General features: G+C 32.5%; 1 protein-coding gene across 1 annotated transcript; it reads right to left on the reverse strand.

Annotated features, from left to right (window-relative positions):
• Positions 1 to 422: 422 nt before the first annotated feature.
• Positions 423 to 54,464, reverse strand: LOC128676055 (limbic system-associated membrane protein-like). The gene is made up of 7 exons (XM_053755987.2): positions 54,160 to 54,464; positions 46,223 to 46,394; positions 25,404 to 25,639; positions 6,758 to 6,968; positions 5,814 to 5,913; positions 3,752 to 3,909; positions 423 to 2,424 (listed from the first exon to the last, which is right to left on the reverse strand). Exons 2-7 carry the CDS (start codon positions 46,260 to 46,262, stop codon positions 2,183 to 2,185), a joined length of 987 nt encoding a protein of 328 aa, XP_053611962.1. The 5' UTR covers positions 46,263 to 46,394; positions 54,160 to 54,464; the 3' UTR covers positions 423 to 2,182.
• Between the last annotated feature and the right edge of the window lie 17,625 nt (positions 54,465 to 72,089).

The raw sequence follows: 72,089 nt of genomic DNA on the forward strand, positions 1-72,089 counted from the left end.
TGTACCAGTCTTAAAATACGCGTTAAAAGAATAACTGATATTATACTTAGATTCCTTTTAAGAACTGTAATTCACGCGTGCGAAGTAGCGGTCAAAAGCTAGTTTTTTATATTATCATTGCCTTTTCTATTTCACACACTGGTTTATAAATTATCAACTAACGTGCAGATCTTACGATTTTCCTTCACCGGAAGCAAGTGGTGGTCGATGAAAACTACTACACATGAGTCAGACTGGAATACGAACTCATGTGGCACGAGTAGGATTAATATATATATTTTTTGCTTTGGATTTCTTAGATACCTGTTCTATTTCAAGTCATCAAAATAGGCTCTTGTTTTAAAAACCACCCTGTTTGTAGGAAATAAATAGACAAATTGATATAACACGTAAAATGTTTTATTTACAAAATTTATGTACAATTTCACTAACATTTTTACAACTTACCAATAATTAAATTACTGATAAATTAACCTTCTTAACAGTTACTTATTTCTTAAACGTGGTAGTAAATTAATGACAGGTAAAAGAATGTTTCGAATAAATGCGAATATTTTAAAATAAAAAATCATAAAAATATCTGTCTTTTCTTTGATATTTTAACAGGATTTTTTTTATCATAGCAAAACTGTTTTTTTTTCTTAAATTATACAAATTGAAAAGCACAGATTAATAGTTTAGTATATTGACATATTTCAATACTGCTTTCAAGTTAATATGATGTAAATTTGCCCCGTTGTTAGCTTTAAAAGAGTACTGCTTAGCAATTCTAAACTTATCAGTAACGAATAAAACTAACTGATGGGGCATATAATAATTATTAAAGTATTTGTTTGTTTTTTTTTTTGCAGACCTCTAATCTGTTAACATAGATTTGTAATTAGGTCTTCTCCTAAAAACCTAAGTCCTAGATTTCCGTCCTCGTTCGCACGGACGCTTTTCTAACGCGAAGTTGTTTTTATCTCGTGATAAGCGCTGAGCGTTAGACGATGTCAAATATCACTTAAATGAGGGATACAATAGCTTGTCTATTGAAGTGGCACGCAATACATATACATATTGTGTACACAATTTGTGAAATTTTCTTAATATTTCCTTTCAAACATGTATTAACAAGGAAAATGCTTGGCGTAAACCCATATGTGAACGCGCGTTATTTCACATTATCTTCAAATCATCTATGCACAGGTTTGAAACCAAGAATATGTTGTATTTTAATATTCGTACTGTACAAATTGATTTACGATTTACATTTGTACGAGCGTTTCGAACGCCGCAGCCTCGCTGCCATTACCACAACGAAATTTTCTCGAGATAGGAATCGTTTCTAAAATCAAACATTAATAATGTAGATAACAATAAACTAGTACTGATTCATTATTTTGTAAGTTATTTTATAAGTTTTGTGGTAATAAAATTAATATTTGTCTTTGTTGCAATGACAGTCCGCTGTGGCGGCAGTTGAAACGCTCGTTGGATCACCTTACACTTTAGTATATACAATGGATTGATATTCTCAATTTATTACGTATTACAAGTATATTAGTAACAGTTTTAGTCAGCTAAATTATATCGAGTTGATGATACATCAAAGAAACGGTTAAGTAAAATCTTTATCAAAAACATAGGTTTTTGATAAAGTTCGGTGTTGTTAATGGTGTGAATTTGAAATAGGATGTTGTTTGTTATATAATAATTGGAGCTTCATAACCGGGATTAATTCATGTATCAGTTAGGTAATGTGAACATGATTCTTCTCATCGCAAATACAGGTAGGTACATACATATTTATATAATTATTATTTTTTTATTATACTATAAAATGCGCTTACTCAGTACATAGTAGTGTCATATTTTGTGTGTGTAATCTTTTTAATTAGTGAGTTTTCAAAACTTGTACTGATCGAAAACAACTTTTATAAAATATTTTTCTAATGAACCAATATCGACGCCATATTTGGTAATTCAAAATATGTATTTATCACGTTGAGTTCGTAGACTAGAATTTATCGAAAGTTCCCGTCAAAAACGAAGCCATATTGTTGTCAATACTAATGATACGAATTGAATACCATTTATCAACTAGTAATGGGATACTTATTAATAATTCGTTTCTTTATACGTCAGTTTGTCTTACTCTAATTAACTAATTTAATAAAACGCATGTCCAAATTTAATTTGGTCATCTGGTAATGAATCTCCTAACAGGGTATTCCCAGAGAAGTTTTGTAATTATTATTAGATTTGAAAGTAATTTGTGTGTGAATATTAGAGTTTGTTGGAGGGTGTTCGTGAGGATTTTGTTCTGGGTTAGTTTGATGATGATGAGTGATGATGACAGGGTGGGGTTGACTCTCATCGCCTTGCTCTGCATGGCTGCTGGGCGCTCCCCGCTCACCACGTGGACCACCACTGATGCTGAATCTGTTAGAAAAGAAGAAATAATATAGTTTTACATATTTTACTGAGGAATAGAAAGAAATTCAGATTCAATATTCTTTATTCGACTTCGGATGATATACATCAGTTATTAACGTCAAAATTTACTTAAAACTATTTCTACCGCCTACTTACAAAACGCAGGTGAAGAAGAAGCGGCGCAACAGATTTCATTGCAGCATTTTCTCTAAAAGACGTCAAAATACCAATGTGGATCATATTTTAGTTGTATATAGTATATTTGTGTTTGTTTAAGTTAAGATATAAGATAACATAAGATAAGATAAGGAAGTTTAAGATAAGATCACGTAATAATGATGAATCTAACCTTAAGCACACACATGTTTGTGTTCTATGTAAGTTATAAAGAGTAATACACAACAAAGACCTTACAATTTGCACTCCTCGTATATATATACTTGTAACAGAAAAGTAAGTCTGCAAAATTAAAAAGTCTTTGTGTTTTTTGCAAAAAAGAAAAGAAGAAAAAATGCCATTTACGTGTTAAAGCCTGCCCCGATCCCAAACCGAACCTTTTAAGAGCACGTTAATTTTATTTAAATCTATATAAAAACTCAATCGCGTAGAAAAAATGGGGTGGAAAGAATACAAATCGCCGATAAGAGACAACAGAAACGGTAGATTTGAACACGTTGATTCAGTACTAAGGGAAAAGGGCGTGTGGAGACAAATGGGTTTTACGCAGCCGCGAGCAGAGATGTAGTGAAGAGAGCCCAAAGAAAAATGTATGTACTCGCCGGCCATCCATTAGACTATGCCAATTTTTTACCTCAGCAACACCTTTATCGCAAATAAAGTGCTCTTTCTACAACTGACTTGAAACACGATTTTGAGATCATAATAATAAAAACTACTTTTTCCAGAAAATATAACTAAAATTTCCTAGAAGATATTGCGCATTTATAAACACGAACTCAATGGAATATAATTAGTTACAGGAAATACGGTAAACAAATTCATAAGATAATGGAACGAGTTTCCCTGAAATCCAAGTTTAAATATAATGACAACTCGTAGAATCTACCCAGTCGAATTGTCACTTAAAGTAGTAAAGACTTTCCTCATTAAGTTATAATAACGTTGTTATATTTCTTTGGATTTTATTTTCATTGCCATGTACAGCACTGAAGTTAATAGCAGAAAAGGTAGGTAATACAGTAGCAGAAGAGCAAGAAGAATAGTTGACATGCCAATAAACATTTTGGCCGTGACCATTTGCTAGATCGCACTGGCTGTTACCTTTAGTCTCCTCTTCTGCTGCACTTATATACAAAATAGTAAATAAACTCACCAGAGCTACTGGGAGCACACGTGTAATTGCCAGAATCCCTGGGAGAAGCTCGTGCTATAAGCAGCCTGCTGGTTCGGGTTCTTTGTTCTGTCTCCACGCTGATGCCTCCTCGCTGAGCGTAGTTCACCACATGAGCACCGCGGTACCAGTAAATGAAGCTGCAGAGAAATGCTAGTGTTATCATCATACTGGAAAATAGCTTGGAGTAAAAGGGATTCTATCTCCCCATTTTAGTTAATTACTTTTTTCTATCCAGAATCGAATACACCAACAATGCAAAACTATTAAAATTTCCTTAATTGTAAAAGGTTTATTTCACTCTTAATCTTAAGTAATACATTTCATTTCTCATTATAAACTTCCATTGAAAGCTTCTGAATTTGTTAAAATCAACTTTGTTGGAAAGATTCCCAAGAATGTCGATTCCGTTTTCTTCAAACGATAAATTCTGAAATCTCAGACTGGACCATAGAGTAAATGAGAAACTAAAATGTTTTTGAGAGAATCGTCCTGTTCGCCTGCGACTAATTCAATTGTCGAGATCCTAAGAGGGTTTAGCAAAACATATTACCTACCTGAAGCTCTTTTGTAAAATACACATTTCCTATTTTAAAGATACATTTCTTCTTTTGTAAATTAATTATAATCACTTACTACAACAAATAAATTATTGTTGTTATTGTTTTGACAAAACACTATCGCATATAATCTGTAGAAACAATAACACAAAATGAAAAAATAAAAGCAATATGAATTACCTAATTAATTTTAGGTCTCTCGACTTTGACAAGGATATTTTTCTTTAATGAGCTAAATATATCTTGGCAATGTAGAAACCTAGCCTCAAGGGACTTAAGTATAACATAAAAGTAAACAAATTCAACAAAAACTGTAAATAATATGTGCTGTAAAACTGAAAAGTTTTTCGATCCTACCTCACTCGTTGGCTCGCCGCGTAAAATCCCACAATAAGATAGACGCCATTTTATTGTATGTTTTTAGTGGCGGAAAAGAATGCTAGAACACAACAAAAAGTACAAAAACCGTCCGTGATTTATTGCGGGTCCGTGGTTTAAGGTAAATGTCATATTACAACAATATTTCGGATTTTCTTCTCTCTGTACAAAAGATCCGACCTCAATGAACCGCGCAAATTTTGTTAGGGCGTTTATAATTTCTCTTGGAGATGATTTATTTCTATTTCGCAGAAGTATATCAAAGAAAAATATAAAATATAAGTTTTATTGGAGGTATAAGTCGTAAACCTTCACATTTATATCGTAGGATTCATTATTTATTCACCTAGAGAGACTTTCGCACAGAATTTAGGCCGAGTCCTTTAGGAAATCAAAACCTGTCAGTTATTAAGAACATTGTCCTTATTTTGAAGATAGTTTTTTTGCCTATTTATTGATCTTATTTGATATTTTAAGAATTATAAACAAAACCATATAAAATATTAATTATATTATTGTAAATTAACGACAATGTTCTATTTGTTACAGCTTTTCCAAAATTTTACATTCATCGTTTCTGCGACTAAAATTTGTTTTACTGTGCAACTAATTTCTGGTGGGTACACAAATATATTTAGTGTGTTTCTGTACCCAATCCGCGCCCGGGCTTCGCTCCTGTGGCAATTTCGGCAAAAAATTACCCAATTCTTGCTTTATTTCAGGGTTTGTTCTACCCGTGTACCAAAATTCATAACAATACGTCCAGTAGATTTTGCGTAAAAGAACACAAACATACATACACGATTAAAAATATACATCCTCACAAACTTTCGCATTTATAATATTAGTAGGAAGGATAATATGTACCATAATATATAATTATGTTATATATAATCAGCCAAAAATAAATGTACTACTCGTACATCAACTGATAGCGTCAAAAATTATATCACAAGTTTTAGATAGGGCTAACCGGCCAATTAGTTCAGGCAGATTTATGTAGCAATTAGTTTGTCTGTCGGATTACATATAATAATAATAAATGATGTATTGTAATTGAATATTATATAATAGCCATTACGACTCGACAAAAAAAAGTAAGTTACCTTGGCGGATCCGGCGCGTGCCTGGCGATACAAGTGAGGTTGATGTCAGACCCGGCTCTCACAAACAGCTCAGGCCCTGACAAGATCTCCGCCTTCGACACTGCAACAATATAAAAATGCGTAAAATTATGTACAGACAACGGCACATCAAGTCACTCTACAAAGCGGTAGTAACGATACATTTATTTGCTTTCAACTGTACAGGCAAAGATCGGTAAATGCCTGTCCAGGTGTAAAAAGTAAAATCTTAAAAGTAAATGAATCATTCGAGTGAATGATTCATTTGAATGTAAACTTTTTTGACTGAAAATCCATCAAAGATGAATACTTCCAATACCCTATATGATCTAGCCAGATCAGATAATAAATATTTATATATTAAATATAAATATTAGCCTCGATAGATAGTTTACTAAAACCGATAATGAATAATTTGCTACTTGGTACTATCTCCATTGTATTCGCAACAGTAAGCTGGGTATCTTGATCATACTTGATTGTTGCTATTAGATCTGTGAGCCATCTTACCTCGAGAATTCGCGATGAATATTAATTCCTAATATCCATTAATATTTATAGTTTATTCTATCTCATTTTGAGTTCCATTTTATTTATAGTTTATTCTATCTCAGTTTGGGTTTGGCAATTTGCCATTGAAACTTTCATAGATATTGAAAATTAATTTATCACCTATTTCGTTAACTTTTAATGACGAATCAGCGATTATGGCTAAATATTATTTTATGATGGCTGAAGCTTAAAACAACTTTTATTTTATTGCTTATTGAAATGTTATCGAATCGTTCTTGAAATTTATTTATGACAAGCAGAAAAATGCTTAGATTTTTCTTATTTATATCGATGTCAAAAATTTACCAACTACTGTAGGCATAAAAGGAAAGATAATGATAGTCTGTTTTAGCCAAATCTGGAAGAGTACCTACCAACAACAGTGAGTCTAAAAGACAAGCTGATCTTGGGCTCGGTGGACACTTGGCACTCGTAGCCGCCGGAGTCTCTTGGCTGTGCTGGTGCAACTCTGAGCGTCCATTCATCAGAGCCATCTGTGTGAAGTGCTGCAAAGCGCGCATCGCTACTGTAAGTATGGACTCCCACGGTCAGGATGTGGAGGTCGCGTTTGCGGATCCAGGATACCTAGGGAAAAAAATAGTTCGGTATATTGTTTTATCGCGGTTTTATTCCCCTTTCTTTGTCGATGGCATTTGACAAGATCAGGTCAAGTCATATCTTTTTAAAAATGAGCTACCACAATGGCTATTGGTGGCTACCATCAGGTCAGCCTGAGTGACATTGAGGACAAAGGAGCAGATGAGCTATTGATTGCCGCCGTAATAAATCAGATCCGTTAATAGGTTTAATACAATAAGATATTTTCTGAAAATGAGACATGAACTAACTGGACTGGATTGACTGGATGGTTTGAGAAAAATAGTGAAAGAAATAGACATATTACGAGTATTATAGATTATAAATAATGCGTCAATTGGAGACAACATACACAAGTAAACAATTCGATCTTCGACATTACCAAGAAATTAGTTGTGTTTATTTCTATATAGAATACGCCCCGATGCCGGACATATCCAAATAAACGTATAATATTATTTATTTTTAAATAATGAATGTATGAAGGGAACAAAAACTAGTCGTAAACCTTGTGCGTTGAATTTCCAAAGCACAGACACCGCTGGTGCACTACAGTGAATTGGGAGCTGTCAACTGTACTATGGCACAAAATAGAATTCTCTGGCGCTCCCCTCCTCAGTTTAAGAGATCAACCAAGATCCACTTTGAGGTCACTGAACCAACGAAAACTTCCAAAGAAATAGTTAAGTTTTATTATATAAGTCAAAGTATTTCACCTGATTCGCCGCGTTAAATAAGAAAGTCGCTAATCTGATCAACGACAAAATAAAGTTAATTTCGCTTGAGTACGCCGAAAGGGCGTCACTCCCAATATTCGATATCAACATCCGTGATTGACGTTTCATTACGAACCTTTGTTAAGAAAGGAATGAATTTGGAAATGGCTACATGCTGTTTCTTTTTATATACAATATATTAGTTTTGAAGAAGCGTTATATACTCATTTTCATTCCTAAATTACGAAATGTCATTATTTTAGTCTCAAGAAAACAGATATCGCTTTCGACTAAATAGGTAGTCTCCTCCCACACGAATTTACTTTTTGTTTGTTTCACAGAAGTTACATATCATTTTGATTGTTAATTCGCTGAATCATTTTCCATTTATACGGTGTAGGTACTTATAAATTAATGTAAATAGTAACGTCATCATGATCAACAAAGATACAACATTAAAGGAACAATAAATAGGAAATTGTAATAATTTTATCTCTTCAAATAACTATAATAGGATTTTGACAAAAAATATGTCAAAATAAAGTTACCTTTCTTAGCTTTCTTTGTTATCTTTCAATTAGAAGAAGCATGTAACATAAATGCTTGCCAAAATTGAAAAATAAAATCCTAAAGACAAACTCCCAGCAATATTACTCAGAAAGTTGAGCCAGAATCTTACAAGGACGCGGCGAAATAGTTTCCACATTGAGCGGATTCTTGCATTAAGTTGTTGCGGGTAGGCGTCGTTTTGAACCGTAGACAGAGAAAAATATAGACTCCGTTACATCTTCCATTTCGTTCACACAAGAAAGAGATGCCACGAAGTGAGTGAGACAGAGCGCTGAGATCTCCCTCATCAATCTGCCACTGCTCGGGCCAATCTGCCACTTTGTATCAGACAGATTAGCCGAATTGATCCCCGAGCCAAGTGTATGGATTCACACTTGATTGAGGCATCTTCCCGAAGTTGTATGGAAATGCTACACATCAGTACATCGACGTCTGTAAAGTTTCCTTGGTCTATGTTTTCAACAGACGGTTGACTGAAGCTCCAATTAAATGCAACGTTAGCCAAGCGCGCACCGGAGCGAGCTGGGGACCGGGGTTTAGGGCTGTTAGCTGATTTTAACCTTTTACAAAAGGCGTTACCATTGGTAATTTCGAGAGACATCTAGAATTTAAAAAAATATAGCCAGAAAATCCTTAGAACTTTTTAATATAAAGGCGTAAAATGTGTGTTATATTAAAATTCCTTCACCAGTAGATCTACACCATTCCCGTGTATCTTATGCCATCTTATGTTATTCCAATATTCCTACGGAAATGAAGCCTCGAGACGTGTCGTAGACGATATTCTGATTTTGTATTTTTATTAGTTATAAATGAATTGTATAATCAATTTTGTCCAAACGTCCATAGGCTATTTGCTGTAGACATCATAATTTATATACATGTTGACACTAGCATTGTTGTGGGCTATATAAACCTATATGGTCTTATGATATTTGACTCTAATTAATTGTTATTGAGCAAATAATTGCTCCCTTGTTTATGCTATTGTGGTGCATTAATTATGTGGCCATTTAGTATTAGTATGTAACAGTGACGCAGGAAGTAAACTAGATGATGCTAAGAAGTAAAATTGTTAGAAAAACATTTGGGGTACTTTCTTCTTTATTGTTAAGTGGATAAAATCATCTCACTCGCAATAATTAGCTAAACTCTGGTATTCTACTTATTTGGAAACTATAAATGTAGATCCTACGTGTCGTGTGATCCTATTTCAGGTAGCATTCAATATCAATGAAATAAAAAGATAAATATACGCGTTTATCTTGCGTGATGAACTATCAAAAAACTTCACATTCTCACATATTTATATCCTTATTTGGCTCCAAACTTCCCCGTTTATATTATTAGGAGTATAGGATATAGGTATTCCAAAAAAAAGCAGTAAAGTGCGAGTCGGACTCGTGTGCCCTTTAATATAAATATAATTACGTAAGCAAACTTAAATTTGCAAGCGTATTTACTATTTTTCTATGAAATTAATTATTACAAGTAAAAATTTGTTATAAATGACGATTTTTTTCTTTGTCTTGTTACGATTTGTTCAATGTAAATCCAAACTTCTAACGAAAAGGTACCTAAAGTACCCTATATAGGTTTTGATTCCATTGTGAAATCGCAAATATTCCACATTAACCGTCATGTTTTTTGATGTTTTTCTTATAGGTCTGATTTTTTCACAGCTGAAATTCGGTGTACCTAAGTGTAGTATTAGTGTATAAAATTTAATAAAATATATTAAAGTATATATATCATATATAACATGGCTCATAAATATCACTATTATAAGAAAAACCTAGATATTATATTTCGCTCATCGTTGCGGCCCGGCAACCCTATTTCAGCAATTAATCTACATAATTAACTTCCAGCAGTACAAATTAGTATGAATAAATCACAAATTACGAGCATAAAAATATTATAATCAGTTTTAATAGCACAAGTTAAAAGCACATGGAAGCAATTTATATGGAAAGATTATAGGAGCTTTGTTGTTATACTCGAGGACTTAGACAAATATATTTCATATTTTATTTTGACTTCCTTAATAAGCGAAATCACTGCACGCTGTTTTAACATCAAAAATGTCCAATTTAAGTAATAAAAACAAAACAATTTCAGTAACATAATAACGCACGTAGAAAAATAAGTAGTGACTTTAATAATTCATGATAAAACAAGCTATTACGATAGCCCTAAGGTTTATAGCCGTAGGCTGAGATGTATCGATATTTCAAAGAATACGTGTGAAAAATACAGAAACTTATATGCGATTGAGACCCTTCTACGCAATCCAGAAATGAGATATCAATCTTCTGTGAAGGTGTTTATTGCAAAAATATTGTTTTCTTGTCTTGTTTTGAGGCAATACACAACCGAGCTGGATTTTTTGTATAGAATCATTAGTGAAAAACTCATTTCATTGAAAGTATTTCCCAAGATATAAGAGATAAAATAACAATTCACATTTTGGCGAGTTTCTGACTTAAAACTCCCAACACTAACTGGACCTCCTGAAGTGTAATCGTTTATAAATTATCCCAGCGGTAAAAATTCAAATCAAAGTACAAAATCTACGCATACACAGGGAATGGGCAGTGGGACCGGAAGCTTCAACTATCACTATTATTTGAGTGCATAGTATTATACAAGTGTAGCGCTAGTGTTCGAGTGAGTTTTACAGAATACAAATTAGCCATATCCACGCGGATTCCGACGTGAGTTTTTTGACGTCTCTTACAGAATCGAAACACTGAAGGCGTTATGTTGAAGCGGGACTGGGCAAGTCACATCCAGCGAAGATTTAACGAGCCCCGGGCAAATTCATCTACAAGTTGGGTTACCATAAATAAGCGGCAACCTGGAAAACTAAAAATTAGATGACGAGACAATTTGGATAAATACCTATCTTACTAACTGGAAAAACCGGACCAAATGGAAATAATAGAGATGAAAACCTTTGCCCAGCAGTGTGACAATTAACGGCTCGTAACAATACTAATAATCAGAAGATATTAGGTAGTTACAACCAGAGTACAATATACAAACTGACTACATAGTAGTCGGAACCAAGTGTTGCCACAAAAAAAAAATATAATTTTCTAGGCACTTATTATTTTGTGTCGTGATGTGAAATCGGATGATATGTATTTTGTCAGTTCTCGCATGCGCGCTAACACATAATTTGTCCCGAGGGAAATCCAAGGCGTCTTATATGAAATTAAATTTACATTTCGCTGTTTACTCTCTATACCAGTTATATTACATTGTTCTCGAATAATCACGCCCAATTAATTTATACGGCAAAGATTACCCAATTTGTGAATAATGCGGGTTGAACGTTGCGCAGTGTTTACTTACTATTGGGTATTTATATTAATTTAGCTTTAATGTTTTAATGCAATACTTATCATTTAACATGAAAAAACTTTATGTAGAATGCCGCTAATACAATAGTCACAGAATTGTAATACATAGTTGTTAAAAATGGGTTGTACCAGACAACTTTGACGTTAACTTTAATATGCGCACCGCTTGTTGCAGTTAATATGCTGCTGTGGTGAAAACAAAGAAAAATTAAAATATTAAATTCGGCACTTGTACAAGTGCTCAACACAAAAATCCTTATACTCGGATGTCCTTTGTTTTAATCTCTGAGAGCTGGCGCTACAGAAACGTTGTTAACAAGAAGATTTGTTCAGAATTCTTGGCGCAGTGTCCTCAGTTGCTAGTGTAAAAGTACCTAACTTTAGTGCAAGTTTCAACAACAGAAATTTTCTTTGCTGAAAGGTTGCGTCCAATGGAAAACGTACAAAAAGTACCTCGAAAGTAATTTGTGACGTTACACAGGTAAATGTGCCTCCATTGTATGTGTTCTTATATTTTCTGCTTATTAAAAAAATATAATCGAAATATGATGATCGTACCCACATTAACCAAGAGTACAATAGATGACCTTGAAAAGTTCCGAGTGTGTTTTATTTAATTACAAACTTTTATATAGGTTCACTTGTCCCGATGTCTGTCTGTAATCTTGTGTGTCCTACAGAGTTGAAATATTCCACGTCGCTTTAGTTTTCTTGATAATACGATATTATGATACGCACGTCTCGATTTTGCATTCAGGATCGGCTCCCGACGAAAGAACTCCTCAATGGTTTACTGACAGCACGAATAAGATTTTTCGTCACACGTTGACTGCATTAAGATCTCTCTGACGACAATAAAAGAAAGCAAACATGTTTTGTAAAAATAATTGTTTGGATAAATTATATTTTCTGTCTGTCGGCGACTGTACCAATAAACATGATAAATACAAAAACACAATACACTATATGCAAAGTCAGTTGCGTGTTATGAGATTGTTTGAACTTATCCGTGATTTTTGTCATATTTATTATTCTTTGCCATATTGATAATCAAACAATATATTTATGTACTAGTAAAACCTTTGTTTTGTCTGCCGATTGATTTGCTATTTTAAGATCCAAAGTCTATCGCCACTTTTCAATACAACTAACACAGTTTTTTTAAAGTCTGTTCTATACACTCCTACCCTACCTTATTAATAAAAATCTTAATCTCAAGGCTAGATTACAGAATTACTTATTAATAAGTATTATAATGAATTCTGTGTTCCTCGGATTAGGCTTCAATAGTTATTTTTTGCTTTGCTCGTTTTTATAATTTCAATATTGAAATGAGTAGGAGGGATAAAACAAAGAATAATTCCAAGCATAATCAATGAACCACATAAGGCGAAACAATAACTGAAAGTCCGATTAACGCTGGAGGAAAAACTCCTAGAACGTTACATTTTAACCCTTCAACTAAAACCCAGTGTGCCATAAACGTCAGGCCATTATTAACAGGGCTGGAATCATAAAGTATTTTTACAAAATAATAAAATAAAAGAGAATCGTTGCGGCTGGCTTACTTCCAGAATCGACTCGCGGGCCTCGACCTAATTCTCTTTATTCTCTCGCGACGATCAGTGACATTCTCTTTAGCACTTAGTATAGTCCCACTTTTTTTCTATAATATTGTATTGTTATATATATATAAATATTTTTGTTTGTTTTTTTTTTTCTTAACGACCACTTCAAATATGTATGTCCTCAATTATGACCTAAAGAAAGCTGATAAAAACACCCATCATACAATATAATATAGGCAAAGACTTTTTAGCAATTATATACTAGATCTAAAATAATATTTCTTATGTTATTTTCGTCGCGATGTTTTCCTTCTTAGAAGCATGTCGGTCTGGAAGAACAAAACTGTTCAACAACTTTTGCCACCGATTGTACATAAAATCAAATCCCGGCCTGTTAAGTGGTATCGACATTGTACCGTGGAAGTGTCGTGTCCGATATATTGACAGCAGCTAATAGAATTCCTCTAGCATTTTATGGTGTATGCTTCCAGTACTGGAAGCCAGGAATTTTAGCCCGGCGATTTATGTGACGGCTTTATTTGTGCAAAATAAAAGAGGCGATTGGGTTTCGGCCTGTCACGAATTTTCGCCACTGACAAAGCGCTCGCGTGTCGAATGTGGGAGGCAAAAATGCGCCACGACAGGTATGATAATTGTTTTACCGCTATGTTCATCTTGTATTATTAAAAGTTATATGATTATATATATCATTTTTATATTCCCATATGAGAAATATTGTAGACATATTTGCGTATAATTTGAAATATTGGTGGTTACGTAGCTAAAACTTGATCTAGCTAGGTTCCATGTCTGGATTTTTTTTCATATTTTCCGAAAATACCGAGCTTTTGGAACACAGCTCACAATTATTAGTGCCACATGAGTTTGTATACCAATCTGACTCATGTGTAGTTTTGATAGACCACCACTTGCTTTCGGTGTAGGAAAACATCGTGAGGAAACCTGCGCTCTTTCTTCTTTTTCTTTCTTATTTCAATAATATCTATCTAATTTCTATATAATTTATTTCTTATTTTACATTGTTGGCCAAAGATCTCCCTTCGACTTATTACTTTTGCGGTATAGGGAGGTAAACAATCAAGAGGGGCATCTGATAGTAAGACAGTGATCCCCGCTACCTAAATACCAGATACACTCTTATTCCCTTCTATTTTAATAATAAAAAAAAACTAAAAGGACAAGTCTGATTTTCAACAAAAATACAGTCCGAATTTACACGAGAACCAACAAAAAGCAACGTAGTTAGCATAAATATTAGAACTTTTCACATTATTTAGCTCGGTCTGAACTAAACTAATCTCGTGCTATCATGACCTCTCTGGAAATTGTAACGCAGACGGACAGACAGATTTGATTGAAGTACTTGTAATAAAACTTGTTATAACTACTTTGGAGATTGAGTTGCAAAAGTAAAAATATGGCCCCTTGTCGGAGAGACCTGCGGGCAAAGTTTTGATAGCAAACAAACTGCGCTCTTTTTGACGCGGCGAAATGCGGTGTTTGATGCTCTGAAGCCTAAATAATACCTACACTTAGTCTACAGTGTACTACAACTTGGAATAAACGACAGAAGTTTCCATGTGATATACAGAAAGTCTACAAAGATTAGTTTCTTTTTTAAATAACTTTATTATTTACAACAAAATACAAAAAAAAATAATAACAAGGGCAAGTTAAGATAATAGTTACTGTAAATAAATAATAATGAAAATATTTGTTTAAATATTATTATCGACCTATAATTAAGTTAGATTAGATCAGACTTCGAGGGACAGAATGGGGACTATATTTAAACAATTAATTATATAATTCTTATTCCTTACACAAGAGAACCGTCTAGTCTACGACTGAGTATGAACCAAAATAATTACTTCTGAAGAGATATAAACTTCACTTATGTTAAATGCGTTTTAAAAAGGCCAACATCGAGACAACCTCAACCCTCATGCGAACTAGGCCTATATTTTAATTTCCGAGTAGGGTCACCAACGTATCACCAAATCCAGCGCGTAAGTGGTTTTCACTGTGATTTATGATGCGCTGAAGGTGAAAGGTACCTATTTTGATCTATTGTACAACTAAAATGTCTTCTTCACGTGTTGAAAATATTATCAAGAACCTGGTCATTTCAAGTAAAAACCAGAGACAAACGGAATTCGATGTCAAACATATTAATCTAGGTACATAAGCAACGTTTTAAAACACAATTAAGATAAAAAAAATACTTAAAACAAAAAGCTACTCGCATAGATTATCCCTAGTGGATTATCGCAAGAGAGATATAAGCAAAATTTAAAGTACCTACACCGTTGCATTTCACCTAGAATACAATCTAAGCAATCATAAAACTATGATTGCTGTACATTTAATCAGAATGGAGCTGAAAGCTATCTCCCCGTATGATTACTTTCACTCGACTGTATATATTTTCCTTCATAAAACTTATATCTTGGGTTATAACTATTCACTGTTCGGCGATAGTTGTTTACAACTTATTACCGGCATGTCCTCACGATACTCGTGTATTCACTTAATAGAAGGTCATAAAAACATGATATATTCTTTCTTATTATCATCATCATTGTCATCAATCTTGTTAGAAATAAACTATTACGTATAACTTTTTTTTTATTTATGTTATTTACTGTAGCAATTGATATTTTATTTTTATTATTTACTAGCTGTTGAGATGTTCTTCTCCATACTTCAAACTATATGTATGTAAAATTTCAAGAAGATTGGTTAAGCAAATAGAGCGTGAAGAGGTAACAAAGAAACAAATGAACAAGCAAACCTTCGCATTTATAATATAAGTTAGGATAAATTAGGAATATTTAAAGCAGATAATTACTATGTAAACTAGTGATTAGCAATAAAATACCAATTAAAAATCATCACAAATTTTATGATAAGCTCCAAAACTGTGTGGTCCTCGTCTTAATAGAACCATTCCATAAAGCACCTCGTCATAAAATCACACACATACACACTTTAGTTTGTTTATTAAGGATACCCCGAGTTTTGGAGCCTACATAACCACAGTAATTTATCAGCAAGACGATATCTAAGATATCTATGTATTTAATAACAAATGCCAATTAAACTTTAGCTGAATTTATGACCAAAATGTATAATATCTGTTATATATTAACAGAACGTAAACTCCAGTTATGAATTATTGCTTGTCTTAAATTACAATTTGTTGATTCTCCACGCGAAATCATAAGCTTGTCGGCGGCCTTAATTGAAATGTTTTAATAAACAAGCAATAGGAGCTGAAGATAGGAAAATATGTTTGCGCCCGCTTACGGTCGGGCTAAAACCCACCAATAAGATTGGTTTACGTCGGTCAAAATAGTTTACTTTCGGTTCACGCCCGTAACTAGAATCGTGTATCGTTAACAAACTATATTCTGCTTTTTGATTAATTTTGTTGCCAAAGTTTAATTAATTAATTAATAGCAAGGGTCGTGTAAACAATTTTCCTTGATTACTATAACAAGCTATTCAGGTAAATCTGAAAATAAGTTGAAAAAAAATACTATATGAGATAATGTCATGAGATGGTGTGTAGTAAAATAGGAATCAGCTGCTCACTAACTATTTTGTTGCGCATAAAATTATGGATATGGAAATTTTAAGTTAGATTTGAAGTTTAAATGATCTCAAACGTTATTACATCGCGAGTTATATAAAGAACATAACATATGACAAGGTTTTACTTTGATTTTTGAGAGATAACATTTTTCCAAGAACCTATATTGTAGTGTAGTCATTATGCTACGCCATAATCAATTAAGGTTTTGCATTCGATCGATCATCGATCACGATCCATTTCTTAATCTCTTTTCTTAAAATATTAACCACCACAATGAAATGATTATGATTATAAATTAATCGTGCAACATCACTAATATTTCAAAGTGCTCACATTGGGTTATATGGAATAAATTACATAGGAGCACTTTGTATAAACTCTATGAGTCTATACGAAATAAATGTATTTGATTTGACTTTCATAAAATGCGTTAATACCACATCAAACATACCCAAAATAAATCTAGTAGCTACATACAAAATTACTCGTAATCACAGCCACCATAGTAATATATTCGGTATTTTGCTCAAAATATCCGGTGTAATTTTACGAGATTAGTATGTAAATGCGAAGTTAATTTAGACATATAATCCAAGGCGAGCGTTAGTATCGTGTGTACTCATGCGGTTTGGTTCGTACCACCGATGATTTCAGTGAATCTGCTCTTACCGATTGTTAAATTGAATTACAGATTTGCTGAAATATTAGCTGTTTAGGATGAATGATACTACGATTTTGATGAAAATATATCACTCTAGCTTTTGCCCACGTGAATTTCCCACCCTACGTCCTTCTCCATACTTCAAGCAACATGTATACAAAATTTCAAGAAGTTTGGTTGAGTAAATTAGCGTGAAGAGGTAACAAACAACTTACTTTCGCATATATAATATTAGTTAGGATTATGATTAAGATTCAAGTGCCAAGACCCTTTTTCTGTCCCGTCGCGCGGTGGTGCTGAGGAAAAGTGTTAAAGGAAAACTAACTTCTAATAATATTAATGTTTTGGAAAAGCTTTTTAATCTCTCGTTGCCGCGTAAATTCCTCCTTAGCGTGTTCGTGTTCTCAATTTGAAAGTAACCAACTGCTTTAAAAGTCCCGTGGGTATGGGAAAGAGAGATTTATAATAAATTACACATTAAAATGCGAGGCAACGATTTTTCAACGATTTTTTGTTAATTGTTAACACGGTAGCTCATTCATTAAGCCTTTGTTTAGGACTAAAGCTTATTTGCCTAATTGATTTCATTACTTGCCTAAGTAGCAGATTTTTAAGTATAAAAATCTAATTTTATCGTTGAACACTCGAGGTACTAATTTATTGTTTCATCTTCTATTAAAGGTATGTATGCACAGTGCACAGTAATCACACACGTCACAATGCCACACTGTGATTGGTTGGCTGCGTTCGTGTAAGGAAAGGTACTACGGTTTAATGAATATTCGAACTACAAACTATCCAAATAAGTAAATCATGATTGAAAACGTCCAAACACATGGAGCTATACCAAAGTCATTATCCAGTGGGCTGGCTTTCAAAGCCTAGTTTCCAAACCGATCAGTCATAATGACTACAGCAATTTAGATCATTAGTATTGCTGGTTATGCAGAATTCCTCGTTTTAATTTGGTTCACAATTTTTTGTAAAGACAAGTCACATATTTATACAATAAAATATAGACAAATTTTAGTGGAATCTGGCTGCGATGTTTAAAGCAAAGAAAATAAGCGCTCAGATCATAATTGCGGAACCTACTTTTGCGGAAAGGACTAAACTTGTCTTTCGAAAAAATATTGGGTTTAAAAGTTAAACAAAAATTTTTTTTAAAGTAATGTTTGGTACTTTTACAAAAGTACCAAACTTTTCTTACGTATGTAAAACGTTAAAAATCTGAAAAACTATTTCTCCATTTTCAGTTCCTCATATATTCATTCATGTCATTGCCTACCTATACCTATATTATTTTTAAAAGAAAGTGGAGAAAAACTATAATAAAAATATTGGTATCTGATTTAGCTTTTGCCAGGTAAGAAATTAGTGTTCTAGTCGTAGATAAAAGAAAAATGGTTCTAGTGAATATTCATTTTAATAAATGATATAAAGTACCAAGGTTTTCTGGCACGATTTCTATCTAAATTATAACTCTAGTAGTAAAAACGTACTTTTGCACTGAGAGAAAAGCGTTGAAATTAAATATATTTCCCTGAAAAAAATCTGTTAAACGTCATTATTTTAAAGTAACGGTTATGTTTTTCCGAGGCCAACATTGCTGGAGGTTGGCCGCGCGCCAGCGGCCACATAAAAAAGTGTTTAGCTTGAAACACCTAATTGGAGCGAATGTAAAGAGGATTTCACGAGCCCGTAACGACTTACTTAATGACCCTACGTTCACACCGAACCAACTTTGCTTGAAAAATGATTTATGAATTAATATGAAAGTCATAGATTGAGATTACAAATAAGTATGAAATAAATCTTTTCAGACATGTAAGTACAGTAAATAATTATTTTAAATTTTTTTGATAGATAAAATATGTCTTAGTCGCTCAAGGTACCACAATAATTGAATTTAATTTTACCTGAAATAAAATGATTTATTATTTTAATTATGCCGCTTAAAAGTTATTCACGGCCGTGGCTAGGTGCTTTGAGGTCATGGGTATAACATGGCCTTATGAGTTCGTACGTTTGTTCTAAAATGGTGTAGTCTACATTTTTTAAGAAAAGTTAATAGTGCAGTACAGAAAGTAAAGTTAATCGTTAGTTTATGCTTAGCTATATTTGGAAAATGTACGTTCAGTCGTTTGGAAATAGTCAGCCCATTTCTAGAAGATGAGATGACATCTCATCTACTAGTATATCTTTTAACAATACTATAAATATAATCTATATTTTACATTTATTTTGTTAGTTTTAAGTTTGCAAATATTTCCCTTACTTTCAACACTTTACCAGATAAAAAAAATGTTATTACCTTAATGGGTGTAAAAAAAAAACAATAAAGAGCCACACACTAACGTGTTATCACGTTAGTGTGTGTCATGCACACTGTTCCTATTGATGCTTGTGTATAAACACAAGCAGTATGAACAGTGTGCATGAAGGAGTTAGATAGTTTCCACTTTAACAGGATCTCATTTCGTACCGAAAGCGCTGCGACGATTTAGGCCAACTCCAAATTCTGAATAACATGTAGTTAATTGTACAATAGTCCAGCTCCAACTATATGCAATTGCTGGAAAAGTATCATAACACATATTTCAACTTACAGATAATAAATTGTTTTGTGTCATGTGATTCACCTTATTATAGGCCCAATCCATATCCTCCCGTGAATGTCGTACGAGGTGAGTATGGGTTGCACTGTCAACTTTAACATTAACTATTTTGTCCTAACGACATCGGCGCGCCGGTTAAAATATGCATCAAATTTGATGGTGCCACTCACCCTAAGGACATAAAGCTTTGACAGCTAATTATCAAAAACAACAATTTTCATAGAGTTATGTCGTATTGTCCTAGCAATGTAAATATTATATCATCAAAATATTATATACTAACAAAAAAAAATTGGTATATCACGTCATTAATAAAACTGATCCAATTGATAATGTATTTTTCTTGTTTGCTTATTTAATATATCATTATAGAATTTATTTTGTACCAATATAGCCTATTATAAAGCAAATTGATCGCTATAACGATGCTCACACTACCTTTATAGGTACATATTAGGGTGCTTCCAATAATAAGGGGATCAGACGTGTTCGGCTAACATGGTCGCCAAGGCGTAATGTGCGACGCAAACGACCGACACGTACGTGGCGCGAATGGCGAGTGTGACGTCGGCTTATTTTTACATCATTTTATGCGGTTGGCTGTTTTTGACGTTGCAAATGTGTAACACGTAGTGCGTATTTTGTAGCTATTTGTAGATTGTCACGCCGTCTGATTATCATTTATTTTATCTAAATATTTAATCGAAAAAATATACAACTTGATATTGTGTCAGAATCGTTGCAAGTGGAAATCCCTATAGTCTCTGTCTACCCTCGTGGAAAATAGACGTGACAATATGTATGTAAGAACATAACTTAATAATAATGATTTCAAACTAAATACTAAATAACTAAAGACAAATATTATACATAAAAATATAAGTGTCACTCAACGTAATAGCAAGTAGTATATAGCCACTACTCATTTGCGATCAATTTGCTTTATAATAAGGCTATATTGGTACAAAATAAATTCTATAATGATATATTGAATAACCAAACAAGAAAAATACATTATCAATTTGGTCAGTTTTATAAATGACTTGATTTACCTATTATTTTATTTTTTGTTAGTATATAATATTTTGATGATATAATATTTACATTGCCAGAACAATACGACATAACTCTATGAATTTTTGTTTTTATCTGGTAAAGTGTTGAAAGTAAGGGAAATATTTGCTTAAAACTAACAACATAAATGTAACATATAGATTATATTTATATTGTTAGTAGATATACTAGTAGATGAGATGTCATCTCATCTACTAGAAATGGGCTGACTATTTCCAAACAACTGAACGCACATTTTCCAAATATAGCTAAGCATAGACTATCGATTAACTTTTCTTTCAAATAAATAAAACTATATCAAAACCCAGCCGTTTGGCTGCTGCGATGACCACGGACAGACATAGATACAGATACACAGACACGTCAAACTTATGACTAACTTCTGTAGTCGGGCGTTAATAAGAATATAATTATATGTTACTACATTAACTTTTTATTAGTCAAATTCACTATGCCGAGCAATTTCCGCCTTCAATGCAAATACAAAAGTTGGTTGTAACCAGGAAGAGCTTCAAAGCTCTAACCTAATTCCCGGTTTAACAACTGGATGAAAATTTCCAAAATAATCCACAAAGTTGCCGCGGCCGTCGGTAAGGTTTCGACGATTTTAATTGAAATAAACTAATTGTGTTAAACTTAGTTTAATTAACCGACTTGACAAAGTTAACTTTGGATGTAAGGCTTTTCATCTTAATTAATTTGAAGCCTTAGTTCATTATTGTGATAAATAGGAGGTTAAAACTTTTTAAGATTACTTTTTTGGGTTTTTTTTTACAAAACAAAGACATAGCCAGAGGATTTTTCAACAAACAACTATTAGGTGAAACAGAAATTGAAAAAAAAAACTAAGGTGAACGCAATTCATATCAAAACAATAATAATGAAAATTAAAGAACAAAAATAAAATTCAATAAAATAATGAAAAAGAAGGCCAAATTTTTGAAGGCTAAATTATGTACTTATGTTAGAGTAAATATCGCAGATTTTTGATTAGCTTTTTTATTGCAAAAAAAATATTTAGTTTTAAAACTAAAAAATAATAATAACTGTTTATTCAGATAACTTCGATCCTAAAGGTTAGTAACAATTTTACTTAAAATTATGTTAGTAATTTTATATAATATAATTATATTATTTAATATAATTTTGTTAATTTAAACAAAACTTGACTGACAGTAAACAAATATGCACGCACAGAGATATCATATATACAAAAACGTCTACAATGTTTTACAGTACAGTACAGAAAATTGATTAAAGTAGTTCCTACACAATTTATTGTTTGAGTCCTTAGTTAGATAAAAAAACACAGCTCGTCTTATTTTCCTGAGAAAGGTTTTTACGCATATAATATTTATGTTTAATAATGGAATAAAAAATCTGAACAGGGCACATATTGTGCCATAAAATATTTATGTTCTTCGTAACAGAACAGTAAAATAACACATAGACCGCTTGATACCTTGTTCTGTGTTTTACGAACTTTTTTATTCTTTCTTTTGTGTGCTGAGTCATAAATAAACGAATGAAAATGCTTGTAATTATAAAATAAGTGTAAACTAATAATTTATCCGGGTACAAACGCGGATAAGATATAAATTATTAGTTTTCTTCACTTCTCAAACACAGCAATACATAGCTTAATAAAAATTCCATAGAATAGGAGCAGTTTTATAACGGGTCCCGTACAAAAAGTTTTCTTCTTCAACATTTTAAAGTGGATCTTTACACGGGGCTTCAAAGTGTGAACACGTGTATATGAAAGAGCGAGTAACATAGAAATATATAGAGTACATATAAATTAAAATCTCTCTCCTTTCTATTATTCATTGTATTTAACTCCTCAGTTAAATACAATACAAGGGAGTTTTTAAGACTGAAAAAGTTTAAAACATGAACTGTTGCAAATCGACTATTGGCACATCAAATTTGATTAAAATTTTGGATAGCTTTCTTTTAGTGGCGATTATGTAAAAATCAATTATGAAACCTTGAGATTGTGATGAAAATATTGATGAGACACCTTTTTAACATATGTCATGGCATTGCACAAATAAGATACGATTCTGCTTTAATTAAATAAAATATTACATCATAAAAATTCAAACCGAGATCGTATTTAAAATGACACTTAAAATTTACTGAAAATTTAATTCTTTCAAGTCTCAGCAAGGTGTAGATTCATAAAGAAGATCGCTTTCATATTGAATTTGAATATTTGAATAAAGACTCAAAATAAATCCCTGAGACTGGAACTGAATTACAGTAATGAAATCTACAATTTCCTTTCTCCATTTCTCCAAAGAAACCGACATCGTACGTTACGCAGTTAGTGATCGGGCCATTGTGCGCAGAAAGTCATTTTTCATTAAAATTAATGGCCTTTTATCTCAGTTCTCTTCAAAAGTTAGCAGCCTACACTCTACTGCATATTAAGTTAACCTATATTGGTCTCTATTCGTCGGCAATAGCGGCGTAATTGCTGTGGATTTGGGTAGATAGATATGCTGTTGAGTGTACGAACAATGTGTAGGCGTTTGGATAAAGTAATTACTTATTGTGAAGTCACTCGAAATCTTTTCTAATGTTGCGTCGGAAATGGTCACGATGTTACAATTTACTTACGCTTTTTAATCTTCCTGAACTTTTAATTGTATTAGAATTCAGTTTCAGTACCGTTCTGCTACGTAGCAATCACTGTGTGTAATATTATGAAGTAAAATAACATTATTTTCGCGTAGTTTTGTAGCGTTATTTAAATATAGGTACGATGTTATAAATATACTAGCTGCTCGCCGTGGCGTGATTATTAAAAAATACTTACTTTTTTATACACAATATTATATAAACCGGCATGGTATCTATCAAACTGTTTGACCAAATCCTACAGAAATCGCGTAATTTTGAGATAAAAATTACCCTATGAGTTATTCCAAGGTATCAGCTACCTCAATATCAAATTTCATTTCAAAACATAATCACAAACCACAAAACATTTATAAATATTAGTGAAGTTATTTCTTATAATTAATTCGTGAGTAAATTGTCAAAAAAGGCATGATCTTTTTTCATAGATACTTTTGAAAGGTCAAGTAGAATACAACATTGTTCTCATGCAACATAAAACGCGTTTTCTAAATTTCAAATTCATAATTTTAGAAATATAAAATATGATTAGTGGACATGTCTGTATTTTGCGACAAAATTAATGTCCGCAATATTGAGCGTGGCAAGAGCTTGCCACTATTAATATTATAGCTTAAGCTTCGTGCTTTAAGCCTCTCGTCATGCCTCCGTAAGTATGGCGGCCGCCAGCTTTTAACGCTCAACTGACGGCAGTGAATTTAGTTTCTAGTTAGGTGGGTATTTTAAATTCACTGTTCAGAATTTCTTTATCATTTTCAAATCTAATTTGACAACCTACGTGACCTAATGGTCATCATGTATTTTTTTATTTGGTGACTTTTAGAAGGCCCTTATATTATTAGTAACACCAGCGGAAAATCACAGTGCTAATGACAATGCTATCAAAGATTTGACAGAAATAAAATCATACTAAATGACACTAAAACGTGACGCCATGTTAAAGTAATATCTTAAGGAAAATATCTATATTTGTTCGGCGGTTACCTTAAGCTGATGACTTCCTAATGAAAGTTGTTACAAAAATTTCGTTTTTTTTCGATGGTTAAGTTTATATAATTTTATTGCTTTTTAAAATGGACTTTACACCCAACTCTAAATCTTCCTATAATCCAATCCAGCTGCATTCTTACAGTCTAAGAATTATCAATATTTTCATGTTTTTTACAATGTTCTGACCTTGTCATCTACCCTATTGTTTATCTATCGTGTCTCGATTCTCCATGATCGACGAGTAAGTCAATTCAGACATATTCAGAAAATCAAGATTCAGCAAAGCTTTATGTGTGGGCGAAATAGTCAAGCAGAGAATATTTCGTGCAAACGTAAGTACAGTTACATAATACTCGTGCCGTAAAGGATTTTGTATTGTACTAGCGGCCTATTCCGGTTTCGCTTGGGTAAAACCATAATAAAGCCTACCTCAAAATCACAATATCTATTGGTAAAAACTACACAAAAATTCGTCAGGTAGTTTGTAAGTTTATCGCGTTCATACACACAGACAGACGCGACAGGGGTGTGCTCTTATTATTATATATGGAATGTATTGTGGATATAATAATGTATAGAATATATGTACTCACAGCTCGATCTGCCAAATTCTTGACTCTGCAATGCATGTAGGCCGGCTGACCTACTGCCGCGGTGTAGTCTCTCTTAGTGCTATTGTCGAAGTACGGCTGACCCATGTTTTCAGAAGAGAGGGTGCTGTTCACGTCCGGAATGAAGCTGGAGTCACTCACGGAAACCTCACTCACTGGAATGATGTCACTCCTCTTGAGATCCAGTTCGTTACTCTCGCCACCCCCCGCTGACGTTCCTATAACAAGACAAATATTTTAAAAACGAATAAGTTTTCTTGCATATCATATTTTTATTAATAAAGCTGAAAAAAAAATTAACCTAGAAATGTTAATCGTGTGAAATGTAGGGGATTTTTTATTGCATTTGTTCAAAAATTCATAGTTTCAATTTAGAAAGATATTTTACACTATTTTTGTGTCAAAATAATGTTTGAAATACAGAATTTATCAAATAAACAAAAGGGAGAATAATACTTTTTTATTCAGAACAGCATGGACGGTTTGCACCGTCAACTTTGATGTAAACTTTAACATGCGCAAATTGAATAGTACAGCTCAACAAATATCTAATAGAATAACTATTCATAAAAGCGTTTACAAATATATTTCTAAAAAAAAAAGTTCAGTCCAACACAATGTTTCTTCAATCGGGTAAAATATTCGTCCTTATCTAACCTATCTCTATTAACATGTCAAGCAAATGTTTTTTGTGAAATAAATCCAGCTAAATCGTATTGTGTTTGTTTACTGACATTTTGCATCACTTCATAAACAAACAGTGATTTATGTGCATACGTGCAGAAATGAATCGCTATCCAACCCTTTTTGGGTACTGTATCTGAAATAATAAAAACAAAACCCTTATAGGGGCCTCCTAATAACCTATCCCTTGCAATGCCCCTCCATCGGACCATTTTCATGAGCAAGGCGTTACAAGTGCAGGCAATTATGTTTTGGAATGCTATTACTGAGTCAATATTTAGAGCTCCCAGTCGCCTTTAGCGAGCATTAAGTAAATATTATCTTAGTTCCAAATTTTATCTATAATTATTTATATATATATGGTTTAGTTTATGTATATTACAATTATATTAATCGATATATATATTATATATTAAATTTTTATTTTTTTATTCTATTATATTAAATAGAGTATTTTTTATGGCACCACTACACCATGCTATCTGTTTGGTCTTATGGTCCACCTTTTGTACAAAGTTTTGTGTTGTTTTGTTTTTTTTGTGTAATAAGTTTATATAAATAAATAACTACTTCGCTATCTGTCTGCACTTAAAGTCAATAAGTGATGTATATCATTCACAGTTGAATAAAGAATTTGACAACATACAAATAAAGCTTATTTTACGGTACTCTCCTAGCGAAGGTGCAACTCACTCTTGACCAGTTTTAAAAATGTCACATCAATAAAGTTGTGACAATTGGTTTTTTAGTTGTTGGACCTGCCAGTGCCTTTATTTTATTCAGTCCATCAATGTGTCAGTAGATTATTTGAAACACAATATGCATCACAGCATTTTTTTACAATTATTTTAGAAAAATAAAAACAGATTCAATAAAGAGATAGCCAATATCTACCTATACAAAATTAAGTGTCTAAAAACTGTAGTTTGTATTATATGGAAATAATATTGTAATTAATATTGGCAGACTAAATCGTTATTAGATTACTGATATTGAGAGGGTTGAGTTAAATTGAATCATCAAGGAGTTGGAAATCGTTTTAGAGAGCTATAAACTCAAGTTAACGCCGGATTTGTCTTCATGGTAGCTCTGAATGGCCTGATAATGATGACAAATAGGACGGTTTGCTAAGGGGTCTCAAGATAGCCTTAAAAGTGCTTACAAGTTGCTAGGGGAAAAAATTAAATTTTTTGCAGTTACACAAATAGAAAAAACCTCGATTCGTTGGGTTCTAGATGTTTTTTATAATATTAACTAGCGGCCCATCCCGACTTTTCTCGAGTAAAAATATAATAAATAATACGCCTAAGCCTTCCTCAGGAACCACACTATATATTGGTGGAACCCGCATGAAAATCTGTGCAGTAGTTTTTAAGTTTATCGCGAACAGACAGACAGTCACACGCGGCAGAGGACTTTGTTTTATTATACGTATTACAAAGCAGTTTTCAATGCTATAAATGGCTAAATTGTTGAGGTAAGCTTCGATATAAGTTAAATAATAAAATAATTAAAATATATAGATATAATAAATTACACGTAGTCGTCAGTCTGATTTTCCACTTAAAATTTTTACATATAAAAGTAGAACAAGAAACAATAATAATGGTAAGCCATTCTGGCATGATAGGGACCAACACTGTTCAAATGAGTTTCTTTCGGCATTTCTTCTCAGCAGTGGTCGTTCCGAAATGCCAGTCGTTTGTAGCTTGTGAGAAATTACTATTTAATATAAAAATTGTCGTGAATGCCGTGAATTGCCTGTGAAGGTCTAATTTCTGAATAAATAATTTAAATTTGAAAAAATAAGGACGCATTCATTGGTTTTTCAATTGCTTCTCTATGGGCTCAAAATGAAAATTTGTATCAAACTTCCTCATTGTTAAGTGGGATACATAAATTGCAACCTGCTTACACCGCCACAAAGAAAACTAGCGGGACTGGGACACGATGCAAAAAGAAACACATGAAATTGACGGAGACGGAGAAACCGTCACGAGACAATATGAATTTAAATCACCAGTTCCGTCACTTCCATCACAGAATGAAAGAATGAATGAAACTATTAAAATCATAGATTTGTAAAAGTATTCATTCTATGTATATTTTTTACGGATTTCACATATTTTTACATATGAAAAGTAACAATAAGTAAGCGATTCCATAATTGAGGGCATTACGATTTGTAACAATTCAAGAGATGGACATCCACAAGAAGTTATTGCGAGGCCACGTGGCTCCTTGGGTCAAGAAGGTGATTTGTCATTCCGTGGAGCATGTTTTTTGAATGGCCGGCACCGACCTCTTCCAATAGATTTGTCGGTATAAGGCCCCAACTTTCTCACTTCTCGTCGATCATTTCGACAGCTGCCAATACCATTAACCTCTTCTTATATCACGGTGAAATTATACTTCGATGACTCGTTACCAATTTCTTTTGCTGTCACCGTGTGCTCATTGGGTGCCCTGAGGGAGTGTTCTTTATTCTATTCCTGGAAACGAACTTTCAAGGAAGCTTTATTTTAATAACAAATACATATATATTCAATCAGAAAAAGATCAAGCGGTAACACAAGTCTCGAACTTACTTTGAGGCTAGCTCAATCTTTGTGATTTGTCCTAATATATTTATTTATTATTTATGTATTTGAGGGAGATATAGAAGAAAAAATAATAATTTATATTATTAAAATGACATACTTAATAAAACGAAAAATGTTATATGTCTGACTAATATTAGTTCAATTAAGTACGTCAGAATAAATAGTTTTATCTCAAGTCTATTAATATGTCGTAAAAATCAACAAACCACCTAATAGAATTAAAACAAAAAAACAATATAAATGGCTTTTATAATGGCTTCAATATTTAGGGAACAAACCAAAACAATGCCAAAACTTAGGCCAGTACCGAAACTTAGGCTGAAACTGGAACAGAAACAGAATATTCAGTCTGTTAATGTACACCAGTGTGCTGCCTAATTGAATTCCAAAGCAATGTAGTTTATTTGTCACCGAGTCCGATTTTCAAATGAACTTCACCGCCATCACATGTCCAACCAAACTAAGTACCGAATAGCAAATTTAATTTTGAGCTCAAATTCAGTCCATGCTGAACACAAGTTTGTGAAACATACGAATACACATTCAGCAAACATTCTACTAATGTCGCTAGCAGCTACAAAGCCATAGATACTGTCATAAGTAACTTGACGAGACTTGAAATTATGTGCTAGGTAACTATTTTGTTATTGAAAAATATTTTTTTTATTATTTTAATTTAAGAACAAAGTTTTATTTATTTGACCAAAATTTCTTTTCAGTGGAATGATTTCTCTCATTATCTTTCAGCCATCATTTTGTATTTCTATTATTTGTAATATGTAACTTAGCTAAGTTATATTTTTTATGTTCAACACATTAACATATGTACTTATCTAAACTAAAACCCAACTACTTACTTATCTAAACTAAATCTAATACTTAACTAAAACCCAATTACTGCCTATCACATATTGCATTTTTGTTTCAATAGTCGGATCTTAGTTTTTGAACTTATTTTTATTAGTATTATCAAATCTATACTAATGTGTTATGTCTTTTTAACCCTATTCATTTGAATATTTGAATATTTTTTAATAACCCTATTCATTGAATAATTTCGTTTCTTTTGTCCTCGACAATTTAGTAAAATGTTGGCTCGGTCTAATAGAAATGCTCTGTGCCCACAACTCCCTAGCTCGTTGGAGACATCGTCTGAAATTGGTTTGTTGTTTCATGACGTTCCGTTGAATAACAATGAATATGTCACGTGATTGTATTTTGCCAAAAATATATAAGTAGGTTGCCAAAGGTATGTCCCTCATAACATTATCGTAAGCATTTTTCATAAATCATTTCATCAAAATTTATGTGTTGTGTATACGCAGGAAATATACATGCTAGTAGCCCTAGTAGCATTATATGTACCTGGAAATGTAAAGCATGCAGCAGGGCGGGTCGAAATCAGAATTTGAATTCAGAACGAAATTTAGATTTTCTTTTTTATATTCAACCTTTTGGAAAGAATCCTTTAAATATGTATAGCATTAATATCAGTCAACCATTAGACTAAATAGACATAACAAGGAGATGCCATAAATGTTACTTTATTGGTTTGTAGAAAAGGGTGTTGTCTGAGCATTTTTCCGGTTCCTACCTCAGCCATTGAACGTTGGAGCCTGGAGTCCGCTTTCCTACTTTTGCACCTCCACTTCGCACGGTCATCGTCGGCATCCAGAATTGTAATTTTGTAAAATGTAATTTGTGTAATGTAGTGATACTCCTCGATAGTGTCGATTAGATATATGACTGAGAGACTAAATTACAATCTGCATTATAAAGTCTGACTGAACAGTAGATTAACTAAAATATACGTGTAGTATAATAATATGAACTAAAGTCACTTGAATAAAGCTCAAATGATATAACTTTCAGCAAATTTTAATTTAAGAACACATATTTTATAAACTGGGTAGCTCAGTTTCAACCACTAAACAGAAAGCAATGGCCGTCTCTACGAATGACTTTGAGATTTTAGAATATGATTAAAATCCACGTATACATAAATTATAATGTTTCAACAAAGTTGAAACTTCTAGAAAATTGTTTGCTATTCACATTCAGTTATGTAATATTAGATTCGGTGTCTGGAATTTCATAATTAATTATACTTTATTATATTATATGTAAACTTTCTTTTCATTGAAATTGTTTGTTGATTATGAACAGTGTAGAGCTAGTTTTTAAGCATTGTCTATCTCTGTCTCGCCGAGTGCTACAATCTCAGCCAGAATTAATATCTTTCCAAAAAGTTCGGCGTAAACCAGCTTTTTTGGGGGACTTTTAGGGAGCAAACTCGGATAATAGTAGTATCTATAAACCTAGATTTTACAACCGGCCGCCTCTCTCTCATCTGAGCTCATTCTCGGTTCTTACCTCAGCCTTTGTGCGTCGGAGCCCAGGATCCGCTAGCGGCCGCTTGCCTGACGTGGATTCTCCTGATTTGGAGGTTTCAGGTTCGATCCCCGGTTAGGTCATAACGTTATATTTTTCAGATTTACCTGGATCTTGTTGACTGTATAATCATATGTTATAATATATAATTAGTATCCCATAACACAAGTCTCAAACTTAATTTGGTACTCACTAATATGTGTGATTTATCGAGGTACTTTGAATAGAAACATGATTTGAGATAAATTATTATGGTAGGTATTACAGCTACGAGTATGTTTCATATATATATATAATTCTGGCAATGAACTTTACTTCTAAGGATCATTATATACTGATAATTCAAAGCATAGACTATACCTCCAAAGGCCATTATATACCGAATCTGCTATATGGTAGCCCTTGAAGGTATAGTTTATGCCCACTCAATCAAAATGAGCACCTCATTTATCTCCTCTACCACTATCCACCTCTGTCAGAAGTTGGATGTAGTATATAACTACGTTTGGGTGTAAGGTGTAATATATATAAATATACTAAGAACATGTTAGTTTTCTAGTTATAGGAAATAAGTGTATAAACTATAAATAATGAAAAGACCATAACATTATTTTGTAATGTGCGTTGCTTTATTTATATTTTTCTATGACGTATGTACGTACGTATTACAAGTTCTTATTAAAAAAAACATTTTCGCCATATATTAGAGAATCTTGTTGTGTTGAACGCATGGCACGAGCGTGATTTTTTATCGCACGCGAGGGTACTCCTCAATAAAAGTTCCCTCGTTGATAGCGTAAAAAAGCATAGTCAAAGAAACTGAATCGATGTGGAAAATTTAAACTTTGCAGGACAATCAGAAATAGTTGATATTTATCTTGCGAGATTTGATTACAGATAATATCGTGACAGGCAAAATTAAATGAAAGCTTGTAATTAAAGAAAAGATCACAGATGAACAAAGAAAAGAAACAGAATTCACCTTAAAAATGATTAAGCACTGTGATAAACATCGCAAACTTTGCACCATCGCGTAAGTGTATTTTCAATAATGTATGCAACCAATTTCCCTGTGTTGGCACAAGCGAGACGAGCTTGATCGATGTCTGCGTATACTTTACTTAGAGTGCATGAAGTGTAACTTCGCTATATCTTTCAGCAAACTGTTAAACATCTCCATTTTAGTTTCGATCTTAACGGCCTTGCTGCATGGCTGTTCTTTCTTTAAAATTGTGATGAGTTCACACGAAAGTTTCATGAGTTTACATCCCGTATCTTTTCTAGAAGTCAGAGACTTTTTGAGATATAAAGTAGGAAGATACTTTATTTATATAGCTTAATACATATATAAGAGACCCGAACGAAACCGGGAGGCTTCGTTCGGGTCTCTTAAACTTAAACCTTCCTCAGGATTCACACTATCTAGTGAAAACCGCCTGAAAAACCGTCATTGTTTTCTGTTAACTATCAGTGCCTTTTTCTTTGTTTTTTTTTTCAATACCAACGTTTTGAGATATAATACCAACGTATAGAGTGCAGAATTCCTCGCGTGTTTTTCTTCATCAAATGCAAGTTGTGGTTGATAAAAACTACAATAATTACCTATTTTATAATGAGTATGACTTGAACTTTTGACCTTTCCGTTCATAGACAGGTGTGTATTTTTTCTTGAAAGGAATATATTGTGCGGAAACATTGATTGGCTTTTTATTTGTTAGTTCAGTAATCTGTATGCGACTTCTATCACTAAACTGAAATAATCGTAAAAGTTATGTAGTAACACCCTAGATGCGAAACATAAAATGCGTTTGCTGAAATGCGTTACACCAATAGGGTATATGTCAAAATTGTTAGATACACCAGTGAAAACAATACTATGATAATGCTTTCAAAGATAATGATAAGATAATGGTTTGGAGAGTTTGGACGAATCCAAAAATGTGAGATTTTGTTTTTGTCATAACAAAAACATTTTTGGATTCGTCCAAACTCTCCATATTAAGTGATATGTATGAAATCGAACGTGACGTCATGATTGAGTAATATCTTAGCGAAAAAAAATATGTTTGTTCGACTTTATTTATATATTTTTTAATCAACCACTTTTAGATGTTCGTATAAAAATCCTACAGCATTGTGACAATCTATGAACTATCACAATGATCATAAATATATATATTTTGTATAGAGCATTCATACATATTTTTGTAAATTAAAATGTGACCTTGTCATCTACCCAAACTACCTATGATCTAGAACTTCGACTATGGTACGTGTGATTGATTTATATAATATGTTAGTGCGCAGTGGTAGCGCAGCTATATATAATCTGTGAGACGGTCCGTCCCTCGGTCAAGTCACCTTTGGAGGCACGGCTGAGGGTTGAATTAATTGCATGGTTGACCACAAAAAATTCAACCTAACTTTACCGTGTTTAACTGTCCTTGACCTAACATTTTGTTCTAATGTATTAATTATTCATAGAATAATATTTGTTTACTACTAAACTACTTATAATTTATTTGTCTATTCAAAAGATAACTTATTATATACGTCATTATAAATAAATGTTATATATAATGACGTCAGCATTATGTTATTTATATAGGTGTAGTGACGTTGTCGTGTTAGTACCCTACTAATGCTATACCTAAAAGAATTTTGGTAATCTGTCGGTCGAGTAGTACTAATGAATACCTATTCCATTAGTTGTACTCGACCAATTACCAACATTCTTTCATATGTAGGAAACTACATTTTTGTTTAATGATATATGGTTCATTTTATTTCGATATTTTCCCAGGAGCAAAGCCGCAGCACTTATGCAGCTAGTGATAAAATTCTTCCTTATCCTTGTATGAGGTACGGGTGGTCCTATCGAGACGTGTGAGGCGTCAAAAGATGCGCCTCCGTTAGCCTGATAAGATGGTGCAACAAGCTAGCAAGGATCCGATAGAAAAAATTTGGAAAAAAGATGAAAAGTGTGATTTTAATAAAATTTGTATGAAAAATTGTTATAGGTGAAAATGCAACAAAAATGCAACGGAATGCGACGAAACTTCACAGGGAGCCGGGAGGTAAGTAAACAGAACTACAATCAAAGACGATCAAGGGATTGCGAGAAAAAGTTAGAGAGAATTATTTATGTGCTAGCGCCTAAGTATGGCGTTCACGGAATCTAAATGAATTTTTTAAACACAATCTATCAACAAAACTGCACTGGAAACACTTATTATATTCAAGGATGCACGAGATGCACTAAAGGGAAAATTGACTGCGATATACGGGAACAAATAGACATATAACGACAGCGTGCCTGAGGGGCTTAGGTAAACTTTTTGAAGACCGTTAAAATACTATTTCAAAAACGGGTGGTCCTATCGAGACGTGTGAGGAGTCAAAAGATGCGCCTCCGTTAGCTGCCTATCTGTTCGCAATTAACTCAAAAATTACTGCACTGATTTTCATGCGGTTTTTGCGAGACGGGCCGTTACTATTGTATTTTTTTTAATTAATAGAACTATCTAAACTAACATGACTTTAATACAAATAGACATGCATCTGATGGGAAATGGTGACCGATTCCTATCGACGCGACGCCTGCAACACCAGGATTGTCACACACGCGTTGACAGCCCTGAATTTAACATTACCTTTTCCCACTCCACGAAAAACAAAAGTAAGCGTTGTAACTTCAATTTAATAAAACACATATACGTCAGTTCGTAATTTAATTTTGTATTCAACATTTATTAATAGAGAGCGAGCTTTCACTCTCTGTAAAAGTTAAAGCGAAAAGACGTTTATTGTAATTGTGTTTAAATTATACGAGTATTACTCCGTACTTAATTTAAAAAAGTTAAGTGCCTACTGTATATTTACTTTGTTATTCATAAAAAAGATTTTAACCATACTTTATGCTAAAGCATGTTATGTCTCCTTCTGTCAATGACAAATTTTGTAAAGTGTGAAAATGACAAAACATATACTTTAGATTATTAGATTTTATTAGATTTATTCAATTTCCGTTATTCACTGAGCAAATAAGAATTGTAACAAGAAAATTTTAACATTTATTACCTAATTATATATCCCTCGTCGGGAGCCGTTCTGGGTGCACCATCAAGTCATGCTTATAATGCTTTGTCATCCAAACAAATGTTTAGTTTGGACGACAAAATACCTATTATAAGCAGAAGTGTAGAATTTTACTTGAAAATTGACTTACAAGATTTCACCCGAACACAATACATAAATATAAGCTTGTACAAAACAACTGCCATTTCCTGAAATATTTTATTTACATCTATCATTTTATAACTCTCATCTTACCAATATATTGTGAAAAATACGCCAATACAATGAAAACAACCTTTTGTGTTGATAATAAAAACAATAATGTATTTTCCTTTATTTATTCAGCTCGAATATATATTTACATAAGAATAAATGCAAATACAATGGCATACGTCTCGATTTCAAATGTGAGAGAAAAATACACAGTATTTATCCGTAACAATGTTTGTTTGTTATTAAATCATGCCAAAACGGCTAGACAGATTTCAATAAAGCGGAGTAGGTACGAGAACTTGTGACTACTATTTGAGAATGCGTCAAAGGAATTTTGTCAAATTTATACGAAATTTGGATTTTTATGATCGTGTAATGATGTTTGTTATATATTAAATCGCGAATATAACATGGAGAGGCGGCACCCCCGGCGGGCAGACAGTTACGATAGATAAAATAAGAAATTTTCTGCATTTTCAAAGGCATTAAGCGATATTCCTTTCCATAATATTTTTATGTAAATCTGAAACTAGCAGTCCAAAACAGGTATAACGTCTATCCACAGCCAACTCATCAGCCAGCGAACTAATACTCTGGAAGGAGCTGAAAACCAGTGACTCGCGTTCGATATTGGATCGCGTGATACAACACAAAGGCGATTGAGACGAATGCGACACAGTTTTTCAGAAAAGAAATATCGTTGCTACACTCTAAGGAATTGCAATAAAGTTACGTGTAATACTTTTTATTACTTCCACGGATGTGTCTCTCGAAACGTGTATACAATAGATCTATCAGATTTTAACGCTCCGTTCGTTTTGTTGGATTTCCTGGCTTCCTTGCTACAATTCCGATTTTAGGAAGTTTGCTTGTATGTATTGTGTAATTGTATGTAGTAAAGCATACTAAGTTTTTGGCATAATAATTGTATAACAGCTATATACCTTAATACACAGAATCTATAGTGGCATTTTTTATCAGATTTATCAAATTTGAATTATGAAACAGAATAGATTTTTGCAAGGAAATCGTCTTAATATTATTGGCATAATATTAAGATGATTTTGAATTTTTTATTTGTCCTCTCATGGTGGAAATGGATAAAAAATTACCCGGTAAAAGTACAATTTTCCAGATGGAACATACACATTTTACATTATGGACTCAAGGATTCAAGATAATTTTGATAAATTTCATGTTGGGACCACTAATGAAAATATAAAACATTTCTTTGTGAGACTAACTTGTGTAAACCCAAATCTTAAATTCTGAAAGCTATGGTTTCATTTTTAATTAAGTTTTATTAGTCTACCATAATTTAAACTTTGTTGAAAATTCTAGATCCTAGATAACGACATCGGATTAATGAAAACTGGAGTTAAATAGAACATTCTGATATAAGACGAAGATTCATCCAGAATTTATAAACGTTCTCTGGAGATTCTCAAACGGAAGCTAAAGTAGAAATAAAAAATCTTAAGTCAACGCACTCAGGTCAACGATCGAGGTCAAATAAAGAAATTCAAACTGAGTTTCAGCATAAATAGTAGAAGATAATTGCCTGTACATTGTTCAAGTTTTCTTCAATTGGTTCGTTCTTTAAATTCAGAAAATCGGAAAACGTTCATCTCACACTCAGAAATGAGATTATGTTTTTACTTGTCGTTTTTCTTCAAGCGGTTAGATCCAATATTGCGTTCTATTTCTAGTATTCTTTTGAAAGTATCTTTTTAGATATTTCCATTATTCTCCCATTTGAATTGGATCGTATTTAATACCTCATCGAAAAGAATCCAAATTGCATCCAACGCTTTTAATATATAAAAGTATCCCATCGGTAAACAAACAATTCCATACAAAAATTTCGACCCCACAACCTGCTTAATGATTTTTTTGATTCAATTAAATAATCCAATTAATTTCATAAAATCCGACGTACATTTTAATGAGCATGTTTAAAATTATTGGCTAAGTAAATTTTTATTTGATCTAGTTTCCTTATAACATGCAACTCTTTGAAAAAAAGGTTATTTAAAAAAATAATTTTGGGTTATAAAACTTAAAGAATTGTAATCACTGCTTTTTTTTAAATTTACACTTCAAGTTAGGTGCGAAGCATAACAATAGTAAAGTTACATTCAGAGTTTAGATTTTTCAAAGCGAAACCTAACACTTCCAGTATTCAAAATATATGATAATATATACCTACCTACTATAATAACATACTGAAATAAGTAAATAATGTGTTGGCCGAAAAAATAATTTTTTTTTTTTTTAAATGAGACTAAATTCATTTCCTTACCAAAGAAAATAAGATTAGATCGCTAAAAATACGGCATCATGTGTTTGCTCTGGTCGTACTCGGATATAATACATTATAAAATTCTAATCGAGTTATCCCAAAGCTTTTGATGGAAATTGCTTCGTTAAATGACTAATCTGAAAAGCTTGACATATAGCTCATGGGCTTAATTAGTAATTCCATTTATTAATCGTATAATTAGCTCATAATTATATGTCACATAATTTATATGTCAGATATGTGTGCAAATTTTATTTTATTTTGATTTATCGTAACTTTTTGTTATATTATTTTCTACGTGTCCTAAATTTATTGACCGAGCGAGCGACGTCTAGAAGTCAACTTGGGGCAAAAATACATTCTTTGTATGTATATGTGTATGTGTGAACGTATGTATGTATGTATGTATGTGACGCAATAACTTTCGAACCGTTGGTCTGATTTTGATGAAATTTAAAAGGTATGTAGGATCTGTCAATGGAATTTTTAAGTTCGTGGGGCATCAAAATCGGTTTAGTCGTTTTTGAAATATTCACAATTTTGTAAAAACTTATTACATAACATCAAAATTTATTGTGTTCGCGAGGTCTAAGTTCGTGGCGAACAACTGCATAGTTATTTGATAATTTAGTACTTTTTAAATACCTATTTCGCTTGAAGTTATCTTTATGTATATACAATATATTACTATACAATACAATATGATTACTAATACTTTAAAATAGATAAAACTATATATAGACACTGTTAAATTACAATGTTTTAGAAATTCGCAGAAAATTCCAAAAGAACAATGAACATTTTATTTTATTTCTTATTGAAGAGGTCTAATATCTTGAATTACATAGAGATTGCTTATAGAAATATCTCATAATTAATTGAGATAGATTTAATTAACAATGTATTAAACGGTTCATGAAAATTTGTAAGCAAAAAAAAATTAACATTATTAGAAATATTAAACAAAAAACAAGTAAGTATAATTACCTATATATAGTTATCGTCACAATTTAATTAAGTTTAGCTGAAAAATATGACGGTAATGTTAGCTTAGGCTTAGTACATAATACTGAGTGTCTATTCTTAGAAAAACCATCCTAGATTTTATTGACACTTCCGCTTGCGTAAGCGGCCTTAATATCTTCCATTATGCGGGCTTTCTTCAGATTGCTGCAATATATCTAACAGGACTTAATTGGGAATTGCGGGCCGAAATCTTTTCCCTTCGTTGCTCAAACAATGTCACGACATTTCCACAAAGCTTTGAGATCAACGTAACATTATTTTTTGCAAAGGAATACAGATTTTTATTTGATTTTTTTACTACATTGTCAATATTGAAGGACAGGAACACTTCTTTTTAAAGTCAATCTATATTTGAGACTGAAGCTTTTTCTTAATATTTATACAGTATTAATACGAAATATTGCTATTATATGTTTACTGTTTCATTTAAAATACTATCTCTTATCTCCATTTGCTTCCGGTTTCATTCGGGTATGTGACGCTTGAACCTTAGGGTCTGTGTAAAAAAATAACCTTAAATTTTGAAAATTCGGCTGAAATTTTACAACCGGCCGTGTGCCTGACGTGAATGTCAAAACTCCTTGGGGATGCTATTGTTGTCTATCAGCTGCCAAGTTTATCGTTTAGCAACCTCGTACGGCCTCAGTAGAACCACATCCTCCAATGGTATATCCATTGGAGGATTTGGTTCTACTGAGGGCGGGAATATTCGCCATAAACGTATTATTTTTAATTGAAATTAATTTCTATTACAATTTCCTTGACAGTAAATTAACTCGTCGATTGCGGACAATCGAAACACAATAGATAAACAATTGTTTAACCGGCGCATTTGTACCGGTTCTTAAGGTAGACATTAAAGGACTTTGTGAAAGAAAAATTAGTAAGCCCATATTAAAACGTAATTAATAAATATATAAGGACAAATCACACAAATTGATCTAGCCCCAAAGCAAGTTCTAGACTTATATTAAGGGATACTAACTCAACGATCCTATATTTTATAACTTACAAACATCCAAAACCCGGGCAAATCAGAAATTGAGAAAAAAGATCATTTTTCATCATGACCGGGGATCGAACTCGGGACCTCTCGATTCAGAGGCAAACACTTTACCACTGCGCCATCGAGGTCGACTAATGTAAGCATCTAACTATCGTCAACAAATTTATTTTTTGGAAGTTAACGACTTGTCTCCTCAAAGTGACTTATAATAAATGTTTAATGGTGCAGATAATGGTTGAAATATACATAAAGCCGAGAGTCGAGAATCTAAAAGGAAAATGTGCTGTCGAAAAATTTCATCTTATTATAAAATAACAAGGGAATATTTTTAAAAAATTAAGTTAAACATAATTATAATTTGTTAGTTAAAATAAGTGCTAAAGGTTTAAAGACACAAACGTAATTTGTCAATTTCATGTTCCATCTTCCATCCAACCATAAGATCATGTAACTCTGTTGCTGAATCGAAATTTTTCGATATGTACACAGATCAACGGTGAACAACTAGTTGTTCGCCGCGAACTTAGACCTCGTTTGTCCTAATATATTTATGCCCCACGAACTTAAAAATTCTATTGGCATATCCTACATACCTTTAAAATTTCATCAAAATCAGATGAACGGTTCGAAAGTTATCGCATTACAAACATACAAACAAAAAATGTATTTTTGCCCCAAGTATTATAGAATGTTAGACCTCGCTTGCTTCGTTCGCTCGGTCAATTATATATAGTGAATTAATTTTTATGAATTAACTGAAAGAAAATTCTAAATTGAACTTCACATGTTGTTATGTCACAAAGCTGACATACTTAATGTACCTATTTCTTTATTTCATATCGAGTGTGTTATTGCTAACGCTCGTGTTAGATCTTATTCAAGTCTCTTGAGGGTTATTTAACATGAGTTTTTACCTGCTGACATCTTCCTTGCTTCCTGTGAAGGAAAATATTGTGAGGAAACCTGCACGCTCGTTGATTATTAACTTATGGTGAAATTGAGACAAACCACTCCATTAATAGTGCCAAGAAAGTTGTAGTGTGTGTTTTATCCCATGTAATGACCACGATCCGTAGCCACGGTGTCGCTGTCATTACAGCGATGAGGAAATACGACTATGAAGATAGATTAACATCTAGTGTACATACATTCCATATCGAAATAAGTTTTATGTCAAAGTACCAGTAGTACGAGTATTTGATGTGCCATTGTTTGATATCAAACCAACTCACTAAGCCACTCTGGAATATGTTTATTTCATGCCAAACCGACAAAATAATACTCTCATTTTCATTCATAACGTTGGTTATCAAAGCTGTGCAACCCTCCCATAAACATTAATAAAAAGATTACAGAAACGAATCACCATTATGCCTTGTGACGTCCCTACACTTCATCTGAAACATTGACATCGTAAAGTATAAGAAGTACTAGACAGAACATTATTATAACATAAACAGGTATGAATGAAAATAGATATATTCGCGGACACTGGGCTCTGATGCTCAACGGCTGAGGAAAGGATCAGAAAAATGCTCAAATTAGAGACAGGTATATCAATGATAATAATGCAGGAAATCAATCACTGCATTGTGTGTGAGGTAGGGACGCACTTCATATGAAACAGCAAACTTTACAAAGGATTCCGATTTACTAAACTGTTTATTTATCATTACCTAAATATTAACAAAATTATGATAGGTAATTAAACGAATCAGAATTAGTGCGTTGGGCTTTCAAATCTTCATTTAAAATATTGACTTGATAAAAAAATAGATTGTGATTATTCTAAATGATAATAAAAGATTAAAAAAATTAATCACTACTACGCGCCGGTCCAATACGCCCACAGTTCTTTTGAAATATTGATGATGAATAGGTACCGTATTAAATAAATTTTAACCTTTAATTTACAACTTAATAACAGTGCACGGAGGAAAGGCTCGTGAAGTATTTATACCGTCAAATCATCGGACAAGTAGTACTATCGTTGTATCATCATCATCATCATTTTAGCCACTAGAACTCTACTGCTGGATAGATATAGGCTAATATCGTATACTAGATGTATGCCGTATAAATAATTTAAATTTATAACTTTTAAATCTTTTTTCATATAAATCTAGTCTAACGGTTCTTTAAAAATGAATGGCAATTTTAATTATAATTTTATTGTTGAACCTTCGTCTTTGAAATTCTTAGTCTATTGTGATTGAGGTCGGTGATTTAAAACAACAAAGGGACAGCTAATAGCAAGTTCCGGGGTGCAAACAATTTGCATTTGTTATTATTATAATTGTTTCGCAAATCTCACAAATTAGAAATATTACGAAATAAAATGATTTAATAATATGATTATTTATTCTATTAGTCGTGGAAACGGGATTATAATTTATTTTCTTAAATCACAGATTAGTAAAGTACAATAATGCAAAAAATTTAAATGATATAGAAAGAAAGAGACAGTAATATTGTCATTATTTGGTAATCTAGATATGGCACTTTACACTTCTAATTCTAAGAAAAACAATATTACCAGTTTTAACCAGAGAGATGGCTTTAAAATTTGTAATTTCGAATCGACAGTAAACTAAAATAATTATTTAATTTATTTTAGATAATGCTAACTAATGTTAAAAAATTAAAAACCAAACTTAAGTAGTAGTAATTTCGTTAAACTCTTTCTTATTCATTATTAAAATTATAAATTTGTTAAAGTTTGTCCAACAATACAAAACGTTTTTTCATACATACTATAAATTTATACCTTTGACACTTTTGGGGTCAACTTTTCAAAAAAAAAGTTGTCTATGTCACCCCTGGATGTTTCATCTGTCTCTGTGTCAAAAATACAAATATTTTCTCTTTATAATATAAGTATAGAGATTATAGCAATAAAAATATGAAAGAAGGTTTTTTTAACGTAATTAATCCTGAAACCAAAAATCAGTTGCACTAATGGAAAAAATCGAAACAGTCCGATCCAATTTGAGCTATATAAAAAAAACGCTTATCCTCTGGTTTGTTAGTACCCTGGCCGGTAACATCCATTTACTTTTATTACCATGACTGTCACCGCATCCCATTTCGATTCCCCTGGAGGTTTACCCCTAAAGTATGGAGTATGCAGAACGATAACATAGCGTAGCATTGCGATTAATTTTGATAAATTGATATACTGTATGAATGTTAGTTGTTCGGCGCGAATTTTCATCTCGCGAACACAATAAATTTTTGATGAGTTTTTACAAAATTGTGAATATTTCAAAAATGACTTAACCGATTTTGATGTCCCATGAACTTGAAGTCTATAGATACATCCTACATACCTTTAAATTTCATCAAAATCACCAACGATTCGAAAGTTATTTAGTTATAAACAAACATACATATATAAAAAAAATATTTTTGACTTGTAGACAAAAAAACTTTTTTTCCATGTCGATCGGGCAGCTAAAAAGAAAAACTTAGACTATGCCATCTGCTTATTTTCTCAAGGCACGTCTGAACTATTTACTTTAACTAATAATATATTTGAAATCCTCAAAACAAGCCTTTTCAATTGATATGTCACAAAATATGTTTGCAAAACTCTGGACAAGTCTACGTGCAAACTTGCGCTAAAACTTCTGTGTTTTAATTATTTTGTGATCCGGCAATGAATGCTGTTTTACGTACTTATTCCGGAGAATTCCTGAAAGGTTTTTTGGGGGTTGCTTTTCAACCCCTCAATTGCGAAAATGCGGTCCAAAAATTATACATATCAAACGAATAAGTTCCACAAATATTTTTCCCGATGTTGCAATAAAAAAATTATATGATAACTATTTACAATTGTGTTAGTATACATTAATAAAAGTCATGTGTGTATATAAAAAAACATCAAATAATGTAAAAAAAATCTCGATTTAAAATGTTATTATAATCTTTCAAGAAAATGATTTATAACAAATCAAATAACTATTTTATATTACGTATAGATTAACCAGTATTATCGGTTTCAGTGCATATAATTATGCAAACTAAAGCGCCATTTCAGATAAGCAAATGGTATCAGTTCACACATGGGAGCTCCCACAAAAACAGTAATGCTATACAGTTGCCAAATTATCTTATAATTGGGCCATATTATCGAAATTAATTATGGATAACACAATTTGTGTCTGTATACTATGGTTTCTGGGCGCAGTGGCCTTATCGCTCAGGAAGGAACCGGAAAAATGAGAAAAAGACTATACTCCTCGTTAACTAACCTGTGTAAAGCGGTACGTAAGCGAACCCTGGGCTCCGACGCTCAATGGCTGCAGGAAGCAACCGGGAAAACGCTCAGATGAGTGAGAGAGATACGAAATAAATTTCGACATACTTGCACCATTTGTGTACAGCCTGGATGTCCCTAAATAGGTTCCGGGCAGGTGTAAAGACAGATGTCATGAAAACCCAGTCAAGTAGGATTTCATTAACCATAGCCTGTGTGACTGCGGTGTTCCAACTGCCCCACAGCTTCCACGATGGAGCACCTAAACGAAGCCTACGATAGAGCCATAAGCGTAGCAACATATTGGTCGAAAATTATATAACAGCCACTCCAACTGGACAAGATGAGGAATAAATAAATATGTATGGACAAATCACACAGATTGAGTTGGCCCCAAAGTAAGTTCGAAACTTGTATTATGGGTTACTAACTCAACGACCCTACATTTTATAACATATACAGATATAGATAAACACCCAAGACCTAGGTCAATCTGAAAAAGTTCATTTTCCATCTTGACTTGACCGGGGATCGAACCCAGGTCCCCTAGTGAAGAAGAACCTTGTATTAATCTTTTGAATAAATTAATAAACAATCCAACAAGTCATAATTGTATTTTTACGTCAACACTTTATCGTGAAATCTGGGTTTTCGACGTAATAGGTGCTTAGTCTACCAATGTTTTCGAATAACACGGGAATTTGTAGAAGCAATCGCCCAACCGTGGCGTCTTATAAAAGAGATTGCAAGTTATGTGGAAATAAGAGGGGTATAGATCAGGCTTAGAAAGAAGCGAAAGAATTATTTCCATCATTTGCGCCGTAGGTTGCACGGATTATAGGGAGAGAGATTTCTGACTAACATTTTTCTTGATTTAAGCGCTTGTAGAAAAATTTAAGATAAATAATGTTAATAAATAATGTACGACTATTACATATTATGTATTAACGTTACACAGCAATTACAGAGTTTTTTTTTTTGTTAGTTTTTGTAATTGAACTTTATGTACAGATATAAAATATTTGTAGAATATTATGTACACAGTCAGCCGCATGTCAGGTTAACCTATCGTATAGCATCGTATCGTAATGCAACAATAGTATTCCCAAAGAGGGTTGACAACAAGCAGACGGCCTGTCATAAAATCACGCTGTTTTACTTCTACATAAAGAATTGTATATCAGTAAAACAGCGTCATTTATGACCGGCCGTCAGCGTTTCAACCCTCTTTGGGAATATAATTGTTGACTTTCCGCTGCCAAGACTATATGGCCTTCAACCGGAAGATATGAAGTGGTTCTATACATACCCATTCGAGGTGATTTCTATTGTATAGTTAATGTTTTTTAAGCCTCGGTTAAAGTCAGTAATTAAAGGTAGCATTTCACAATGGGTCGGAGAATTTGGTTCACTCAAAATGCAAATTAGATTCGGCAAGTTCATTTAGATAAACTCCCCCGATCGGGAATTGTGACGTTTTGCATTCAATATCCTGTGTTCTTTTCATGAATATATTACACTAGCTGCTCCATGGGGCTTCGCTCCCGTGAGAAATTCGGGAGAAAAAGTACCCTATGTTTTATTCCAGGTTAGGTCAAGTTTCATAATAATCAGTCGAGTAGATTTTGCGTGAAAGAGTGACAAACACATATACATCCTCACAAACTTTCGCATTTATAATTTTAATTTAATTTCGCAATATTAGTAGTTCATTATAGGATATAATGATACTTTAAAACAGAATATAGGTTTTTTACTGATGTTCTTTATTTTTCATTTCTTCATATTTCTGTATGTTGATATGCATGTATATTTGTTAATGTATATTTATTAATATAATAAATGTATTGTTTGTTTATTTATTATATTTGCTGGATGCTGTGCCCACATCCTAATAATTTGTTCCTCTTCTCTAACCAATGGTTGAAGAGATTGCTGTCTGTGCTATTATTTTTTAAATAAGTGAATTGTGCAAGATAAATACCTACTTATTTACATTTTAATTTTATTTTCTGAGTATTATCAAAAATATTAAAATAGGTAATGCATTCATCAAAATCTACTAATGTTATTATGCCGTACATATAAAGTTCGTCACTTTCTTTTAATTTTAAAAAAGGAATAAAATGAAAATCTCCCACCAATTACTTACTGAATCCCAGCTGCAAGTTTGTTAGCTTTAAATAACATTTAAACAGTTCGCATTACACTAAAATATTTTTTAATGTAATTAAAACTTACCCAGGCGTGCCAGGAGGCACATCACCGTTGGCAGCCACATTGCGACCGTCTTTCACATCATTAGCATAAATGAACTATTTTTCACTTTTCACTTAAGTCTTTTCACTCCCATTTAAGTCCCATAAGTCTTGGGGAACAGGTCACTTTGAACTAATTGCAGGCGACGAATGACCTGGAAAAGAAAAAAAGATAAAACTTTTCTCTCGTTCTTTTGTGTACTGATTGTTATTAATGCTCTAGAAATAATTAAAAATACTATGATTAACAACAATAATTAAAATTTCTCCTTTAACTTTACGCCACTCCATGAATAGTGCCACGTATGACGTAATGACCCGACCCTCAGCCATGAGGAATACGACTATGAAGAAGAGGAAGACAAATTAAACCTCTTGGCTGTGCTACATAATTTCATATATATTTTTTTCTTTTCGGACAAATCACACAGATTGAGCTAGCCCCAAAGTAAGTTCGAGACTTGTGTTATGGGATACTATTAACTCAACGATACTATATTTTATAACAAATACATATTTAAATAAACATCCAAGATCCAGGCCAAGCAGAAAAAGACCATTTTCCATCATGACCCGACCGGGAATCGAACCCGGGACCTCTCGGTTCAGAGGAAAGCACCGAAGTCGTCAGTCGGTCGTCATAATAAAGGATATATCCTATTCTAGTTAATTTTAGCCATGTACAAAAGAAAAATTTATTATTAGCAGAAAGTACAATAAATAGGTACAGAAGAAAAATTACTGAAATAATTTCCGGAAATTTTTGCAATAATACTATTGATAAGGGTCACAACAGATGTGCCATTTTAACCACTAGTAACTTAACAAAAAATATATATAACATATTTTTATACCACAGCATGCATAAATGACATACTGTTGAAGGATATACGAATACAATACAATTTTATGTTATAAAGACAGATTTTGTCAAAATTTTGCACTTTCCCAGTGAGTAAAAAACTATTTTTAGACCCTTTGAAGAATACCTATACATTCTGCATCAACTTTTCTCTTTCACCAAAGCGATAAAACCAATATATTATATACCAGACTAACCGTTAATTATCGCAAAATCGGCAGTAGTGTGACCAAACTATCGATAGTTTTCATACGGCGAAACCATATTTTCTAAAGGTCTAATACTATCCAAAATAATATTGAATGAGTGCAGTTTATTTACTTAATAATAATTTGTTGTAGATTAATAATATTTAAAGTTTATCCGTAAATCTGCTAATTTTAATGGCAAAAATAAAAGATAAAAGTTATCGTTGCAATCGGTAGTTATTCCTACTATTGCTAGCATATTATAGCTACTGCTAGCTATGCATAGGATCGATGATAACGCTAGCATCAAAAGACCATCGATATTAGACTGCCTCGACAACACTAAAAAAGTTTCGTGTTTGCTCAAAAAGTATGAGGAAAAATCAGACATCTTGTTTCGACAGCTCCCGTTTCCTCCGTATATCGTTAGCAAAAGTTTCCAAGTTTGTTCCAAAGTTACATTTTCTGTTAGTGTCAATCACATTCTATGAAGTTATTTGCTCCTATTATTGCCGACAAAATGTTACGAACTCTGGACTGTTTGATCTAATGCTTTAAAACTTGTCCTCGTCTGTAAGCTGTAATTTCTTGGATAATTTGTCTTGTCTGTATGTTTTTAGTTTTATTGTATGATTTTTTTCTGTTGTAGCATTATCAAGTATAACGTTCAAGTATAACGTGATATCCTAGTGAAGAAAATGATAAATACGAGTATTTAAACTCCGAATAATAAAATACTCTGGTTTTGTGAAATCACAGGCGAGTTAATCAAGAAAACGTTCATCAGAATGAGTGTGAGATGTAACTATTGTGAGTACCTCGAATACTATACGTACATAATAGTTGCAATATGTATTGAAGTGTCAGAGCGGGCGGAAAATTTGATTTAGCTCCGGTGAACACTGTTTTTATAACAAGATGGACATTTTATCGCCCGTCATAACAAGACTAACTTGATTTTCCAATGGCGATATAGTTTAAGAAAAATATTACGATATTTTCTGCGGTACTTCTTTCATGGTGGGCTTTGGAACGAAAGTGAAAATATAAATACATTTTTCTCTTATAAAATAATCACAAAATGTACAGTATTGCTTTAAGTGTTAATCTATTCTAGACAACATTTATAACATTTATTCAAATATTCAAGAAAACCTTGTAAAATGTGGCGCTTGATTATAAATAATTAATACTTTCTCTTAAATTTTGACTAATTCACACTAAACAAACCCAAAAAGGAAATGAAATTTGATCGTTGCCAGACGGATAAACGCACAGAATATATCGGATATTTAATACATTCATTGTTACTAACACGTTTAGTTTTAATACACCTTTATATAATACACAATGTTTTTCAATCGACTATTCTACAAATTGAAACGTGCCGTTAGCCGCTGTCAATATTAACGAAAATTTAATATTAATGGATATAATACCGCTGACATAATTATTTCAGCTGAATCGAATAAAGTATTTATCTAATTCGCCGTAACAGTTATTTCCACGGATTGTAAATCAATGATTCGGAAGCACGCTAGGCCTTAACCAATTAAGGTAATTGTGGTTTTATCCATTTTGAGCCCTCAAAAGGCAACATCAAAGCATGTCAGGCAAAGCAATGTTTATTCGGACGGACACACATTCCCTCAACTAGAATAGATCGAATTTCAGTAGCGAATTGTATTTAGATTGCTCCAGTTGGAGCAACCAAATCAAAGTTAACTAACTTTGACGTTATCTGTAACCTGCGCGCCGCCGCCGACAAGACAAAAATTGTATGCTTAACGTTGCTGTGCGCAGGTTAAAGTTAAAATTGACTCGTTACGATTAAATGATGATAGGTATGTGTAGGATTTTTCGAGTTAATATAAGATTATAATTTAAATATAAATATATTTATACAACATCAAATTATTTGAATAGTAAGTAAATATTCGATAATTATCTAATGTTGGGAGATATTATGACTGGAATCTTGACAGTGAAAACGATTATGATTACAGATTAGTTTTTTATAATGAACAATATCACCCGGTCTTTAACTACAGATCGATGGCGATAGGGTGTGCTATAAGTCGTTAATAAGTATGAATATAGTTGTTCGCCGCGAACTTACACCTCGCGAGCACAATAAATTTTGATTTGATTTTACAAAATTGTGAACATTTCGAAAATGACTTAACCTATTATGATGCCCCACAAACTTAAAAATTGTATTGAAATATCGAACCAACGGTTCGAAATTTATCGCGTTACATTATTTATATTTAATAATGAAACGCGAATCGGTAATGAATATTATTAATGTACGATTTAATAATGAAACGAAAGTTGAAAATTAGTTAGAACTAGTCGATATAATCATCACTAAGACCAACTGCAAAACGCGTTCCATCCATCATACGAAGAACTTTCCACCAAGGAATATTATAATATTAATGTTTATAAGTTTTAAGCAACTCTGTATTCATTTTTTTTTTAATGGGGAAGTTTGAAGCCGGCCAGCCCTTGAGGCTAGGTCAGGACCGGGGCGAAAATAAAAATATTTATTTGCGATGCCATGTCACTCACTTTCACATTAAATTTTTTGTGGCTCTGTAAATTCAATGTGGAACAAAATTCTGTTTCTTATAAGAAAGATTACATGGAATATTGAAGCAAAATTGTTGATTGCCATCTTTTTCTGAATAAAAGATTGGAATTTGAAAAGGTGTATATTTTCGAATATTCAATTCAAGAGGCAGCCCTGACGCGAATCTTTCAAAAGGCGTTATTCGCCGAGTCGCCGTTCTCCTTTGATCGGCGTTGACGACGAGCGGCTTAGCGCCACGTTTGTGCAATCATCGCCGTAGAGGAAATCTGTATTTTCAACTTTGTGCTAGCTTCTATGCATAGAAAATGTTAATACAAAGAAAATTTGGCTGCTTTAGAGCGTAAAATATGAAAATAAACGAGAATTCGTTTCTTGTGTTTTTAAGTATCGGTTGTCGTTGGATACAACATGCTTTTCCATTATGACTTTCTAAAATTTGAAATTGCTAAAATAAAAAATAAAGTTTGTACTTAGATATAGTTTGATGTTGTATTTAGGGATGAAATGTCCTATTTCAGGCTTATTTCTAAGTACCTACCCATAAACACAAATATATTATTGTCATATTAAAAAAATACATGTTGGGCTGACATAGATACGCAAAGGAAAAGTTACGAATAATACCGGTTCACGCAAAAAAAAGAAATAAATAGATAATAAGAAAAAAGGGTAAAAATCGATAATTTTTGACGATTTTTACTCTTTTTTTCTTATTTTTCTACTCCAAAGGTTTCATAATATACTATAGTTTAATTTCAACATTTGTGGCCAGTGTTATAAAAAAGAAAAGTTTTTGAATATAACTTCTAACAGAAAACCAAAGTTTATAACACCTATTGGTCCATTCCATGCGAACTGAACTATAAAACTGGATAGCGTAATCGGGAAAACAGAAAAAACTAGTAAAGCTTCTTTTTTGAAACGGTCGGCGATCGGCGCGCAAGCGGCTGTAAAAATTTTACGCCTCGGGAAAAAAGAGCGTTCTGTGCAATCAGAGAGGATTGTGCGGAGTCTGGCTAAGTCGAGTTAAGCAGCGTGCATCGGAAAACATTTTACCGGAATCCTATTACCGGTTTTGAAAAGGATTCTCAGATTTCCTATGTGTTTTGAATATCGTTGTTTCGATTAATGATGATGTTGATGCCTTGTTTTAGGGTTTGTCTTTGTCGGGTTAGGATTATATGTATGGTATAGAATATTTTATTCATTAATTATTTACTCTATTCTTTCCAATAGGCCTTTTTATGAGAAATAAGTATTTGTGCGAATTTCACACACCTATCATAATATCCATTTTGAACACGACATAGGAAAATTTGCATCTTAAGAGTACGTCGGAAACCAAAATCTGGTTCACGTCGTACGTAATATAAAAAGTTCACTTTTTTTTCAACCCTAGATTTAAAAAGGGTGTTGGAAAAATATAGCCGCACATAAAATATCTAAGCTGACCTTTTTTGGGTTATGTAATAAGTAAAATCAGATGAGTGAGGTGGAGGGAGGAGGGGGTACACTGAACTATTTTTCTTTCACAAAAATGTAATAAAGTTCTCATTTTCAAGAAAATTATGCATCTCATATTCCCTTTCTTAGAAATAATATTTGTAACGAGTTTGGTCGACCTAATTGTTAAAGATCAAGTAATTAATTAAAATTCATAAAATCTTACAAAATAATGATGTATTATTGCAGAATAATAGTCTTTACAAGCATGCAACTTTTCGGAGCACGCAAACTTACTCGAAGCCAAATAAAATCTGCTAATTATTTCGCAGCGTGAAACTTTTTGTCTTGCTCATGCTAATTTCAAGTTCTAACTTCAAACTGTGATCAACACCACAAGTTAAAGCAAGTCTGAAACTTGCTCCATATTTGCTCTTTTTACGCGAGTCGTCGTCAAGTTAAATATCGTTAGCGAACTTGTGATGTGTGTCTCTCTAGTTGCCTGATCCTCATATCCATTTGTGTTTTTTTATGTCGATAAATATATATATATTAGAAACAACGTTATATACTGAAAGAATAATATAAATACTAAATTATCAATTTGTGTTGTATGTCCCTTTATCATATTTTGTAGATATTTATTAATCATAGATTTCAGATACATCACGAAAAATTTTAATGTGCACTTTTATATTTTAACAAGCTGCGCCTCGGGGCTTCGCGTTAATGGGAAATTCGGGATAAAAAGTACCCTATGTGTAACACATTATTTTGTCTAGTTGATAATGCATGAAGAGCTAACAAACAAACAAACTTACTTTCGCATTTATAATATTAGTTGGGATAAATTTGTATGTTGGTATTTGTCTTTTCGTAGATGTAGTTGTAATTATCCTTTTTTTACTTGTTATGGTGAATGTAGGTATGTCTTTTTGGTACAAATAATTCCGTTTATCTACCTATCTATCTATTGAGAACAGAATTTGGAGTCAAATACAAGTAGTTTAAATGACAAAGACCGTTCGAAATGGAATATAAATAGTAAGAAATCGGACCTTGGACTGCAAAGCTTTCTGTTCATGGACAATGCTTACTTTGTTTCCTATATGTAAGTTTATATTTACACTGTTATGTTGTGTATACATAAATACATAATTGTATAACATTCAAATGCCCATACTAATCACTAAGCTGTCAGAATTTGAAATTAGAATAAATCTATTTTAAAAATGTTATTACAATAATTGTAATCTCTCTTCATAGTCGTATTTCCTCATGGCTAAGGGTCGTGGTCATTACATGGAATAAAGCACACACAACTTTTTTGGCACTATGAATGGAGTGATTTGCAATTGCCTTCTCCATTTCACACACAAGTTAATAATCTACCAGTGTGCAGGTTTTCTCGATATTTTCCTTCACCGGATGCAAGATGGTCAATTAAAACTACTACACATGAGTCAGATTGGTACATAAACTCATACGGCACGAGTAGGATTCGAACCTGGGACCTTTCGATTCACAGGCTTCAACATTACACCACCACCGCTTCAATAATTGTAATAACTTTTGAAAAATAATATGCATTAAAGCACTATGTAAGCCGCATAAAACCACTTTACACTACTCTCATAAGATAAAAAAGCTTACACAAGTGTGCAGTGTGCATTATCTGTTTGCTGGTGTGTAAGTACATGATTGATATGTGTATCTTTTTTCGATTGCGCGAAAATTAAATGCCAAAGACTTGATGCTCAATAAATTGTCTTAGAATAGGTCGCACCAGTCAACTTTGACGTTAACTTCAAGCTGCATACAGCAGTCATTTATAGACAAAATGGCGTGATATCCTTGTTCGGCGCAGGTTAGGGTTAACATCCAAGTTGGCTGGTGCAACTCACCCTTAGTTCTATTTTTGAAAATGTGCCGTAAACTTTTGATAAAGGTCTGTAGCCATTTGACCTTATTATTTTAGAACACAATGTTCTCTAATAAAGGCTTCTGTCAACCGCAAATGTGCCTATTTTCCTAGGTATGTCGTAATATCGTCTATTTAAACAACCTGTAAGACAATATCATTGCAAAAACTTAGTCCTACTGTATATTCCGACATCTAAAATCTATTTAATAAGTTTTCTTTAAATATGTAGGTAGTTATAAGTCTGTGGTTTGCTTTTAATTTTAGATTTCGTATATTGCAGTTATTTTTCACTCGTTTTGTGATATACATCTGTCATTATATATTAGTACTAGACTGAAACTTTGTGTCGTACATATAATTTAAAGAAATAGATACAGGAGAATTTCCCACAAAAAATAGGCTGAAAAGCTACTTAGCTTATAAAATACATATTTTTCACCTTGATTTGTACTAGCAATTTCTATTGTTGGGCAAAAGTATTTTCTAACATGCGATAAAATATATTAACATTATATTTATATCAATAACATTGTATTCAATCAAAGGCGGATCGGTTCATGCATCGGTGGATTCAAGATAGAACTTGATAAAACTGGCTTTTTTGCTTAAAATGTTTTCAATTGTTTGGTGTTTGTACGCAACAAAGAATCAGAAAATGGCGGGAAAGATTTTAAGTAAAAAGCGAAAAATACGTTACAATATTTCATTGTCGTCCTTACCTTATTTTCAAAAAGAAACTATATAGATATCAAGTATTTTAATGAATGCGATACTACATAGTTCCACCACCGCCTAATTACCAAAAAAGAGTTCAAAAAATATAGATATATGTATAGAAATCTTATCTCAAAATGTATTATATAAATTATATATACTTATAATTAAATTATAAAAAAACGCATCTTACCAATTAAATTAGGCCACGAATTTTAACTCCGGTAGATCATAACAAATTATAACACAACACAAACGATTGTAAATTCTAATGAAACCTTTAATAAACTATTACCGTTGTCTGGCCACTTCACAGATTATATAAGATATGAAACTGGCTGATTATGATTGTTCATATTAAAAAAAAACAAAGAGTTATTTAAAAAATTTGGTTTCGCTCGAAACGTGGTACGAGTTTCGAAATTTGAATCGGTACATAGCGCAGGTCGTGCGCGGGCAACGAGCGTCGAGCAGACTGGACCCCACCGTTACTTTTCTCTACTGCGCATGTCCGTAGGACCTCTTATAATTTGATATCTCACATCACCGCTTGTGACATTCCGTGGTAAAACCTACTCGTAAATTATTCAATTTTATTTACTTATCCGTACGCTTCTGTGGGGTATTATCAAATGGGTCGGTGATTCTTCACCGGCGGATTGCCGGCGAACTTGTATCTTTCGCTATTTATTTTTACGCATGCGGCGCACCGCACGCTTCCAGTGAACCACGAAAATTCCACAGCTTTATTTTTTTCTGTAATATTGTTCTTTTTTAGATATGGTATGGTATGTTTTTTTAGGTACATGACCTAAGCATTAAAAAACAGTTTTAAATGTTTTCAATTCGTTCGTTTAGTATTAAACTATTGAACTATATATACACATTCTGATTGCTGCTCGTAATTTTTACGGATCTATGTAAAAATTATCTATAATTATGCTATTTCCCATAGAGGTTGGAAAAAACTAGGAGATTTGAAGACTTGCCACGATCCTGACAAATCTCACTTGCCTTCTTGAGTGTATAGTATAGATTCATCACTCTCTTCATACAAGCTCTCCCTTCCCAAGAACATTTGGTATTATTATTACCTGAAACTGACTTTCTATAATTATATAGTTTTACTTCTATATTGTAGTTTACAGACAGACGGATGTTGACATATTCTCATCGATAAGAGATTCGTCGAAATCTGATATGTTCCATCCACGTTCCATCTAGGGGAAATTGCCATAATAAATTTAATGACTCCAACGCCAAGACAAAGTCAGATTTTATTTAGTCCGTTGTTTTTACCAAATCATGGTAATCCTATTCTTTGGATCGTTTTGACGTGAAGAAAGGACAAACGGACACAGTTTCACATCACATTTCTAACATTAGTATACACAGCAATATTAAGAGTCGATTGCACCAATCAACTTTGACGTTAACTTTACCCTACACAGAAAAACGCAAAGCACGCCATTTTGTCTAAACGTCAGCGACGCGCAGGTTAAATTCAACGTCAAAATTGACTGGTGTTGAAAAGTGACTGGTGCAACTCACCCTAATTGTCCACTTTTATGATGCAGATACAGAACATACAAACTATTCTAACTTTAAAATATTCAAAACAAAAAACTAGTATAAGTTTTATAACGTATTTCATTTCGAACCGCACATTTTATTACCTCTTGTGTGTCGAAGTGATTCCACGTTGATGCACGACTTCTGTGGGGAATGGCGACGGAACTGCATTTAAACCTAATAAAATTCAATACTGCATTACCTTAACTGCCCCATATTACGGTAATGTGCTCTCTGCATTCCCAATATAGACTTAGCTGAACTTTTAAGGCTGCCTTGCCTTATTTTGAATTTCAACACTGACATTATACAGTTTCGATTTTTACTTCTGAATCATCACTATTTTATAAAGAAACTAGCAGCCCGTCCTGGCTTCGCTTGGGTAAAAACATAATAAATTTTACACCTAAACCTTCTTCAGGAATCACATAGTCTATTGATGAAAACCATATAAAAATCCGCCCGTGTTTTTGAGTTGATAGCAAAGAGGATCTTGTTTCATAATATGTAAGAATAAGGAGATAAAGATAAACGATACAGTAGCCTGCAGGGTATTGTGATTAGGCAATTTTGGTTTTAATTGGTTGGAGATATTTATGAGAAGAACACTAGCTGCTTTCAATCAATTTACATCTTTAGTTAAGGCATAAGCGATGGATTTTTATGGTCAAAATGATGACAAGAATTTCGCGATGCCACCAGCGCGCGTTCCAATAAAAAAAATCTTTATTGAAAATTACGCTTCCGCGTCGCAAACGAATCATAGATTTCACAAATAAATGAAATTCTTTGCGGCAATTCGACCTCGAAATTGAAGACTCATATACATAATTTGATTCTTAGGAAGGAGAAAAACTTTTGTGGAACTAGAATGGTGACGTTGGGCCGAAAATTCACAACAAATAACGAGAAAGCGCTTTTCGAGAATATTTTCGAGAATTAGCTTTTTGAGAACGGATTGATATTTAGTAGTCGTAAGATTGAGTTCTAGTAACAGAAAAAAATGTTGCTTTTTATATCAAAATTTACAAACAAAATATTATATTATTGTGACAAGGATTTATCGTAATTGTACTAATATAATTATTAATAGAATAGATAGATAAGTATAATCTGCAGCAGTGACAATGTGCCAACATAATTGTTTAGATATACAAATAAAAAAATATTTTGTACTACTTAATACAATGACTACAATAAGATACACAAAAAAAATTCTTAAAACTAACAATAATATAATATAACAACAAATATACTACAGCTCAGCATTAAAAAAATACAAATAACAGCTGACTTTTAGCCTACACCTTTGAGGAGATTTGGACGAGCACTATAATATTTTAGGTAGTACATACTGGCTATGAATAATAACTAAAAAAGGAAAAGTAAAAGAAAAAAAGTACAAGATTAAAGGTGGGTCGCACCGTTAACTTTCACGTTAACTTGAACGTGCGCAGAAAAACGCAAAGTACGCCATTTTGTCTAAACGTCAGCGCGCTCGTTAAAATAAACGTCAAAGTTGACGGTGCAATCTGAATCAGGTTAAACAAAAGATAGATTTTTATTTATGTCTATTATCTTATTGTCAAAGAACGTATATCCAATATCTGTAAGGATTTACAATTTCGATAATGTAGATGTAAATAATAAATTCAGCTAGATCAAAGGGGCCCAAGTGTTTTTGAAGTAAGAGTATCTTTTTTTTGCCTAAATAAAATGCGATTTATACAACCTCTTAATGTACTTACAATAATTTATTTGACGTGGAGTGATACTAAATCTTACCAATTAAACATGGATTTTTACCACATCTCACAAATTTCATTAGAGAATCTAGCGGCCCGCCCCGGCTTCACTCGGGTCAAAACATAATAAATTATACACGTAAGCCTTCCTCAGGAGTCACACTACAATTGGTGAAAATTAAATTCCGCAGTGCAGTAGGTACATTACATTTCCAGTTTATCGCGAATAGACAGACAGACAAACGCGGCAGAGGACTTTTTTTTATAAAATACTAGCTGCGCCTCTGGGCTTCGTTTCCGTGAGAATTTGAGGATAAAAAATATCCTATGTCCAAGTGATATTGTATCGGTGTACCCAATCAGTCCAGTAGATTTTGCATGAAAGAGTAACACACATCCTCCTCACAAATAATTTCGCATTTGTAATATTAGTAGGATGAGGTTATATATTGTTGGCAATTTTCGTGACAGCAACCGTAAAGAAAAGATAGTGATATCGATGGAATTTAGGCGACACACTTAACAACATTTGCAAATAGTGAGGTCGCATCCGACCGGAATGGAATAACTAGGAAGCGGGCAACTTGCCAGAACTGATGTGGACTCTTTATTCGCAGGCTTACAGAACAATCTCTCGGCCAGCTCCACTGAAATCTTAATAATATCATTGCAATAGAAATGACAATAAATATTGTTTTGATGCTTTGATCAGCGCTGCATTGGAAACTTAACATTTTCAAATGGGTTTGTTATACATGTCACACATGCTTTTAACTTAATTTAGAAATTAATAATAAGATAAGAAAAATTTTATTGAGTGTGTCGTCAACATTGTCATCGTAAGCTTTCCGTAAACGTATGTTGTTATTATGTATCTTCGAAGGACAATAGAAGATACATGATGATCTGTATCGTGTATCTTCTATTGTCCTTCTCATTCCAACTTCTGCGTATAGCTCTAATACGCAATTGTTTTAGTGTTTTTTTTCGCAGTCGACTGTATCCGACGAGTTTTTGCATAATTGAATGCAGATCCCTTACTTTGAATCAAGGTTTTTGTATCCGGTATTTTTGTTTAGTTTTCCAGTGCAAATATTCTGAACGTTTTGAATATTTGTAGATACATACTTTTTTCTAATCGTATCTGCATATTTCATTCAATAAAATAAGTATAAGTAGCATATTGACTTAGCTTAGTTAGAACTCAAAAAATTTCATCAAAATTTCTTTAGAAGTTTATGAATCTATTTAAACAACTTTTACATCTATATTCATAACAATTGAGCTGAACTCGATTGATTTGAATTGATCATGATAATAACCAATCAAAATGTCGATTTTATTTATCACGTTTAAGGTACCGGTGTAGATTCGAAATATTTTTTGACACAAGTTTTTGTTGTCGTTGCATTCAATTCACGACAAAAAAAAATGTCCATGTTGTAAACTGTTGAAGACTTCCCTCGTTGAGAGTCGATTTTGGGTGCACCAATAAGTCATGCATATTCTAATAATTATCTTCCATATTAACCTGTATACAAAATTTCTGTTAAATCGCTTGAAGATATCTGCTTCAAAATGTAATTGCAAGACGCCACCCGATCGTAGACAAATGACATAGGTACATAATAAGTTAAATGAAAGCTTGTAAAAACCGAAATCAAGCTGTAATATCATCATGTTGAATGAGTTAAATAGATTTTGGCACATTTTCTAAAGCAGATTATGTAATTTTGTTACTACACAAAAAGACAGTTTTGATGTAAAAAAGCCTATTATACTAATTCAAGAAAGAAATAATAAATTTTTTCTATTTTTATATAGGTACTAAACCGTAACTGGAAACGAAAAAGTTGAAAAGCGGACTCTGGACTCCGACCCTCAATGGCTACGAAAGGAACCGAGAAAATGCTTAGACAAGACAGACTAAATCGCAAAATAAGAAATAAATGGAATAAAAAAGACACTTTTTGAATACGTGATTAGGTTTCAAATTAAAATTCTACAGACATAAGTAAACATAACTTTTATTAAAATTTTAGTTTTTTTCAACATAAATGGTGCGAGTTAGTGGAAAGTCTCCCTAAATATGAAGCCATGTGCCTAAAAAGTTAACACGGGTCGGACGGAATTAGGTTGCGTATAATACGCAACAAATATAAAAATATGGAGTTTCACAGTAACTTGCTTGTATATAAATACGATCCGATTATCTGGTTTTGCTTGTTCAGCCAGAATCTACTTTAAGGATTTGTTGTTCCTGTTTATGGCCAGTTCTGTATTTAAAAAAAAAACAATATTTAAATAATGTTCAAATCTTGTACCTCTGGATTAACAAGTTTTGATGAAACCACTTAGGTTATTATAAGACAAACTAGCTGCGCCCTGGAGCTTCTCTCCCGTGGGAATGTCGGGATAAAAAGTACCCTATGCATTATTCCAGTTTAGATACTAACCCGTATACCAAATTTCATAACAATCCGTCTAGTGGATTTGGCGTGAAAGAGTCACAAACAAACACAAATATATCTTCACAATCTTTCGCATTTACTATCAGGATAGGATTTCAATCTGACTACAAAATCTATGATTACAAAAACAAAGTTCGTAATATCAAGTAGAGCTAAAGTTGCTTATTGAAATAGTTACATAATTTAACTCGATTATAAGTAAATTATAGACTAAACGTAACAATGGATTTTAATCACCTGCAAATATTTATCAGGAGAATCGTAGATATGTTAATTTCTTTTTCGCCAATTTTATTCAACAAAAGTTGTGTATACTGTTCAGAATAATAGATTGCTGAGACAAAGATAATTAAGTTTTGAATTTCTTGCTAATGTATTTTGTCTGATATTTTATCAAAGATACTACAAACCAAATTATCCCAAGTACTCATGCGATTACCATGCATACAAAATAAATATTGTTTCATAAATGTTTTAAACATCGAGATAGAAATGTTTTTTCGAACAGAAAATAATTAAAACTAATCATAATGATACTACTATAAATAACTCTACTGGAAGGAATTTCTGTAAAAATAAGTAGTACCTTTGTTAGTTTCCTATCTGTAAGTATTATATTTACACCATTATGTTTTGTAAATAAATTAATAAACATAAGGTTCATAAAAGTTATTTCAGTAACTATGATTTCTATAATATTCAAACACATCTGTACAAGATATATTTTTTTGTGCGTATACTAACTTTCTTCGCTGGCTCAGCGACCCAAATATGGATCTAGAATCTACTATTATACGATGGTTTATCAGATACAAATCAGTCTCCTCAGCTGTTTCAGCAACTATATTGATTTTTATTTCGGTTGCTTATGCAACATAATTGCCTAAATCAGCAGTAATCGGACATATTGCTTACGAGGCATGCAGTATCAGGTTTATCTAGATGATTGGATGTTAATGACGTCATCATTTAGCGGGCACTGATTGACCGCTATCATTTATTATTGAGTACCAATTATGATAATTGATGTTAATGCTGTATAATCTGTGTGTTTAACTAATTTCTTTTTCCTAGTGAATATAGGTGTCAGCTTTTATTTTGTTTAATTAACACGCCATAAAGTTTTTAAAATCGTAGATAAATATTAACTAACAAATTAAAAAAAAAAAAAACATTTGCTGCTCATATACTAATCTATATTACTTAATTATATATATATATATATATATGTCTTTATAATATATAATCTATAAATCTATTTAAAAAGCCCCTCAAGTCTTTATCTTCTTTATCTGTTAAGATAAATGTTATTATACTTTAAATGATTTCTTTAATGATAGACTCAGAAAGAATTTAGCGCTAGTATAAAATATTTTCATTTATTTTTTGTTATTTGTAGTGGATATTGCTCCTCTTTACTTATTTATATTTGCATACCTATATTCGATAAAACATTTTAACATCAATTTGTATTTTTGTACTCATGTTTTTGAGAAATATAATATTTTTATTATAAATATTTTCTTTCTTTCTTATTATCTGTCTCTTATTCTGTCTTTACTTTAAACCGTACCTATAAAGATTCATAACAATAGCTCAACATTCATTCCAATTTCTACTCTAAAAGTGGACAGTACCGACAGTTTGTATGCCAAACGCAGCCTATATATTTGCGCAGCGGGCGCAGTTGGGGGCAAAAGTAAACCCTTATTTATTCAATTAAATCTAACTGATTTTGATATTCATGTTTTCTCCGGAATTTCCATGCGCAGACATAAAACAATTTTTTTTTTGTTTTTGCTCGTATTACTGGACGCTTTACTTCAGATTCAATTTTATCAAAATCCCTGATTCTAAACGGCTACAAATATTCTTGTCGCAACGTTTTTTTAGCTCTTTTGTGCGTGTTCACTCAATTTACGCAGTTTTCGCTTCCGATTTTCCAGTTTTTTTTTCTCTCTGAGAATAATCTCTGAACAAAAAAAGACTTATTTTTTCACTCATTTTAATCCTCTTTTTGCTTTGCAAAGATCAATTCGCAGTTTAGGACCACGGCCACAGTGTTATGAGTCCATATTTATAAAGCTTTATTATTTTTTCTGTATTTATTTATGTAATAAAGAAAATACGGACTCAGAGATAGTGACTGGCCAGAAAGAAAAGGTCCACGACCTCAATATTTTTCCGAGAGCCAGGACAATTTTTATGAAATTGCGATTTTTCTGCTTGAATATAAGTTCTTCTAATATAATTCTGGGGTTAACTTTTTAGAGAGTCAAGTACGGGAAAGTCAATTTTCTGAATGAGAATGTAATACCGTTTTGGTATTAAATATTGTTCAAGTATTTTTTTTTTAATCTTTAAAAATTAACACAAATTTTTACGATATTATTTTTCTCAACGCGATATATCGATTTTAAAAATAAAATCATGTAAATAGCAGTCTGTCAGTAACCGATATGCAAATATTCAAGTGGGTAACGGTTAATAGAAAAATAGGAAAATCCAAGAACGTAATTGGGTTTACGTCGGGTTTTTGAGCATAAATTGGTTACGTATACCCAACCTGATCCAGAGCCCATCTCAATCTTTCTTCTTTTTCATGGTTTATTTGATATTCATGTTACACACGTTTTAGCCCCAGGTTAGAACTCGTGATGATTCAGTTCGATGAAGCGTTATATTCGTGCGTATATTTCGAAGACTTTCCTTGCAATTTAATTAAAGAAAAGGTTTCACTATTTAATATAAATAATGAGCTTGTAAGACTAATTGAATGACACATATTTTCAAAACGAATAAAATGGAAGTATATAACAAGAAACAGAAAAAACGCACCGTCACAAACCCGAACATATTCGTAGGCAATTCTATTATTACAACGTCTGCGATATATGTTAATTCTTCGGATATAAACATACTTTAACATTTATCCGGTACCTATTTAAAAAAGGTACTTTATGTACCTATATTAATATTACTACCTCATCATTACGTTACTATCACTACATAGATAGTATAAAACGAAGTACCGAAATTCCTGGTTTTTGTCTGTCCCTATGTATACTTAGATCTTTAAAACTACGCAAAAGATTTTGATGCGAGTTTAGTTAATAGATAGTATGATACCTAAAATGAAGGTTTACTTGTTTACGTGTAAGTATTAATTATTATGTTTTTACCAAAGAAAAGTCGAGACGTCCCCTACGTTAGTACTATAATATGATTGGTTAAATTCAAAGAAATTTTACCGTAGAAATGGATCCGTTTCTGTATATCCTAATGTCGTTTGTAACACAAAGCGTGACAGAGGATCCCATTTAAAACGATTTTCACTTCACCTGAAAGTGAAATAGCATTTTCGATATCTTTGTACAACATATTTTATGTAAGACTTGATGCGTCTTTTCTGGGAATTACTTAAGTAGTAAATTGGTATAAATGTAAGTGCTCAGCTTCTTTTTTCAGTTGATATAAATATACTATATAGTGGCCTGAAGCCTGTCCCTGCTTTACTCGGTTAAAATCATAATCAATCAAACACCTAAACTTTCTACAAAAATCACATGTTGAAAACAGCATGAAAATCCGTGCAGTAAGTTTTTGAGTTTATCGCGAACAGACATGTCAGAATTCCATTTGTTTATCTTTAGAATATTCGAACGTTTTTTCTATGATAAGTACTCTATTTGTCGACAGTTAGGAGGAATGATACCCAAATGAAAAACTAAAAATTAGTTTATTGCAGGTAACAAAGACCCGCAGTCTCTAAGTAAATCAGGGCGCTACGCCCTCTTGGCTCTCAACGACGGGTATTTTTCAATATATGCTTTATCTTTATAACCTTTTTTTATTTGTATACTTATTTATTATTGCTTGGAAAAATGTATTTCGCTAAAAATTTCTACTTTATAGACAGATTGTGACATTAAATAATAATAATAATAATATTCTTTATTGTCTTGAAAATTACAATTTTAGAACCAAGGTTGGGCCTTTCTTTTAAGTTATATAAACCTGTGTTAGGAAGACCCGCTCTTAAATAATTAAATATGTGTTATTTGCAGACAATGTGCAATTACAAGTTTTAATGCTTAAAAATAATAGGAACAAACATGCAATTAACAAAAAGCAATGACACAATTTAAACTAAACATTATGGGGTGGAATTTAATTAATTCTAGATAAAAGTGATTCGATTTCTTCATATGTTTGGGACTTCAGCCAGTTGTTTATAAGTATTTTACAATTACGGCTAGTAAGATGGTATATATTTAACTCTCTATTTAACTGGTTATATAGATGTGAAGATAAGTGTAAAAATTGTCTTTTGGCAAAAGCGGTTTTGAATACATATATAATAAATAAATGTGTATTAGTGCCTTGTAGTAAAACAATAAATAACATTATTATCATAACAATAACTTTTTACTTAAATATAACATGGTATTATAGATATGTTACAAACGTGCAAAAACATGTACAAATCATGTGCTAAAATTACATAATATGCAAATATTCATCATCGTCAAGCATTTAAGAACGTTGTTCTTGTGGAGCAGCCGGTCGGTAAAACTAGATTTTGCCCGCGGCTTCGCCCGCGTAAATTTCCCTACGAAAGCGTGACATGCTTTTCAAACAAAATTTCACAGGATGGTTATTTGGGGTTTGATTTTTGAAAAAAAAAGTAGTCTATGTTTAAACTATTCTATACATATGTCTTTATCGATATACATACCAAAAGAGGTTTAGCCGTGAAAGCGGAACAGACAGACAGACATACAAACTTTCGCATTTATAACATTAGTATGGATTAAAGCAAATCAATTACCTAAATAAATACTTAATTTTATATGAAGTTAGTGAAAAATTAATTATACTTCCTCTGAAATAAGTACCTACATGCAAAGAAATATGATGACAGATCGGAATGTCCTCTGACCTACATATGGTCATCATCACAACAAAGCTCCGTCGTTAATCATATCAAGCCATAGATAAATGTCAATGCAAAAGGTGATATTGGAACTAGGATCGATAGCCGAATAAGGGTGATAATCCATTTATCTATTTGTGACAAATGTTTGCTGCAATCGGACGCGTCCGGCCAGCGGCAGACGTATGCAATTAATCACCACAATGTCAAATTAATGATAACATAGAACTAGCACGCGAAGTTTTTACATTTTTTCAAATAGATGCGGTCAACAAAACAATTAGGTATATCCCTCTGACTTATCGTAGGTTATCCTTGTTCCTTACAACCATAGTCGGAGCCCAAAGTCAATTTTCCCACTTTTTCTTCTTCACTACCCAGATAGATTTCAGATAATTAATCAACCAATTAGGTAAGTATCCAGGGCACAAAATATATTTAAAATTAGCCTACACTAGTCGAATAATTGAATGATTATATCTAAATTTGATATTTATTTTGACATGTCAACAGATCATTCAGCGACACTTAATTATCACACAAATCATAAACGTAAATTGCGGTATACATTACATGAGTAATTTGTTGACTCTCATATACCCTCTTATCTTATTACAATATTTTTTTCTTTGGTAGCCATATAACGTTGAAGCCTCCTCGCGTTCTCCACATAAGTAGTATGGTCTTCAGTATCCTTAATTGTCAGACCATTAGGATGCATAATCAGAATCCATAATTCAAATTAATGCAAAGTACTTCTTCTGTAATTTCAATATTCTTTTACTAGGCATATGTACCAACTGATATTATCTAGATACATGTGTAAATTCTGTATCTCGGGTTATGCTCGTTATGGTAGATCTCCTAGATAGACTCGGATATAAGTTTGCTACATATGATTGGTCGATCGATGACTTTAATAAGTTGTATATATTTTATGCTTAAATTATACTTTCTAAGAGAACATTTCTTACATGTACTTTACGTTTTGTCTATCTATTTATCATACAAGCCTTATTTCCATTCTTTACCTATTTTTAGAGTAAAGACATCGACAATATTACCCTTCTTTATTTATTTATTTATAGATTAATTATGTACATATAAAAATTAGAGAAAAGTAGAATACAATAAAACAAGTACAAGGATTCTATTTATTTCAAAAGAAATATCTTCCAGTAGATCCGTGAGAGGAGAGATGGTTTATAGCGGAATACTATAAAAAAATAAAAATTAAATAGAAAAAGGTTAATTACACAGCACAAATTTTGTGAGCAGATACGGAAAATCAAACTTAATTGGTATTCAAAGAAATCGATTTTAAAAAAATGGGAAAACTTTTTGACCTCCCATAATACATTTTGGGTGAAAAGTGAAAATTAAAGTTGAAAGCTTGTCACTTGAATTTTTTGAATTCCAATTACTGAGCCTATTGTAAAAAAATGTGCACTGAATAAAAAAATATCGTGTATACCTAAATGTCTAAAACATCAGTCATTTATCGTATTCCAATAAACTATAAATTTCGCCTTCTCCTTCTCGAAATTCATAACCAAAGCACAAATTACATAATACCCCAACCAAAGATAGTTAAATATCGTCAAACACGTTGGTGTTTGACGATATTTAACTTATGCACAGTGGTCAAAATCAAGGTCTGTTTATAGAACAGTGCCATAACAAATATTTGGGGCGACCAAACACTGCGGGCGTATTCCAATCAATCATGTGCCTTGTGTATGGAAAATATATTATGATAGTACATTGCCGGCTTAATGGAAGTATAGTATAACAGGTAACTATTCGTTATTTGCCTTTTTTACAGACCTTTTTGACGTCCATGAAGAGATTAATTTGGATTATTTAGACAGATAATATTCTGGACAACTCAAAGATGTTTCACGAGAGTTTTGAGATGTAGCATATTATATCCGTGTACAGTGAGTGACAAACTCACATCCAAACTTTTAAAATTTTTATGATATTTCTAAAACTGGAAGTTGTGTGTTTTATCCAATGATATTTATGAAAAAGAAAATCATGAAGCGCAATTAATTAATACGTCTATTAGTTTTACTAATATATAGTATAATGTACGGTCAAGGGCAAATAAACCTGAAAGAACACCCCTAACTAACTTTATTACTGGACCCCTCTAGTCAAGCGAAATATTCGATCGTATATATAATGTATCAATTCCACGTTTACCAAGTAATTGGTGATGTAATATCGGAAACGATTGAATTTGGAAACACGGTTATCATGATATCACTGAACGTGGTTATCGACATAATATTGTTGAAATTGTCAGAACATAATTGTCTAAGCTTTGTTATTTTCATAATTGTCGTATTTCTGTTTTAACTCTAACGAAAATTGTATGTTATTTGCGTGTAATATATTTTGACGCATATAGAAATATTACGAGATAACATTTTGTTATTTATTTACGCTGTATTTTTAAGATACGTAAGAAAGATACTAATGAATATAAATTTTTGTATGTACAGCAAAATTTGGGTATATTATGATAGAATATATGCAATCAAGCAAAATCTACTAGACAAAATACATTATCGGTATACTTATAGAAAGTAGAAAAGTTTACATAAGAAAGAAACTGGTTTCATAAGGTATAACACCGGAACGGAGGGTGTTCACTAAGAGTGGTCTATTCCCAACGGTGGGAAAAAGAGACTCAATCATGAAATCATGATGATGATGAAACTGATAGAATACCATAAAATACTTGTAATGCCAAAATTCTCACATCACAACTTCATGACGCATCCAGTCTACAATATAAAGACAATTAAAATGCACTAAAAATAAACAAAATGTAGACAATGTGATAACAATAACTCAATTAGCAGTGTATCACAATCCGACTCCGAAAACGCATAATTAAACAACTGTGGCGGCGGCGCTGCAACAAACAAGACTGTGGAATTTCTTAGACTACAGAAATATCCAGACTTTACACACTATTTTAGATTTTAAACATTGTCTTTACGAAATGTTCATAGCATAGCTGATACAGACCTTGGACCCAGACGTGGCAATATTTCCTGTAATATTTGTATGTGTACAATCATAAACCAATAACGAAATTAATGGCTCCTGTAGATGAATGATTTAACCACTTTGAAGTAAATACCAAGCTTAAGGTCTAATAGTCACTAGACACACATTAAAATAGTACCTAATAATAATAATTAAATTCAACAGTCTATTTCACCCTAGTCTGTGGCCGCAACAAATTAGAGGAAGGAATGAAAAGCGATGCTGGCTGTCGAAAACAAGCGGCGCGAACACATGGCCTCCGATTCAATTTGTGGCGTCCAACTCGTCACACATACATAGAAACCAGCAATATGCTACCATATTATTATGATACATGGAATAAATATATTTCCGATAAATTAATTCAACTAGTTTTTTTTTTTCTTTTTCTAATTATGAGATAGACTCATAGAGTCTGCAACTTTAATGTAACATATTTATCCACATATTATTCGGATTTTAATAAATATAACTATTTAAATATAACTATTTCTAAGTTAAATATTCTCTTAACGAACAAACTTTTCTGTCAATTGAAAGAAATCTATATTCTAACACGAGTTTTCACTAAAATCTAATAAAGTAAAAATACAAAGTCAACCACAAAGCGCTGCCAAGCGATAAAACCAATGTTTCAATGTCGATATGTCCTACTTCGGGAAATGAAATGTATAGATGACGACAGAAGATGAAAGACATGCCAAAACTTAAAGGACTAGTCTTTTGTGATAGTAACATGTATTTGTTAATGTTAAAATTTTATGTTAAGTTTTTTGTCGCATAAATAGCCCAGTATTTGCCCGGTTTCTGCCTAAACAGTCCGGCGCAAACGCATCAAAAAGTTGGGTTGATCTATGACCGCATATTTTACTTATTTACAAAAAAAAATACATAAAAGTAAACGGACAACAATCGACGGCCCATACTAAACACTAAAATTGCGCTGAGGATCAAACCCAGCGGCACACGAACCTTGAAACGGTCACAGTACACAGTACACAAGTACCTTCAAATACTTACCTGCCCTGGGAACCAAACCCAGTACCTCCAATAGCGGACGAGCGTGTTGACAATAGTGTCACTACGAATTTGACGAACGATTTCATCGATTTATAATACTAGTTACATACGATCATCAAATTATTAAATATTTGTGTATTATAGAGGTATATTTAACTACACCAAGCGAAAATTATCTAAGCATAAGTTCAGACACTTGGCGATAAAACTACTTAAATAAGTTATAGTATTTTCTAGCTCTATGGGGTAGCAAACCGTGCGCGTCGAGTGTAAAGTCCGTTTAGAGATTGGTGAAATTCATACAGCTGCAGCTTTCACATAATTTTTACTTGTACTATGAAGCTAAGCTGCAATGCACATTGATATAATAATTCAGGTTAGGTAGGTATATTTAATTTATTATTACCGAGTGGTTTAAACGAGGTCTATGCTCATCACTCAACGTAGTAAGCCTGAAATTATATGATGACACTGAATGGTACTCTATATATAGTAAACATAGCGTAGTCGGCAGCAATTACTGGCTAGAACTGGATAAGAGTCGAGGGTTAAAATGAATTTAGAAAAAATCCTTTTAACCCCGACTGCAGAAGGAAAATTTAATGTGTCTGTCTGTGACAGACATACAGATGTATGTCTGTCCGTGGCGTAGTAGCAGCCAAACGGCTGGATTGATTTTTATTTCTTTTTTTACTTGAAATTAATTTAATCGAAGTGTTCTTAGCTATGTTTGTAAAATATTTGTTCAGCCGTTTGGAAACCAACAGTTCTTTTCTAGCGGATTAGATGATGCCAGTAACTTCGCAATCGGGTAATTTAATTTTATTTCTTTATCACCATCTGTCAATTAATCTAGGCAGGGACAAAAAAAATATTATAATCAAAATAAAAATACCAGTGTTTAACGATCTCAATCAAGAATTTAGTGAAAAACAAAATAATGCGGCAAATATATTAAACTTTGCTAAACCAATTTAACTCGGCAAAGTACCTATCAGATAAGCAGGTTGACATTGTGTGGACACGCGATTTGGACATTTTCATAGAAAATTACACGCGTTTTAACGACTACTAATAGTAATTTGACAAATATAGCAAACGTTTTTGTATTTATAGAGAAACACACTATATTTAACAAAACAAATATTTATATATTGAAGTACAACAATAACTGCCTATAAATGAGAATATTTTTTTAATCAGTGAGTAATTTAATTTTTGTTCATATAGATTTTTAGTAAACTCAAGTCAAAATTATTTGAATAAAATGGTGACAAGTGTCGTATGTTGTCCAACAAGCATGAAATATTGTGGTTGATAGTAGTAATACATAAATATTACTGTAAAATTTTAAACACCATAAGTTTGTACCATAAATTGTTGTGTCAGAACAAAAAAAAATTAATTGAACTCTAAATCAAAAAGAAATCTAATTGTCATATAACAAGAGACTAAACATACTAAACAACTTAAATCTTGACCATTAAGTGGTTATCGGATTTTTGGTTTGAAATTTTTAATAGAAATTGCGCCATCCAAAGTCGTGTTTCATCATAGTTTCGACTTATAATACAAACTAAAGATTTCCAGCTGGCAACAAAATCGATTTAGAAATAAAGTTTTATACGAAACACAAATAGGGAATCCGGCGCGGCATGTCAAAGTTAGCAGAAGTCTGGACAAACTCGACATATTCGTGGGTCGCTCTCGTCACCGCGGTTTTTCTTTCGTACTTATTTCGTAACATAGGATAAGTTTCTTGAGACATTCTCTTTTATTACTTTGTCATATTTCAAATGTTCATATTATTTGTCTACATTTTATTCCTACTTAGTAATAGTTCTTTTCGTATCCTTACTTTTGAACTTAGACAAATTTATTGCGTTTGTGGTATACTATTATTGGCATTATTATACTTCGTCATATTTCTTTTTAGATTTTAAACTACTAACTTCTATAACAAAACTAAACAGTGTTTTTTATTATTTCCTAATATTAGTTTTTTGATGCATTAGATGCATTTATTGCATTAGGATATAGAATAGGAGAAGAGGTGTGGGGGAAAGAAGAGAGTGGAGGAGAGGAGCACGAAATGATGATGATATTTAATGAAGTTACTATTACTATCAATAAATAAAAGTTATTAATTAGGACATCTACCTGTGTGATGAAAGGTACACATGATTAACCTTTTTCTTCTTGTCAAGTCGGAATAGTTATTCAGGCGGTGTTCGATCAGTATGTGGCCACGCTGATCGCTCGGTCGCTGGCCTCGTTCAAGTCCTCTATAGTGCAGGATATGGGGCAGTTGGGAATATGACATTCATAGATTGTCCAACACCGGTGATTTAATTTTTGGTTATATCTGCCCCGGAATAATTTGTGTCACCGATATAACCCAAAATTAAAAACGGATAGAGAGAGTAGTTTAATTTTTTTATTGCGAAAATTTCTCAACATTTTAAATGTTATTTAAAACATGTCACTGAAAAGGTCCGCGTGAAGGTAACAATAGTTATTGTATTAACTATGCTTTGTTTACGTCGTGTCATGTCAAATTTGACACTTCAATTTGCGATAAAACGCATTTGCGATAAAACGCTAAAACAAAATTCGTTTTTGTTTCACTCCCTTTGATTGTTGTATGAAATAATTTTGGCTTTAACATCAAAGCAAATACAGTTTTTTTTTTATTATATCAACTAGTTTTTTTTTTTAATAAAATATACAGTTGTATTAATTTATTCCATCTTTATTACTTTTTGATAGAATTTAAATTACATTTATATATATTTATAAGATCATTATTATTATAACAATGTGATATGTAAATTACCATGGGTTATTCCTATGAGAGTTTCGACCACATCGTGGGCGTGATTACCAACCGCCTGTTTTCTTGAAGAAATAAGTGTTTCTAAAATTAGACATTAATATAATGAGCTCAGTAAAGATTATCCTATTAATAATATAAATGCCAAAGTTTGTGAGGATTTTTTATTTAATATATAAATTATAGAATGTCGAGAGTTTTAATTTCGTAATACGACTATATATATATATAGTTAACTAAACAAAAATAATTCTAATTCGTTGAGCTCAAAGTAATGGTGAGGTGATTAAGTATGTTGAAGGTTGTTTAGTCACTACATTGTTATTTTATAAAAAAATAAAACAAATAAATTTTAATATTTGAACAAAAAAGTCTCGTAGCTCCATTGCAACAAAGTATCGTAGCCCGCCCACGGCCATACGGTCTACGGCGTAGGCTTACGTCGTAGGCGAGCTACGATACCTCGTAGCAATGGAGCTACGA

The sequence above is a fragment of the Plodia interpunctella genome, chromosome 15 (genome assembly GCF_027563975.2).
Source record: "Plodia interpunctella isolate USDA-ARS_2022_Savannah chromosome 15, ilPloInte3.2, whole genome shotgun sequence".
NCBI lineage: Eukaryota > Metazoa > Arthropoda > Insecta > Lepidoptera > Pyralidae > Plodia > Plodia interpunctella.

Coding starts and splice junctions, on each gene's coding strand:
- LOC128676055 (XM_053755987.2), bottom strand. CDS start 46,262: ATGTGGCTGCCAACGGTGATGTGCCTCCTGGCACGCCTGG. Junction 25,640..46,222: donor GTGCCTCCTGGCACGCCTGG/GTAAGTTTTAAT, acceptor GTCTTGTTATAG/GAACGTCAGCGGGGGGTGGC. Junction 5,914..6,757: donor TTTTAGACTCACTGTTGTTG/GTAGGTACTCTT, acceptor ATATTGTTGCAG/TGTCGAAGGCGGAGATCTTG.